The sequence below is a fragment of the Medicago truncatula genome, chromosome 1, assembly GCF_003473485.1.
Source record: "Medicago truncatula cultivar Jemalong A17 chromosome 1, MtrunA17r5.0-ANR, whole genome shotgun sequence".
In the NCBI taxonomy this organism is placed as follows: Eukaryota; Viridiplantae; Streptophyta; class Magnoliopsida; order Fabales; family Fabaceae; genus Medicago; species Medicago truncatula.
The window spans coordinates 31,832,458-31,904,034 of NC_053042.1; the positions used below are offsets into that span (position 1 = coordinate 31,832,458).

A 71,577-nucleotide genomic window follows, 5' to 3' on the forward strand; every position below is an offset into this window, starting at 1 on the left:
GACTCAATCCATCAAATATTCGTTCCTGAAATATAACAATATGCAATTGTAGTAAAATAGTTCAAGAAAGGAAATAATATTAATATAAAATAAACTTAAATCTAATTAAAACTAAACTAAATAACATATTAAAATAGATAATAAATGACTCATCATTTCCTTCCATATAAGATGTTTTGGGAACAAAATTCCTCTGTTTGTAATGTCTTCTGAGGCCTCTTGAATCTTCATTCATGGTCTTCCCAAGATCTTCACAAGTTTTCAAGACGTTTTGCTTTGCCGATTTGCATGATTTTTTCTTGAATTACATCAAAACACCCTAGAATTGCTATGTTTCCGAAAAAACTAGAATTATGACTCAAATAGCAAACATTACAAAATGTCCTGAAAATCATAGACAATTGTTCTAATACTCCTCTATTTTGGATTAAAACTAAATAAAAAATGACTGAAAAACATGTTAAGAATAACGTAAGATGACATGTCATCACATTCCTATCTTTTTCTGACCAACGAGCCACCCTTTTCAAATCAATAAGTGACGACATTAGATTTTTTTTTTCTTTTTGGATTAGTAGCTGGCCTTCACCTCCTGATTACAAGACTTTTTAGGTCCTTTTGAGCTAACAGAATCGTTTGATTTTTTTGACTCACCCAAACACAAAGCTGCCTCCTCGTCACCTTTACCGCCGACCACCTTATTCACGGCTGACCCATTGGACTCGGTCATAATTAACTCATTCGATAAACCATTCCCCCATCAGATCATAATTTTTCATAACAACCTCACCTTTTGAGACATTTTGCTTCTACCTAACCAAATCTAGATTTAATTGATTCACCAGAGTCTGCATAAGAGCTTCATCATCATTCACACATAACAGTTTAGAATGCATCAGTTTATAATCGTCCTCATATTCAATCATACAAGCATTCTCGGCTAGCCCAAATTCAAGGTCCTCAATAATGTGAATCGAATATTTATGTCCATAAACCAATATATCTTCTAAAACATTTAGTTATTTCAAAATTTTGGTAGTAATTAGCAACCGAGAAAAATCAAACCTTTCTTTGTGAAGAGTTTGATTGTCAATCTTTAGTAACGTGCCTAAGACTGATACTAGTTCCACAAAAAATCCATTATTCCAAGCGTGAATAGGAATACCATAACATCTCGCCCAAGCCCCTCTTTCATACTGAACAAAATTGTCCTTCGACCAAGGCCGACAATCGTACAAATAGTGATTAATAAATTCAAACGCTTCATTAAAGACTGAAATCACTTCCACATCCCCATTATGATAGAAAAAACATTATCCCCTCCCATAGCTATAACCTTAAACTCTTTAAACCCAACATCTAAACAATATTGTTGTAGCATAGGAACACATGTACCATTTCTAGCTTTAGCTGTCAAGCCTCTGCTTTCCCGTTAAATATCTTCTGTTCCAGACTGGGCTAAAGCCTAATCTGGCTCCACTCGGGTCTAACCTGAGTCCACCATAAAGGTGATACCATACTATAGACACGCCCTAAAACACACAAGATTACGCTACGGGTTGAGGGTTACACATTAGGTACTTGGGCGTCGGAGCAAGAGCAGGTACACAACCCCCTTCGTCTCATCGGGGGATGACGATCACCCATCTCACCATAATCATCACCCCACCACAGCTCAACAGAACCAGGCTCACAACAGACAAATCAGTGGCTAAACCTCTACAGGCGGTAGATCCACGCCACTCCATCATCCTCTTAGGTCCAACCTGATCATTTTCAGACAAAGACGAATAATTTCTTTTCGATACCACCTGTTCTTGACTTCTATCAGAAAGTAACGTTGCCTTCTTTTTTTTCCCCGACACACCAGAGTCCTTACCTCCCCTATCCACTCCAACCATCTCCCCAACACATTCAGCCACCCCCACCCCTTCCAATATCACCATCTTCATCTCCCTTTCCCCCTCACTCCTTACAGCTTCCTCTTTCACTCTCTCCAAAACTTTCTTCCTTCCCATACCTCCATCTCCCTTTCCAATCTCCTTCGCATTTTTTTGTGCACCAGCTCTTACATTTTTTTCTCCCTCCTCTCTAATACTTTTTTCTCCCTCACCCAAACCACCTCCACCACATACATTATTCCCAAACCTATCAAATTTGGCAAATTTTGCCAATAAACGATTATCCCGAAATAACACATTGTTAAGAGCTTTGAACTGCAATGTGCTCGGTTTGCATGATCAAGTTTACGATCAACAACAACATGCTTTTGAATTGTTGTAGAACTCACCCTAACCAGCGACCTCCTCTCTTCCCTTCCTAATTGTGATCGCAAAAAAAAATGGTCACATTCACACCAACAAACAGATGACCTTCCTCGAGCTGAAACCTTTGTAACCCTAGCCGAAGAAAAACGAGACATAACCTATCCCCCTGTTCGATAACATGACATTCCCTCCAAATCCCAAATTGGGCTGAATTTATCCTCCCTGTCTAACCCTACTTGTCTGCTGCTCTCCCGCTGTCTATACTCTTTATGAAAATTCGGTCCCATCGCTTTCCTACATCTATCACTCACCCCAATCCACTATTCAATATCCCATCCCCTGCGAAAAAAGGGTGCCAACGCGGTGATCGTAGGTTAACTTCATATTCGTCGCCTCTGTCTCTCTAACTCTCTCTCATAACTTTTAATTTCTTACCTTGAAACAAACACACCCAAAAATATGTAATTATCATTCTATCACACATGACATCCTTTAAATCATGTAAAGATCCAAATATATGTTAGAATCTTCTTTTTTAAGAGATGTCACAAATTTATATGAACCACCAATATAAGTGACTTAATATTTATCACAATATCTATGAATATCGCTCATTCCTTTTTTCTTTTAAAAGAAATATCGATCATTCTTGTATGTTTGAATTTAACATAATATATCCATTAAAAAAATTAAACTTAATATACTGACCAACAATATAGCTGGATCGTGCGAAGAATCTAGTATATATATCTGCAAGTAGCCAATCACGTACTCTTTCTTGCAAGTTTCCATGACCAATGTATTAATTATTTAAGTACGTAATACGTATGTTCTTGTCCTCAGACCCCTACTCTCTAAACAGACAATAAAAGTGTGTTTGTATACTAAAGGCCCCATTTTCATTGCAGATATAACTAGTAACATATATTTATTTATTTATTTGACAAAAACAAAATGATATTCATTCATTCAAATCAAGATATTACATCATTCAACACCGCTAAAAATGTAAAGGATGAATCGAACAAACTCACAGCATCCAAATTAATAGCATATAACGACAAAATACCTACAAAAATATATGATGAAATTAAAGTGACCGGAATATCTATTACCTCCGGAATATCCAAGTTAGTAACATATATTTTATAATTCAATAAAACGGTTAACTATATAGGGGCCGGAATTGACATACATTTCTATTCACTCATAATTTATCAATCATTATTTTCCTTCTGGTTGCCATTTTCCTCGATCTTACAATATTGTGGGAACACTGACAAAGTGCACCATGAACCACAACCATTTACCGACATATGTTAGTACTCAGATTTTTCTTAATAATTTTAGGATCTTAAATTGAATACAGAATATAGTTAACTTGCTTGTAAATAAGTTAATATAAATTATAACTCTTGAGAAAATCAATGAATTCTTGGTTTTATAGGTGTAATGAGCTTGTTGATTCAGAAATAATTTTGACATCAAGATAATCCGTATGTGGATAGTTCGATTCATTTTGTTTGATACCTTAGTGAAAAAGTCCCTGCTTTTGTAATAATTTTTTATTTTCCAACTTTTATTTATTTATTTTGGTATGTTGAATATTATATTATTAACAAGAGGCTCGGTTATGTTTGGTTATGAAGAGACACACATAGAGACACAGACATAAAATCTAAGTTATACAAGCAATTTCAAGTGAACCTCTTCCCTTTATAAAGGGTAAGTTTGAAGTATATATGCATGTATGAAATTTTTAGAAATTATAATTAAGTTCAGTTTAGGTCCAAGTGGTTTGTCAGGTTTGAACCATCTCATATCATTGTTTTGTTTGGTGTTATCTTGTGACGTAGTAAAGTGGTAAAAAAAAAAAAAAAAAAAAAAAACTAATCTGATTAATCGAGGGTTTTGCAGGGAAACTTTTTAACAATGGAGATCCAACACATTGATCACAAAGATATTAGAAGAAATAAAAAAAAATATCAAATTGATTACAAGATTGAAAAAATGAAGAGTATCAAATCTTAGGAAATTGAAATGCATCGGTGTTTTTGTTTTTCATATGTTTCCTCCATTTGAGCTTATCATATTCGAGAAATTCTCGGAAATTAAATTTGGCATCTGTTCTTCTTTTCAAGTTTTGAACTTTGGTTCATCACATTCTGAATGTCGTCTAACTCCTTGTGTTAGATCAATCCTTTATTGGTTAATTAATAGACATGTAACTTATTAGTTGAAACAATTTATTTAATTACATGTGTTTATTTAATTTTATTAATATAATATTTATCGATTCGGTGCCATACATGTTGTAGAAGTGACTCAAAATAGGAGTATTTGAAACTATCAAAATAAACGGCCGATTTGGAGAAATCGGGGCCCGATTTTGGCTGTTGTTTCAGCCCTTCAATTCGTGAATTTTCGACGCCCGATTTCTCAAAACAGCATAAAACATAAACGTCTTTTCTGGACCTAGATTTGTTCCAATTTTGGAGGGATACTTTTACTATAAATATAGACATTGTATCAAATGTAAACTGTGAGAAACAGAGAGCCAGAAAACAAGGGTTTAGAAGCCAGCAAGAAAACTAGGGTTTGTAGAGTTTGCTCTTGGCAACAAACACTAGGGTTGGAATTGATTCACCTTGGAAAACACTATTAGAATTGAGTCTCTTGGTCACATGAAGAGATTGTGACTTTGGGTGGAATTAGGTTTGAAGACTAATTCTTTTAACCTTCTTTGATATCTCTTTGTAAAGTTACTCATCGTTATAGTGGAACGGAGGGCTGCTCTCTCCCCCAGACTAGGTCAGTATTGGACCGAATTGGGTAAACAAATTTCACATGTTCTCTTTTTTTCTCTCTCGTTGTTTTCTACTTTTACTTGTGTTTATAACTGTCACCCACTTATTTTGGTTGCTTGATTGATTTTCTCAATACATCAAATATTTTATTTATGTGATTTTTCAACGAATTCACAACAATACATAGTATTAGAAAATAACATGCCCATAAGTATGAGGCTTTAGGCAGTCACCCCGTCTTCTCCGTGTCTAGGGTCATCACTAGATGCCATAAACTATGCATTCTATTTTTCAAGATATGCTCCTCTCTCGTGAGAACAAATTTTGTACAAAGTCATTAATACATGCTGCCTAGCTATAGTTTGGTTCATTCAACTGAACTTTCAACCTAGTGGTTTATTTCAGGAACATGATTCGATATATATAAATATGGTTGTTAAAATTGGAATTTTGCTTCAGATCAAAAGGAAAGAGCAAAATCAAAATTTTTTACTCAACTACTTTTGTATAATTGATATAAGAAATTGTATTATCGCAATCAAAATCGATGAATTTTACAAACATAAATAATGCAAAATATATATTATAAATCGTATATAGTCATAAATAACTCAGTTTAAAGTCACAAAATACTTATACATAAATGACTAAACAAAATGTAAAACATCCTCCAAAACCCTTTAAAATCCTCCAATTTTGTATGAATTTCACAATTTTGACGCGATTTTACTAGGATTTTGCTTATCTTGTGATTCTGCTATGAATTTGGGTTGTTGAAGGTAAATAAAATCGCAAAATCCTAGATTTCAGAATTTAAGTCGGGATTTTGACAACCATGCATATAAGTGTTTTAAATCACAAACTACTTGCTAATCAATATTCGATCGCAGATTGCTTCATCCAATGTAAAGTCTTCGCTTAGTCCAAACATACATTCCCTTTAACATAATATCTTTGTTGGTTTGTATTAATTGGTTAGCCAAGCATATCAATAAGTGTGACATATGTGATAGATATTTGAGTTTTTTAAACATGCATGTAGTTAGAGATTTGATTCGTGATCAATATACAAAAAACATACTTCAGTGGTATACAAGTATACTTACTTCAGTTTACCAAACAAGAAAAACATATCACGATGCAGTAAGTGGGCATTGGATATAGCTATGGACAACAAATTCAAGGCCCTGCCTCTAAAGTATACGAAATTTTTGGCTAATGAGAGGGAAGTAATTGACCTATCGAATAATGGCAATGAATGCTGTATACAGAGGTAGACCCACCTGTACCGTATATTAACTGGCTATGTGTAACCTAGAGTTAAGAAATATCGTGTTCTTGTTAATAAAACATAAAGAAAAATTTCTTTCAAAAAAATAAAAATAAATATCGTGTTCTCGCTCAGCATAAATAGCCAAACTCTGCTAATAAAATCATATTCCAATCTTGATTAATAATTCAAATACTACATTGTTCCCCAATATTCAAGATGCTTAGTTCATTTGTTGAGAAGGTACAAAAGAGTTTATCAGTCTTTGTACCAAGAAAGCATGCATTGAGCTACTGGAGTGAAGATCATGCCACAACCACAGGTCACGAGCTTGCTGATGATGTTATGAAAGGTTACTTTGCTGTTCTTGCAAAGAAGGGTTTAGAAACTAGAAGATTTATTGTTGGGTTAGATTACCTAACTGATCCTGCTTTTTTGGGATTGCTTGATGATGCTTGGGAGGAGTATGGCTTCAGACAGAAGGGGACTCTTGTTGTTCCGTGTCGACCAATCGATTTACAGATCATTCTGGAGAAGAAGGCAGCACCAGCATCAAGATGAAAGAAATAATGATATTCGAAGTTAAGATTCTCTCTATTTCTCAAAATATCATGAGGGCTCCGTTCACGAGAGATAAGCACAAATATGAGATTGGTAGAGCTTATTTTTAAAATTATTTTTAAACTTGGGTCCTATTAAATTCTAATGTGCTTTTCTCTTATCGAATGGAGTTTCTATTTCTTTTGAGAAATGCAGATGATTCAAATAGTCATCTTCCTATGGAAGAAGAACAACGTATCTTCTTCTATACCAGGGTCTAGGAATATAAAAAAAAAAAAGGAATATCAAAGATATTGCTTGGCGAATATTTCATCAATTAGGTTAATATATTTATTTTAACAGCTATAGTTCAATTTTAATGGGATGGTTTGGCTTTTTTTTTTTTGTTCAGGTACAATATCTTGTGGCACCCTTGAATGATTTGTAGTTGCTAAATTATATGAAGCCATTGTGTTTGGATGTTTTCTATTAATTCTTTTACCATTTTAATTCTATTTACAGTTTTGGGTCTTGTTAACCAATGTCCTGGAGCACTAGTTAACAAATAAAAAGTAGAAAGAAATTTCAAATTTTACATTAAAAATAACACTTACATAATTTTCAAGAAAATATTTCCTTTTATAATTCTTTAACAAGTGCCCATTGTTAACATTTTCCTACAGATTTACACCTTTCTTGTGTTGTGCATGGAAGTTTTAGTGATAGAATATTGGATGGCAATTAATTAATTCATGTGATAAAATGCTCTTTGATTGGGATTGATGTACAAGGACTCATTTTGAGTTTATGAAATTTGGGAATGACAGTATTGAGAAACTGAAAAGCAATGTGTTGGCGATATGGATGAGGTAAGACTTGTGAAAAGTTATAGAGGTTCAGTTCAGTTATGTTCTTGTGTAAAAAGCAATTAAAACCTTTTTTTTTATAAGGAATCTCTTTTTTCTGGTTACATTTTTATAAGGAATCTCTAAGAATAAAATAGAATAAAACTGCCTTTTTGTTGAAATCATGTTTAAATATCAGCTTTGTATTTTCTGAAAATAAAAATTTAAACCTAATTTTGAAAGGCCTTAACATCCAAAAGAAATATTAAAACACAATTTCAAAAGTAACAAAAAGACAGTAAGATGCATTTTAGTTTATTTTGTTTGGGTTGTCCATTATCTATCCAAATATCGTACATGACTAAAAGTTGTATAATACTTGTCCTATTTCATCAAGTACTTTATTTCTTCCCTTTTCTTAATCAAATGGACCCATAAACAAAGAAAAGAGAAGAGGAACACATTGAAGGCTAAAGACAAACAACTAAAAACAAGTGGCGAGAAAAACAAATTAAACAAGAAAAAGTCAAACTCAAAGAGTCTCACAAAGGTAGGGGACAGTTAAAAAGAACAAGGTGAAATGAAAAATATTTATCTCAAAAGAAGAGGGATGGGTTCAACGATAAGCTCAAAAAAGTACAAGGAGATCTCGAGAACAAATGACTTAAATAGTTCTTTAAAACATATTATTTAATATAGAAAGGATATACCTATGGAAATATCAATATTGTAGCTGTAGACATAAAAAAAATTAAAAAAATATAATATATATCAAAATTTAAGAGAGAAAAAGTCGTGAGTGTATTTCGTGAAATTAAAAACTTGAGAAATTTTCCGTCTGATTCCCAAATACGTCTCTCCCCCAAACACTAAAATTTACCCAAAATCGGTTCTCTCCCCAAAACGCCTCACCCTTTGACATGTTTAACCTTTAATTCTCTCAATCTTTGATGGGTTAAACCTTCAATTGTCTTAGTCGTATTCTTCACCTTAAACACTCACTGTTAAAAACTCTAGATTTTTCTGCAGAATTACCTGCGGAATTTGGGAGAAATCCCGCAGGATTTGGGTTTCCTGCGGATTTTTCCTAGGATTGAGGTTCACAGGTAATGCATTTGTGGGTAATTGTTTCTTTAGGATTTTTGTGCTTGTGTTTGTTTTTAAAAAGCTTTATTTTCTGTTCGATCAAAACATGTTTGATAATTTAAAAGCTTTCTGATGTGGTGAAATAAAGCTACAAATAAACCAAGAGGTAGTCTCACATATTTAGTTGACAAATCTATGAAAAACCAAAAACTTGTCATAATATTGTAAAAAATTTATCCTAGAATTGGTGGGTCTGTAGATTTAACGGTAGTGCTTAACATACTTGTTATTGAATATTATTATTGTTGTATTCTGGGTGTTTTTCATCTATTTGTAAAATAAAATTTTAATTAGTTATTCACCATGGCGTGATGTGACTATATTGGTTGTCACTAAAGTGTGTAGTGATAGAAAAGAGCCGTAGGCAAAACATATGCATGGTTTGATTAAACTCTATACCTATGTTCAAAATCTGTAGGTAAAACCATAATGTTTTGTCTGATGGGAGAAATCTCAGCACCATAGGATATATTGATGGAAACAATCCGTAGGCATAGAAAACTATTGACTATAGAAAAAAAAACTGCCGTCGGTATAGGTATTTGATACTATACCTACGGTAGAATGACTTTTATTACATGCGGTTGCTTGTTATGGTTATATTTAAATTTCTTGTTGTGGTTATGTCAATTTTTGTACAAAACTTTTCTCTAACTTTAAATGACCCCACAAAAGGATGGTGCAATTATTCCTCCCAATTAGATGTTCTTAGCTCAGATAACAAGTTTAAAAAAAAAAAAAAATTACAATAATTTTTTATAGGGGAAAGCACTATCATTTTTATATGTTTAAATTTAGCATAATATTTATATGTTTAAATTTAGCATAATATATATGAATCAGTATGTATAACTGACCTTAGCGAGGGATCTAGTTTATCCGTTTTTTTAATGGCAAAACTTTATAAATAATGATTATGAAAAAGACTACAAGTAGTACTACACCCACATGTTAGGGTTTAGTACAAATATATATACTTTTCTTTATATAAATATACAATTCAGTGTGTCAAAAAATCACATAAAAAAGACATAAATCTTCTGAATGCTTACCAAGAACCAGTCAAGACTCAAGAGATGTTTTTTACGGTGTCAACAACCTCTAATACACGCAAAGATCTAGTATACTATGCATGTTCTTGTCTTCAGGCCCCTGCTCCCTAAACGTACAATAAATTAAAACAGTACAAGCTATATAGGGGCCGGAATGGACAGACATTTATCATTCACTCATAATTTATTGATCATTAGCTCCCTACCCATTTCCATTTTCCATATAGTGGCAACACTCACAGATATGACAGTAACTACATAACCACCGACGTTAATTTGTTAAATTTTGTATCTTGTGGGTTGATGCTCGTTTTGTGCAGAAATTTAGTTATTAATAAATCTTATCATTTAAAAATAATAATTAATTAGTTGCATTTTTTTCAACAATTTTACGAACTTTAATTAAAGACAAAATAACAAATTAAACTTTTTTCGTCAATAAGTAAATAAATACAAAACAGCGTTAACTAAGTTATAATTCTTAAAAAAAAAATAAAAAAATTGTCCTCTTGATAATCCATATGAGCATATATTGTTCATTTCATTTTGTTTGATACCTTAATGAAATAGTCCCTGCTTTTTGGAAAAAACAAAGAAGGAAATAGTCTGTGCTTTCGTAATATAGTTTTTATTCCACAACTTGTTTATTTATTTTGGTATGTTGAGTATTATTAACAATAGGATTCGGTTGTGTTTGGTTATGAAGAGACACACATATAGACAGCGATAAAATTTAAGGTATAATTAGAATTTACTAGCAAGCTAGAGCTTGGTGCATTCACCCGAACTTTCAACATTGTGATTCATTTTCTCGAACATGATTCAAATCATCATTCAAAAAAAAGTTTTCAATTACAAATATCTTTGCTTAGTCCAAAATATCTTTGCTTCATTCAATCTATCAGAAGAAAGTCTTTGGTTAGTTCAAAATATCTGTGCCATGAAAGAGTTTTCAATCATACTATTTGGTAATCACTTTGTCCAAAATATCTTTGCCCTAGTTTGAAACATTCACATCAGCAAAATATCTTTATAGGTTTATATTAAATTGGTCAAACAAATATATCGATAAAGCCATGTACAAGTAATAGATACTTGAATTCCTTAAGTATGTGGTTAGAGATTCAATTTCTGATCAATATTAAAAATAAAAAATAAAAAACATATACATTGAGGGATGTCGATTTAAAAATATCTCATTTATCCGCTGAAATTAGTCTCTGCAATTATATACATGTATACTTTTTTGAATGGTTAACCTTTGATTGCAATTAGAGATTTCCTTTATTGTTCATAAATTATACATAAATAGAAGCAAGCATGCAACAAACTGCACCGCTAACCAAACAAAATAAGAGCTTTATGCCTAATGAGATGGATATATACGGGGACAACAAAATGTTGGCCCTCCATGCCCTCCCTTCTAATAAGAGCTTTATGCCTAATGAGATGGATATATACGGGGACAACAAATTGTTGGCCCTCCATGCCCTCCCTTCTAATAAGAGCTTTATGCCTAATGAGATGGATATATACGGGGACAACAAAATGTTGGCCCTCCATGCCCTCCCTTCTAATAAGAGCTTTATGCCTAATGAGATGGATATATACGGGGACAACAAATTGTTGGCCCTCCATGCCCTCCCTTCTAATAAGAGCTTTATGCCTAATGAGATGGATATATACGGGGACAACAAATTCTTGGCCCTCCATGCCCTCCCTTCTAATAAGAGCTTTTTGCCTAATGAGATGGAAGTAATTGACATATCATATAATGACATTAATGAATGCAGTGTATAGGGCTAGACACACCAATACAATACCGGATATTATGTAGCCATGTACTTGTTCTCAGTTAGCATATAAATAGCCACACTCTATACATGATATTATATTCCTATCTCCTATTAATTCAGATACTACATTGTTAATAGTTCTCTAAGTATTCTCGATTAACTCTTTCAGTATTCAAGATGCTTAGTTCTTTTGTTGGTAAAGTACAAAAGAGTTTATCACTCTTTGTACCGAGAAAGCATGCATTGAGCTACTGGAGTGAAGATCATGCCACAGCTGGGGTTGCCGATGATGTCATGAAAGGTTACTTTGCTGTTCTTGCAAGGAAGGGTGAGGAAACTAGAAGGTTTATTGTTGGATTAGATTACTTAACTGATCCTGCTTTTTTGGGATTGCTTGATGATGCTTCGGAGGAATATGGTTTCAGGCAGAAGGGAACTCTTGTTGTTCCATGTAGGCCGATAGAATTACAGAACATTTTAGATGGTCGGAAAACATAGGGAAGACACAACATCAAAATTAAGATGAAGAAAATGATCATATTCTGGAGTCAAGATCCTCTTTATTTCTGTAAAGAAATGAATGATTCCATTTATGAGAGAGATAGACGTAAAAATGAATTTGTTGGGCTACATTTTAAAAATTATTTTTAAACACGAGTACTATCAAATCCTCATTTATGTCTTTCTTTCTTCGGATAAAATCCCAACGCCATCCATATGCTGCATCGTGGTCTAGGAATATCAAAGATATTGCTTGGCGAATTTATTTTTAAGTTTCATCTATAGTTTATAAATTGTTGCACCAATAAGATGTGGGTGCATCTACGTGCTTGCGATGATAAATTAATTGGATAGTAAACTTGCCTGAAAAAAAAAATTAAGGCTTTGCTTAGATTGAGTATTTAATTTTGAAAATTTTTTAGTGTTAAGTCTATATTTTCATTTCTGTAAAGAAATAAATGATTCCATCTAGGAGAGATAAATATAAATATGAAATTGGCAGGACAATTTTAAAAAAAAAAAAATTATACACGAGTCTTGTCAAATCCTTTTGTGTCTTTCGCTACTAGAAACTCCTATATTTCCTGCGGAATTACCTGCGGAGTTTGTTTAAAATTCCGCAAGAAATTGTTTCTTACGGATTTTGTCAAGGATTTAGGTTTTCCTGGTAATACACTCGTAGGTAATTGTTTTCTTAGAATTTTAGGATCCGGAGGAAAAGCGAAAAAATCCACAGGAATTATTGGGTCAGTGCTTGAGGAGTTTTCCTGCCGCAAAAAATCGGCAGATACTTCTGCAGCAAAAGATGCAGGAAAATCTGGAAGAGACCCTCTCCCATAGGAAATTTATTTAATTATTAAAAAAAATGTATTTCAATGCATACTTGGACGATAAGAATTATAACAATAAAAGATACAAGGTGACAACTCCCATGAAAAAATGGTGGGTAATTTACCCCAACCAATAACCATTCACCTTTTTAGGTGGTATCCATAAACTATCTTGATCCCACCAATAAATTGCTCATTATGATTGGTTGGTGGGTAAATTACCCACCATTTTTCAAAAGTAATCTAGAAAAAACCAAGATACAATTGCACTAATCCTACAACAAAATAAAATCAACACATGTCTCTACATAGTTGAACCTCCAATACCTGATTGCTAATGTCTCATACCTTCTTCAAATATAAAGATGTGTCGGAAGAGGAACATGAACCTCCTACCAGCATCTTCATTAAGAAAAAAAATTATTTATGAATTTGACAGTTTAGGATTCTTACAGCATGTGGAGCCTTGAAAACACACAGATAAATGGTGCAGAAAGGTTCATCATGAAGACCTTCACAAGGGAGTAAAATACTTGAGTTTCAAATACTTCTAGTAGAAAGGGAAGGCAAAATTTTAGTCATACCTACAAACTAAGTCCTCCATTACAAAAAGAATGAAAATCCCAACCTCGGTCATATCTTGTGTCTTGATTGTCTTTTACAGTAGTTGTTGTGTTTTCTCTTAAAAAAGAACAACAACTACCGTAAAAGTTATGTTTTATCCAACAAGCACGTAAAATAGTTTTGCATTATGCATACATATCTTTTTTATCATTAGATCAATAAATCACATCATATCTCATTTTATTTAATCATGAAATTTATTGATCCAATGGTGGAAACTAACTTATGCAAGATATAAAATTTGTCTCGCTTGTGAACCATAAAATTGACCTAAAATTAATAAACTTTGTCCTCTTTGTGCACCATAGATATGTTTCTTAGCCAATCTTCTTTTCTTTTTTTTTTGGTACAAGAGAGGGCAAAGCCCATTCTTAACCAATCTATTTTATGCAAATAAAGATGTGCGTGTTTGTCATGATAAATTCATTTGAATTAAACATGCTTAAAAAAACTAAGGTTATGGTTGAATTGTGTATTTAATTTGAAGTTCTAAGTTCATATTTTGATTGTCAGCTAGTTGTGAATTCAGTCCTTAATAATAGCTCCTATGTGAATGAACTAGGAAGTTTACCCTCTAATTGTAGGACGTTACTTTTATCTAATCTTAGTTATGCTCTAGCTTATATTAGGAGACAAGCTAATAGAGTCGCTCATAACATTGCTCGAGCGTCTATATTACATTGTAGTCCCAGTCTTTTCTTTCATCCTCCCTATTGTATTGACTCTATTATTTTTGATGAAATGAAATGAGTTATCTTTCCCTCGAAAAAAAAAAGTTCATATTTTGACATATATCTATATTTATATTATATATAAATAAAATAACCCCGTTCATCTTTTTTGGGTTATTTTCGATACCAGAAGTAACAAGTAGATATGAATAAATGTCATCAATTTTTGATACCACATGTAACAAATAGATAGGAATAAATTTAAATATTAAAAAAAATGTAACAAACACGATATGAGTATGTATATGTCTGGTTGTTTTTTCTTTATCATTTAAAATGTGTAACAAACTAGATAAATATATTCATACTTAATTTTTTATGGAGAAAACTTAGGTATAATTCCTTATGTGCTTTTCGTATGGTTCTTAACTAAATTCACTGTGATTTCCTCAATCCATAATTTTCTCAAAGTTTGTTATATCCAAAAAAAATATGTATTTTTAGTTAAGAACCATACGAAAAGCACCTAAGGAATTGTACATAAGTTTTCTCCATTTTTTATTATCCCAATTATACTCCTAAACAACTTTTCCTATAAAGATAGTTGTTGGTGTCATTAAAAAAAGAACTTAGATTATATTTCTTTGTTATATTGTTGGTGTCATTGAAATATATAATCATGGTTAGTTTGATTTGTTATAAAATGAAAGCAACAAACATTGATATTTTTAGTTTTAATCAAAATTTCATAAAAAAAAAACACCGTTCATAATCTTCAAACATTAGCAAAATAAAAAGAGCAAAAAGACGGGCACGTCGCTAGTTTAAAATATATAAAAAAATAACAAAATAGATGATCATGTATAACATTTCAATCAAAATGAACTTATTTTTACAAACATTTTATAACTTTTTTAATTTAGAAATAAAAATTAATTTTATCTAATTGTTTGTTTTACGAGTTTTTTATATATATATATTAGTGAAAACGTGCCCGTCTTTCCATTTTTTTACTGCGTTAAAGTTTGAAAATTATGAACGGTGTCTTTCTATGAAATTTTGATTTTGATTAAAAATATAAATATAAACGATTGTTGCTTTCAAGTTATAACAAACCAAATTAACTTTTGTTTATCTATTTCAATGACACAACAATATAACAAAAAAAAATATATATAATCTAAATTCTTGTCTTTTTAATGACATCAACAACAATCGTTGTTATAGAAAAATTGTTTTAGACTATATTTGGGATAATAAAAATGTCAGCCCAAAATCAGGGGAGAATTCGGTACTCACCGAGGGTGTGCATCTGACCCTGAACTTTTAAAATTTTCACCAGTATCCCTGTTTTTTTGTTGCACTTTGCACACCCTAAAAAAAATTATTTGCACCTTAGACCCATTAGAGCCCAAGTCTCAAAACTACTCTGATAATCCACTTTCACACTTCTCTCTAACTTCTTGCTCTATATTAATTTCTCTCCTCTCCACTTTAACAAATACAAGCAGAATATCCACCATAACACCACCACCACAGCTCCGCCGGTGGCTGAGATGCGCCACCACCACACATACTCCGACAGTCTCTCTCTCTCTCTTTCTCACACTCGCTACAACTCGTGAACTCTTCTCTCACTCAATCTTCTTTGCAACTCGCGACCTATCTCTCTTCTCTGCAACTGTTTTACGGAGACGAATACTCAGTTGCTCATTTGTATGGCTTGTTTGAGTCTAAGAAACTTGTTTTCTTCTTTTGACAAGGAAAAATTGATTGAATTTGCAAAGTTTTATCCGCAAGAATTTCTCACACTAGTTTGTCGTGGCTTGATAATCAACTTGAGACTTATATCATTGATATGCACAACAATATTAAATTTGCATCTTTGAAAGGAATTAGTGATCTTTCAAAAAAGTTGGTTGAAACTGGAAAGCATGTTGTTTTTCCACTAGTATACCGGCTTTTGAAGTTAGCGATGATTTTGCATGTTGCTACCGCAACCGTCTAGCGATCCTTTTCGGCTATGAAGATTGTGACAAGTAGATTACGTAATCGAATGGGGGAATGACTAGATGAATGATTGTCTGGTGACTTATATTGAAAGGGATATCATGAAGGACATTGATGATGAGTTGATTATTTAGCAAGGCGTAAAGGACACTTATAGAGCCTATATGTATTTTTTTTTTTTTAAGGTTACATGTAAATCTTTTAATTTTGATATATTGTACATTGAGTACAATGTTGCATTTTGAGTATGTTACTTTTATATGCATGATTACAATTATTATTATTAAAGTTTTATATTTTGCATCCCCTGACCTAGGGTCCTGGTTACATCATTGCCCAATATATATATATATATATATATACACACACACGTGGTCTAGTTTGTTGCACTTTTTAAAGCATGAAAGAAAGAAAAAATGAAAAAACTTAGATACAATTCCTTATGTGCTTTTTGTATGGTTCTTAACTAAATTCACTGTGATTTCCTCAATCCATAATTTTCTCAAAGTTTGTTATATCCAAAAAAATATGTATTTTTAGTTAAGAACCATACGAAAAACACCTAAGGAATTGTACATAAGTTTTCTCCAAGAAAAAATTGGACATATATTCATATTCTGTTTGTTACATTTTTTTTAATTTTGAATTCACTTCCATAAATTATCTTTTTTATAGAAAAAAAAATTGATATATCCTGGACAATAAAGATTGAATTTGTTACATTTTTTTTTAATATTTTAATTTACTCTTATTTATTTGTTATGTGTTATTTGCATTTAAAGTTGAGGGTAATTTAGAAAATAGAAAAGTCAATAAAAAAATCGAAATGAAATATTTTCTTTATATATAGTATATAATAGTCTTGATGAGGATCACATGAAAGAATAGAACATTTATGAAATTCAGCAGTAAAACGGATAATAGTGTGATTTGTTTACATCAAGATTAATAATTATGAGAAACATACACAAGCATCAGATTGATGGTTTGGTTTTTGTGACGGTGTGTATATGAGAAAGATAAATTTAACTTTTTTTATAGACAAATAAATAGACACGTACCGGTGACTTAGCCCGTTTGTTTGACTCTTTGTTTTTCTTAACAAGGATATTTGTGTGTATAAGAAATAACCATTTTCATAAGTTTTAGAAGTTTTACAATTACTTAGAATTTGGTGGACGTCCCTAGAAGCTCACATGTGAAGGGAAACTCAAGATATCGAATCAAGAAGAAGATGTCGATCAAGGTGTGACAATAGTTGGTTGTCTAGTACTCGTGATGTGGATATATCATAGTGAAGCTTATCCATTGGCAAATCAACTAGTTCTTTGTGTTGAGATTATGAGAGGAAGTCCTCAAATACAAATATCAATTGAACATGGTTCTCTTCGCAAACATTGTGAAAATACTTGGAATCACCTTGACAAAACGAAATATCTTATAGAAGTGATAGATACTTAAATTATTTAGGTATGTGGTTAGAGATTTGATTTATGATCAATATATGAAGAAAGAAAAATAAAACATATATATATATCGAAGGATGTCAATTTAAAAATATCTCATTTTTCTCGTTAAATTAGTCTCTACAGTTATGCAAATGTATACTTTAGTTTACCAAAAATAAAAACATATAATCATAAAGTAAGAGAATTCGATATATCTATGGACAACAAATCCTTGGCCCTCCTTTCAAATAAGAGCTTTTAGGTTAAAGAGATGGAAGTAATAGACCTATCATATAGTGGCATAAATGAGTGCAGTGTACAGGGCTAGACCCACACGTATGTGTTCTCAATTAGTATATAAAAAGCCACACTCTAAACATAATATTATATTGCAATCCCTTAACAATTCAGATTCTACCTTGTCAATAGTTCTCTAATTAATCACTATTAACTCTTTCAATATTCAAGATGCTTAGTTCTTTTGTTGGTAAAGCACAAAAGAGTTTATCAGTCTTTGTACCCAGAAAGCATGCATTGAGCTACTGGAATGAAGATCATGCCACAACTGGGGTTGCCGATGATGTCATGAAAGGTTACTTTGCTGTTCTTGCAAAGAAGGGTGTAGAAACTAGAAGGTTTATTGTTGGGTTAGATTACTTAACTGATCCTGCTTTTTTGGGATTGCTTGATGATGCTTGGGAGGAGTATGGTTTTAGACAGAAGGGAACTCTTGTTGTTCCGTGTCGGCCGATAGAATTACAGAATATTTTAGATGGTCGGAAAATATAGAGAAGCTACCCAACACGAAAATTAAGATGAATGAAAGGATCATATTCCGGAGTCAAGATCCTCTTCATTTTTGTAAGGAAATGAATGATTCCATTTATGAGAAGAAGAAGAACAACTACTATAGGGTCTAGGAATATCAAAGATATTGTTTGTCTAATTTATTTTCAAGTTTCATATATAATTTAAAAATTGTTGCACCAATAAGATATGAGTGCATCTACGCGTTTGTGATATAAATTAATTGGAATCAAACTTGCTTAAGAAATTAAGGTTATGCTTTGATTGAGTATTTAATTTGAAGTTCTAAGTCCATATTGATATAAAAATATATTTAAAATTAAAAGAATAACAAAATAGATGACCATGTATAACATTTCAATCAAAATTAATCTATTTTTTTACAAACATTTTATAACTTTTTTTTAATTAGAAAAGATATTTTGATTTTTTTTAATTGTTTGTTTTATGTCTTTATTTATATTTCACATATACAACGTTTTTTTTTTTTTTTTTGACAAATTTCACATATACAAAGTTGATCATAGAAATATAAAAAATGTTATGATTCAAATTATAGCATTTGAGGAAATAAACTCCAATAACCGAATTGATTGAGGTAAATGGATATGTATAAAATCAAGAGTAAATTATACTCCCCTCCTCTCAAAGATGCTTGAATTACACTCCCCTCCCCTCTTATGTTAAAATATATATACACTCCCCTCCCTTGTAAAGTAAAATTTATACTCCTCTCCCTTATAAGATGCTTGAATTACAACCCCCTCCCTTAATAATTAAATATGATACACACTTTAATATATTTAACATAAATAAATATTTTTATGATATATTTTAATTTTGATCCACCATTTAAGAAAAAATAATTCATTTATTTATAATTTAAATGTCCATAATAATTAAATTTAAATATTTTGCTGTTGATTTTATAATTTAGAGTATAAAATTAACTTTTAAATAACCCTATTATATTAAAATAGACATGTAATACAATTTTTTTTCGAAGTGTGTTAGATTATTATTATTTTTGCTAGATTATTAGAAATAAAAAATAATTATTGAGGGAGTAAAGTGTAGATTTTAACCATAAGAGGGGAGAGAAATGTAATTCAAGCTTCTCTTAGGGGAGGGGGGTGAAAAGTTTTCAAATTTGTTTTGAATAAGAGGGGAGGGAATTGTATATTTTAACATAAGAGGGGAGGGGAGTGTAATTCAAGCATCTAAGAGAGGAGGGAAGTGTAATTTACTCTAAAATCAATGAAGCTTGAATATGCATTTTGCTTAAGTTCTTCTTCCCTTTCTATTGCTATTTCATCTTAGGTATTCTCCAATAGAGTAATGATCTTAAGCACTTGTGCTTAAGTTCTTCTTCTTCTTTCCTTTAATTTCATCTTTTCCATGAACTGATTATGTACTAGGATATCAATTGTACTCTTATTCCTAATCAATACAACTTCCAAATTTCCTTGATCTATTTCAAATGATTATGATTTTATTGATAGTGCTACCCTTATACAAAACATTATCACATGAATGAACTCGAACATTTATGAAATTCAGAGGTGAAAATGAAAAATAGTAGTGGTAATTTTTTATCAAAATTAATAACTATGTAAAACATACATCAAGCTTCAAATGTGTAGTCGTTTGGTTTTGTGGCGACGTATATTTGAGAAAGATAAATTTAACCGTGTAAATCTTATTATGTTAATTGTTATGTTAATCAAATTAAATTGATAAACAAATTAGATACTGAGCTTATAGAGAAAATTAGATATTGAGCTTATGATGACCTAGCTGGTTGTTTTTTTTTAAACAAAATATTTGTGCCTAAAAATAAAAACCACTTTCATAATTTATGGAAGTTTTAGTAATTAGAAGTTGGTGGACATCCCTATAAGGCTCACATGTGAAGGGAAACTCAAGATATCGAATCAAGACGAAGATGTCGATCAAGGAGTGACAATAGTACTCGTGATGTTGATATATCATAGCTAAACTCATCCATTTGCAAATCAACTAGTTCTTTGTGTTAAGATTATGAGAGGAAGTTCTCAAATACAAATATGAATTGAACATGGTTTGTCACTCACAGATCATACTGCAACATTCATCTCACATAAATTCTCTTCGCAAACATTGTGAAAATACTTGTAATCACGTTGACAAAACGAAATAATAAAAGGGTTAAATTATTTTTTGTCTTTATAAATATATAAACTTTTTATTTTAGTCTCTTTAAAAACTTGTTTGACTTTTAATCACAAAAGTTTTTCATCCCCATTTTTTGTCCTACATTTTTAGTACATGTCTAACTTTCATATCTTTTAATGAAAATTTTTAGAAATGGGTAGAATATCATGACAATAGTTTCCAAAATAAATTAGAATTTTTTAATAAAATACGAATATTTTTGTTTTTTGTGTCTAAAAATTTATATTTAATTCATATTTTGATAAAAATTTCAAAAAAAAATTGGAAGAGATTGTCATAATATTCTACGCATTTCAAAAAAAAATCATTAAAAAATATAAATGATAGACATGAGTTGACTAAAAAGTAGTGATGAAAACTTTTCAGGAGTTTGTTGCAAGATTGAAGTAAAATGATACTCCCTCCGTCCCATTTTAACTAAGTCATTGGCTCATTTCACATTTATATATTAAGTAAAAGTATATAAGTGAAAGAGAGAGAAAAATGCGTTTGAGTGTCCTTGTCAACTATTGGTGCATTCTTCTTTATCATAAATGCAAAGTAGAATATATTGAATTGAGAGTGGTGAAGGTTGTATTAATTAGTATTATAATTGGAAGAAAAAAATAATAATTAATATTGTATTGAAAAGTGAAATGGATCAATTTATTTGGACAATATTTTTTTTGTAAATTACTCGGTTACTATGGGAGGGAGTATGTATTAATAATTTTGAGGAGTTGACTAAAAAGTAGACATAATTTAACAATATTATTAAATTATTTAAGATTATTATGATAAATGTTGTTGACTGTGTTCCTAAAAAAAAAAGTGTAGTTGACTTTTACCATAGATAAATTAATAATTAATATATTATTTTATTTAAGCTATTATTTAAAGGGTGCTCTGAATAAACGTTTAGAAATAATACCCTTAGTATAAACAAAAGTTGATGTGATAAGAGTTGTGATCCAAGTCTAATGAGTGATGATCCAATGAGTGACGCCATTTTGACTCAATTGGTGGTTGAAACCACCGCCAATAGCATGTCACCCGTTTTGCCAGATGAATTGATCGAAGAGATACTCATGAAGGTTCCTATGAGACCTCTCATACGAATGAAGTGTGTGTGCAAATCGTGGCAAGCCCTAATCTCCAATCCACGATTTGCAATCTACCATCTTCTACTTACTGGTCTCTACCATGAGGACTAATAAATAAGCATCAAAATCACATCTTACCCGTTGAACTATTTTTGAAAAATCAATCAATCCTTGTTATATTTGTTAGCTAGCCTCAGCATGAGACACTATTATTGTATTCTTGATTCCTGTAATGGGTTGTTGTTTCTTTATGATACTAATAATCAATATAATTTCAAGTTGGTCTTTTAATGTTAAATTGAAGTATGCTATATTTTAATAATTTTATAAAATATTAGAATACTTGAACATAATTAAGTTGATATCAAGTAAAGTGACAAAAATTCAAATTTAATCCTACAAAAGTTTATAGCTTTTCGTGCGGCAGATTTTGCATCGAATTATAATTTTGAAGAGTGAAAAACTCATTTTAAGAGGGAGAAAAGTTAAATTATAATTTAACTTTAATACAATACTTTTTTTTGGTAAGGAGCAACTTATTTACATATTTTGAGAAAAAAGGGTGTTATTTTTACATAAAAAATTTGAAATTATATTTGATACCGTATAAAAATACATCATGTATGACAATTGATTTGACTTACGGTGAGATAAAAAAAACCTACACAAATATATGTACTACTTCTAAAGATATTTGACTTTTATATGTACTACTTCTAACATTCAATAAATGAATTATAGAATTTCAAAAAAAATTATCTGAATTTTTTTCGATTTTTTTAATTTTTGAAAATTAATTTTTAGAATTTTTAAATTGTTGGAAGATAGTGCGAAGAAAAATCTAGTGTTGAGAGAGCATGTTAAGAATATGTTCTTCTCTTAATCTAATCATTGATCCAACTTTCCCATGTTGGAAAAGAATTAACATTTTTCATGTGATGGAATTTTCACTTCATCTTCTTTTATATTGTCGTTTTTCATAAGATGCTTGGTAAAAGGTGCTTGGATGGTTGATATAAGGTATACCAATTTTATTGATTATTTTTTATCTCTTATGCAGCCCTTATTGAGCCAAGAAGCGGTAAGAATATCAAAATTAGGTTGATGCTAATTTGGCACTTTTCTTTGGGTGGTGTAGAAAGCTATGAATGAGAGATTGGACAACAAGGGAATCGAGTCACTTAAATATGTGGTGAATAAAATCAAGGAGATGGGATAGTTTTGGTCCATGGGTAGACTAGTCAGGAGTCCCTATATTTTTATAGAGAAATGTTAACTAGTGTTCCCGTGGCACACTAATTAAGAACTTTTAATTTTTTATAAAAGTTTGTGTAATAAATTGTATTGAAAATTGAAACTTTTGATATTTTTAAATAATAATTATTTAATTTAGAATGCTTAAAGAGTTTCTCGGAAGCTCTCGTTAACATGACCCATTTTTTTAATAGTGTTAGGACTTCATGGGAAGACTAGCGACAATGTAACTTGTTTTTGTGAAGACAAAATTTAGGAAGTCATTTCTGTCTTGGTCGTCGTTAATCTAGATACTGGTTATATTTGATTGGGAAATGCTAAAGAGTGCCCTCGGGGCATTGGTTAAAAAGACAAACTTAAAAATTTTGTATTGGAAAATGGTGAAAAATAATGGATTTGATTTTTTAAAAGTTCAAAAATTGTTGAATTCAATACAAACTTACTATTTTTTGTTTCCTTAACGAGTGTCCTTGGTACAGGTTAACAAGACCCTATTTGATTATGGGTTCTCTTTGTAATCTTTTTTGGTATGCATGCCTTAAAATCATGTTTTTCAGGTGATGAGATTTTGCCAACTACTCAAACCAGTCAACACAAGGCTTTTTTTTTTTTTTTGGACAAAACCTACACAAGGAATATGAACTTTGTTTTTTGAGTAGTCGTCGTTGTGCCTTGTGCAATGCGGATATACACATTTTTTAGTTTTTTTCCTCGCCAAGTTTAAAGGGTTGGGCAAATCCTATAAATAGGGAGATTGAATTTAAGGTTTGACATAGTGAAAAAGGCAACCTTAGAGATACCAAAAGAGAAAACCTTTAGAGTGTGTTTGGATGGGAAATGTTTTGAGAAAATTCAACTACTTTCAGGTGAATTCTATTGTTTGAATTCAACTCAAAGTAGTTGAATTTCCTCAAAACATTACATTCCCTCAAAATATTTCTCCATCCAAACACACTCTTAGGGAGTGTAAATATAGTGAATTTTGGGGGAAGTTTCTAAGGTTGGGAAACACTTCAAAACACTTTGGGAATAAATCATTGAGTATTTTGTCCACGAGAAGAGATTGGGGAAAAATGTAGAAATTATGGTTTATTGTTCAACCCTAATTTTTGGTCTTTTATATCTCTGTGTATGAAACACTTTGATAGTGAAATAGAGATCTTTCCCCGCAAATGCAAATCAATTTGGGTTGAAAAGGTAAATAAATATTGACTTCTTCTTCTTGTATTACAACAACATGGTTTTATGCATAATGGAGTTTATACAAATTAATATAGTTGATCACAAGTAGACTTGTAATCTAGTTAAGGTTTGAATGGACATTACATTAGTTCCATTTTCTGCATAATTAATGTTTCAAAATATGGGAACAAGTTTGTTTATTCATAACTAAGCATTAACTTTGGCAATCGAAGAGAGGGTGTAGGAGAAATTTACTAGTCGAATATAGTTATGGATACGGTAAATATTGGCCTAGTCATAAATGTAACTTAGTTGTGTTTCTACTAAATATGTGTGCTAGATCATATTATTTCAGTATACATATATGGTCATATAATGTTAAGATCTTTTCTACTATTTTCAAAATAACAACAACATTTAATCAGTGTTGGCATGCTTGCTTGTAGTAACTTTTGTTATAACATTTTTCTCAAATTCAAGCATGCCTTGCATTGAGCTTGAGGCTTCTCAATATATTTTTCTGTTAAAATAAATAGCAACCATTTATCAATCGGGTCTTGTTAACGAGGTGCATAGAAGCTTGAATCATTAATATTTCATCCAATTTCATCTCATTCTCGTCTCTTTGCATTTTTGTTACAATGAGTGTGTGTACCAAATGTCTTTTTCTGTTTGGAGTTATGTGTGGTTAGCCATGAGTTCGATGTAAGCCTTTGATTCTATTGGTTACATATAATTATTGTTTCATGAAATCAATGAAGTTATTTTCGTTCTTAGTGCCTTTCTTAATGTTTGATTTAGAAAGTGCTCGAAATAGACTTTCTTACTTAAGGGAATCGGAACAATTTCATCACTAGATGGAAAAAACTTTATTATAGACTACATACGTCATTTAATAAATGAATCTAAAAATCAATTTTTTGCTTATATTAGTGACTGGAGGGTGTAGTTTCTAAACATAGGGCTCATTGACAATCGCAAACCAGTGTTAAAACATAATGTTATTGTATCGATTAACTTAAAGAGATATTAGATGTTTATAGGAACAATAAATATCTTGTCATCTGTTGGACACAAAAACATATGATGAATAATGTATGAAATGATGAATGTATAATTTAAACATTTAAAGTATATAATTAATAGAGATGATACATTAGAGGAGTGGCTAATGAAATATAATCCCAACATAACTTCTTAATTTGTTGAGTTTCATCACATTTACCGTATTTGTTTATGTTACAAACAACTTTCAACACCCTACATAGAATAGTAAAATATAGATGAACGGATTAAATATTTGCAAGTCATTGTGGATAGGATGAATGGAAATACCATGATACCGTTGTATACTATCAGTTCCCTCGCCTAAATCAATAATGATATGTTTAAAATTAAAGTTTTTATATAAAAATATCTTTCAGTAGAAATAAAAAATAATTATTTGTTTGACCAAAATAAATAAATAAATAATTATTTGATTTATTTTCTAACATTGTAGATCATAAATGAGATATTTACAATTTCAATTCAAAAAATGTTTCTCAGCAGAGTGAGGAAAATGAGTGAAAACATTTAATCGATAGATCGAAGCTTTAACGATAAGACTTTTTTGCATTTGTTGTCCAACATGATTAGAAGATATTAGATAGAGTACAAGATTAAAAAATAAAAAAACACTAATTTTTTTAGGGATTTTTCTTATAAATGAAATAGAAATGTAACAATTTTTTTAGGGTTTCACATAGGTTACTACCACTATTGATAATTTTATTCAAGATATTGTCAGACACTAAATATTGGTTGATTATAAATGTAACGTATTAGCTAAAGCAATTTATTTTATTATATTTGTTTATTTGATTTCCTCCATATAATATTTAATATATATTATATTAGAAAAATTGCGTGCCCCTCTATATATATTATATGCATGGTATTAGAAAATAATTGGTATGCTATTTGATTGCCCCTCCCAATCGTGCTTTGAGCCACTGCTAGTTGGCTTAAATCATGTATAGTTGCAAATGGATATACCCAATTGATCCTTCTAGCATAGTCCTATTATTTTATACTTTAGTAAAGTTTATAATTAGAAATCTACTGGCTAGAGCTTGGTATTCTATTGAACTTTCAACCTTGTGATTTATTTCTCGAGGATGATTCAAATCAATCAAAAAAAGAGTTTTCAATCACAATTATTTGGCAATCAATATTTGATCGCTTCATCCAATGCATCAAAAGTAGGCATGATGACAACACACGTATCCGCCCAGATCCACACTGATTTGACGGATTTTCTCCGTGATGATTAGGTTTTGAGTTTTCTCGATATTAAAATACGGATACGGGACGGATAAGGGTGATATAGGTATCCATCCCGGATGTACAAAAATAATTTATTATCCATTTTATATAAATAGGTAGAAACCTAAACATCTCAAATAAAATCCTTAATTATAAACCCTCATTTTCTCCATCACCATACCCAGAGCCTTCATCTTCTCCATCGTCGTCATCTTCTCCATCCATCTCATTCTCACTTTTGGCTATATGTTTATATGCAACATGCAAGCCTCTAAATGTCATCCATACTTTTAAGATTTTTTGAACTTTTAATCAATGCGAACATTCAATAATTAAAAATCAACAAATACAAGCGGTATTGGTTGTTTTCCTAGCCCAAATGGATTTAATTAATAGATAAATTGTGGAAATTAAATTTTTGTTGTAGGTTCAAGTATTAGTTATGGGTTTCGGGAAAATTCTGGCATAGGAGCAGGTTTGGGGCTGGAAAAAACTTATTTTTTATTTTTAAAAAAAATAGATTTCATTGCAGGGAGTCAGGGACGGGTGGGGATACCCGAACTGATCGGGGACAGAGATGATATTCAATTTTTCATTCTCATCGGGGATCGGGCACAATAACAGGTAAGTATATGAGATTCGGGGGACATGGAAGATAAAACTTGTCTCTGCACCATTATCATGCCTAATCAAAAGAACATATCTGCTTAGTTCAAAGTATCTCTGCTCTTGTTTGACACATTCACTTTAACACATATCTTTGTTGGTTTGTATTAATTGATCAAACAAACGTATCGACAGAGTCTTATACACGAGATAGATACTTGAGTCCTTTAAGTATGTGGTTAGAGATTAATTTCTAATCAATATATTAAAAAACATATATGAGATGTCAACTTAAACACATCTCCTTCGTATCGTTAAATTAGTCTCTGCAGTTTTAACATGTATACATTAGTTTATCGAAGAAATAAAGGAAATCATCACTAAGTACAAGAATCAGATATACATCATTCGGTCACTATTATAAGCAAAAATTCATTTTTTAGATTTATATAATAAATGATCATCACAAAGTACAAGAATCGGTTAAAGGACAACAAATTAGTGGCCCTTCCTTCAAATAACAACTTTTTTGTTAAAGGGATGGAATTAATTGACCTATCATATAATGGCATAAATGAATGCAATGAATAGGGCTAGATCCACCAATACCATACGACTAAAAATTTGTACCCAAAAACATCTCATTTTTAGGCCTTTTAAAAATGATCAAGTGGTGGACTCTTACTATTTCTAATAAAAAATTAATAAATTTTATATTAAGAAAATGGAAAACATGTATAACAGTTTATTAAAAATTACTAAAAATAATAAGATCAACCTTTAAACCAAATCCATATTAGATGTATTTTTCTTGTCATGCTAATTATTATCTTATTTCATATATTTCTCTTTTCACAGTCAATAACACTGATAATTTTGACAAAAAGAAATAATAATTAATACTACTTTAAGAGATTATGGCAATACTTGGCCAGAATTAATAATTTAATTAAGGATTATGATCATGGAGCATTACACGGAAATCTTCCTTCCTATGTGATTAATTTTGATCTTATCACCATGGTCTAACATATGATTGAAAAGTTTGGCAATACCTAATCGCAAGTGGCAAGAAAATTTCCCGTGTTTGATTATTTTCCTTCGCATACATGCATGATATCTTTGTATAAATAAATATATTGAACTCTACATTAACATGCCCCATCCTCAAAATAAACTATTTACACAAATAAAATTAAGCTTTCAAGTTCACTAAAAATTTCACTACTTAAAGATGCTTAGATCCTTCGTTAGAAAAATACAAAAGGGACTCACACAAACTGTTCAAAAAAGCCACTTGAATGAAGATGTTAGAGAAGGATATTTTGCAGTGGTTGCAATCAAAGATGGAGAAATGAAAAGGTTTATGATTGGGTTAGAGTATTTGAGTGATCCTGCATTTTTGGGATTACTTGATCAAGCTAGGGAAGAGTATGGTTTTAGACAGCAAGGAATTCTTGCAGTCCCTTGTGGGCCTCAAGAATTACAAAACATTCTAGATAGCTTAAACCAGAAGAGCATCAAATGGTGCAGGAGTAATTAGTAGATGTTTATTTATTTATTTATTTGATAATTACTTAGTTTAAACTTCCTACTAGATAGATGAACAACTAGAACGTTTTAGTTTATTTATTTAGTTTATTGTTTTCATATATGTTCCTTCCAAGTAGTTTTTGTCTATTGTGAATTTTGGTCAATACATAAATCTTTCAAATTCAACCAGAAACAAATGTTTAATCAGTGTGGTTGTGCAATCTAAACAAACTAAGTAGTAATCTTATGTGTGCGGAGTGGAGTATAGGGAAATGGGTTTAGACTCTAAAAACGAGTGAACCATCAATTTAGTCCCTGAATTTTCACAGGTTGGTCAAATTCGTCCCTCAATTATGCGAAATATCAATTTAATCCTTGAATTTATCAGACGTCCATCAAAAAGGTCCCTCCGTTAACGGGCTCCGTTAGCCATGCTGACATGTCGCCTTGCATGTTGTGCTGTCTTGTACGCGTGGCAAGAAGGAAGCCACGTGTTCAGGGACGAATTTGATTGATTTGGAAAAAGTTCACTTTTCATTTTTCAATTTAATTTTTTCATGCTTTTCCCATTTTACCCCTACATTACATATTCCTCCTTCTTCACATTTTACTCAGAAACATTAAAAACATCCTTGACTCTTCTCCTTCCCGCTAAAACGTTCTCCATTGTCACCCCTCCAAAATCATCATAATCTCCATTGATTGGGTTAGATGGATGCTTTCTTAAGGGGTATTATGGAGGGCAACTTTTGTCTGCTGTGGGACAAGATGGAAATAACCAGATTTATGTCATTGCTTATGCCATTGTGGATGTGGAGAATAAAGATAACTGGTGTGCTCGTGATTTTCGGATATCAAACCATTAATTGATTTGAATCGTCAATCTTTGAACTCTCGATTTTTATTCGTGGGAAGGGGAAAAAATGAGTAAAAACCCTTATCGAGACTTTGGATTCGGGGGTTGGTTACGCGAAGGGAAGGTGCTAGCACCCTAAGCGTCTACGGTATTCCGTAGGAACCTCTTACCTAAATTATCTTGTGCTAAATTCATTGCTTATTTGAAAATTATTACCTAAAAGTCTAAGTGAAAGAATGGAGGGAGAAGAAGTATGTTTTTTGTTATTTTTATTTGATTTGGAAGGATAAAAATCCCATGCCTACATACCCTTAAAGAAAAGGAATCAAAACCAATGTAGTTCACCTAAAAAGTTTCTTTTTGGTGGGTTAGGTTGATTTTAAGATTTTTTGAAAATGGGTTTTTAGAAGAGAAAGAGGCCTCAAGGCATGAGATAAAATAAGGTGAGGTTGGTCGAATTTTAATTACAAAGAAATCAAGTCTATTATGAATATTAATTCAATTAAGCATTTGATTAAGAAAAATAAAAGAAAAAGCAACTTGGGTTACAAGTCAAGGTTTATTAAGAAAATATTTTTGGAGTTTTGCATGTTTTTGTTGTTTTTGAATAATAAATGAAAATTAAACTAACAGAGCAATAAAAATAAAAGCGCGTGGATTTTTGTAGTGACGTTGGATCACCACAAAATCCCTAATCTAATTTTTTTGCATTTTTTGGATATATCTAAGGCGGTAAGGAAATAAAAGGACACACACACCCACACACTTTTCTCATTTATATTTACATTGGACCTAAATACATTCTAATTGCTGGAAAATAAATAACAATAATTAAAATGCTAAATAGAAATAAAATAAAATGTAAAAATGCTAAAAAGAAATAAAAATGCAAGAAAATAAAAGAAATGGACTACCGAAGGGACAAAATTCCGAAGGGACTTATTCCGAAGGGACTAATTCTGAAGGGACAGAAAAAAAAAAAAAAAAAAAAAAAAAAACGGGAGAAGAAAAGAATAGCTCGTTAACACAAGCTAAATAGGGAGAAGAGAGAAAAGTTCTTTGACAACTCAAGAGAACTTTTTGGTGTGTGAAATTGTGTGGAATGAGGGCTCTATTTATAGGTGAGGAGGTTGATGAAAAAAGGAAAAATGGTTTAATAGAAATGATGGACAATTATGGTGAATTTTGAAAAAGGAATGTTAAAGTTGACACTTGACTTGAAATTTTTTTTAGACCTTGTACATTTTATTTTGGACCTATTGACACTTTGTTTTTTTTTTTTGACACTAATTAATTAAAAAGAAATAAAATAAATCTAATACGAAATAAAATAAAACAAATTAAACTAAATCATGTAAAGAAAAATAAAATTAAAAGATGGAAAATAAAAATTATTAAATATAAAAAAAGTAACTAATCTTAAAATTAAAATTAATAAAAGAAAATAAAAAGAGAAAAGAGGGTCCGACTCGGAATAAAAAATGAGGTACTTCAAAGTAACCTCTTTGCCAAAATTTCGTCTGAAACGACGAAAATTCCCGACTTTAAAAATACGAATAAAATGGGTAAGAATAGAGGAAAGTGGTCAAAATTTGGGGTATGACAGATGCCCCTATTTTAAGTTTCTCCGTCACGGAGATTTAAAAAAATGAAAATTTTAAATCAACGGGTCGAAGAGACTTAAATACTAAGTACACCAATTTTTGACCAGTTGAAATGTTGAGAATGCAATGCTTATGAATATACTGGTATGAATGTCTGCGATGCAAGTATGAATGCAAGGACGACAAAAATACACTGACTGGGGAAAAAACTTATAGATATCACTGGGGAGGAAATATTATTTTATTACCGTTACTGTGGTAAAGACGAACATACGACACATGAGTATCGTCACTTACCTTTACTGAGGTAAAGACCGACATACGGAAGGAAATACTGTCAATTACCTCAACTCGGATAACGACCAACATACGAAAAGGAAATACCGTCAGTTACCTCAACTCGGATAACGACCAACATTCAAAAAGGAAATACCGTCAGTTACCTCGACTCGGATAACGACCAACATTCAAAAAGGAAATACCGTCAGTTACCTCGACTCGGATAACGACCAACATACGGAAAGGAAATACCGTCAGTTACCTCAACTCGGATAACGACCAACATTCAAAAAGGAAATACCGTCTGTTACCTCGACTCGGATAACGACCAATATACGGAAAGGAAATACCGTCAGTTACCTCGACTCGGATAACGACCAATATACGGAAAGGAAATACCGTCAGTTACCTCAACACGGGTAACGACCGATATACAAAAAGGAGATACCGTCAGTTATCTCAACACCGATAACGACCAACTTACGAAAAGGAAATACCGTCAGTTACCTCAACACGGATAACGACCAACATAGATAAAAGGCAACATGCTTTCGGTATAAGGATAGCTCACATAATGTACTAGGGAACTGAAATATATTGGTACGAAGACTATTGGATGGGACCTGCCCCTTGAAATAAACTTAATTGGTAACATTTCTGAATCAGACACATTGGGGATGACACTTTTACGAGATACACTAGAATAAGACACTAGGTAATAATGCAACCATGCATGAATGATATTTGTATGCATGCTATCTATGCATGAATGAATGGACATGTACGAGACACATATGACAGTACAACGGAAGACTGTTGAGACAAGATTTGGACAGGTCCTAAAAGGAAATAGCTCGGCATTGCAGCACAAACACTCGAGAATCTTCCACGGGGATACCAATACAGGAGGTGAGTCAAACACTGACGGGGTAAAGCCCTCCAAACAAAACATTAGTGGGGTAAAGCTCAAAAACAAACCCCTGATAGGAGAACAAACCAATAATCAAACTAATGATGGAGGCACAACCCAATAATCAAACCAATGATATGGATACAACCCAATAATCAAACTGCTGATGGGGATACGACCCAAATCCAAACCAACTTACGGGGTAAAAACCCATATTCAAACCAACCGGTGGGGTAAGGCCCTAAGAAACAAACACTGGAGGGGTAACAACTCCACAATCAAAAACAACGGCAGGGTCACGCCTTATAACCATACCACTGAAGAGGTAACAAAACGTTAATCCAACCACTGAACGGGTAACTGCCCACTAATCATACCGCTAAAGGGGTAACGGCCCATCAATCATATCGTCGAAGAGGTAACAAAGGTAACAAACCATTTACTCAACCACTGAAGGGGTAACTGCCCACTAATCAAAACCAACGGCGGGGTCACGCCTTATAACCATACCATTGAAGAGGTAACAAAATTTGATTCAACCACTGAAGGGGTAACTTCCCACTAATCATACCGCTAAAGGGGTAACGGCCCATCAATCATATCGTCGAAGAGGTAACAAAGGTAACAACCATTTACTCAACCATTGAAGGGGTAACTGCCCACTAATCAAAACCAACGGTGGGGTCTCGCCTTATAACCATACCATTGAAGAGGTAACAAAATTCGACTCAACCACTGAAGGGGTAACTGCCCACTAATCGTACCGCTAAAGGGGTAACGGCCCATCAATCATATCGTCGAAGAGGTAACAAAGGTAACAAACCATTTACTCAACCACTGAAGGGGTAACTGCCCACTAATCAAAACCAACGGCGGGGTCACGCCTTATAACCATACCATTGAAGAGGTAAAAAAATTTGACTCAACCACTGAAGGGGTAACTGCCCACTAATCATACCGCTAAAGGGGTAACGGCCCATCAATCATATCGTCGAAGAGGTAACAAAGGTAACAACCATTTACTCAACCATTGAAGGGGTAACTACCCACTAATCAAAACCAACGGTGGGGTCACGCCTTATAACCATACCATTGAAGAGGTAACAAAATTTGATTCAACCACTGAAGGGGTAACTGCCCACTAATCATACCGCTAAAGGGGTAACGGCCCCTCAATCATACCGCTGAAGAGGTAACAAAACTTGATTCAACCACTGAAGAGGTAACAAATCATTAATCATACCACAAAGGGGTAATCGCCCACTAGTCAAACCACTAAAGGGGTAATAAACCATTAATCCAACCACTGAAGAGATAACAAACCATTAATCAAACCACAGAAGGGGTAACTGCCCACTAATCAAACCACTAATGGGGATACGACCCATATCCAAACCACTGATGGGGATACGACCCAATAAACAAAGCACTGATGGGATACGACCCGATATAATGTCTCAATTGATGGTTAAGTAACCATTTCTTGGGGATAAAGTCCACCGATAAGAAACCTGGCAGAAGTTGCCATCTCTTAGGATAAAACCCATCAATCAACCATTCTGGCAGAAGTCGCCATTTAAACAAAGCACAAGCAAAAATCGCCATTTAAACAAACCATTGGCAGGTGTTGCCCTTGATCAAAGCATAGGCAGAAGTCGCCATTTCTCGAGATGAAACCCATCAATCAATCATTATGGCAGAAGTCGTCATTTATTCAAACCACCGGCAGAAATCGCCATCAATCAAAGCACAGACAGAAGTTGCCAACAATTAAACCATAGGCAGAAGACACCATTTCATCTAACCACTTGACAGAAGTTGTCATTTGTAAATCAGTACAAAATGATTCTTCCAATCGACCCACTTGAGCTGTGATGCCTCTGTCTTTTTTCATTTTTTTCATTTCAATTTTTTTTTTTTTTTTTTAATCCCTAACTTTTGCCTGGACCGCCCTTTCGGGTTTTCAATCCACCGGGAATATATTCTTTATTTTTGTATGCCCCTAATTTTTGCCTGGACCGCCCTTTCAGGTTTTCAGTCCACCAGGACGCTCATTTTTGGCTTAAGCCGCCCTTTCAGGTTTTCGACTTAGCGAGCTTTTTTTTTTTTTTTTTTTTTTTGTATATATTTGTTTTTTGACAGAGGTCATCTCACAACTTTTGGTCATGCTTACCTTGCAGAGTTTAATTGTACTTGAGACGGATGTTGATGTATGTTTCACCTACTCATAAATTCAAAGAATATATACCTATTGTCTATGTTATTCAAAAGACATGAAAAGGTTTTAAAAGAAATTTTTTTGCTTTACATATTAACATCAAACATAGAAGAAAATTTGCAAAATAGAATAAATGAGAATTTCAAATAAATGGCCATAGACTCAAATTAATGTAAATGGAGTGGTGGCCTGCCAAAGGCGTGGCTCCACGGATTTTAAAAAGAGTTTGGAAAATGGTAATTATATGGAAAAGGTACATTGAACACAATAACTATTGTTTCCTCTACCAACTCTGAATTCCACCGTTCTGAGTCTTTGATTTGCAAGCGCTTCAGATCGGAAGTCCTTTAACAACTAAGATACCCCAGATGAATCATATCTGATTTAGTGCAATTACCTTGCAATGAGCCAGAGGTCTTTTGACAGCTGAAATACCCCAAGTGAGTCATGTCCGACCAGATGCAGTTACTTTGTCATGATTCTTAACTTTTGCATAGATCGCCCTTGCGGGTTTCAACCTATCAGGATAATTTTTTTATAAATGTCTCTAACTTTTGCATGGACCGCCCTTTCGGGTTTTCAGTCCATCGAGACGCTCTTTTTTTCCTAAGCCGCCTTTTCAGGTTTGCGACTTATCGAGCTTTTTTCATTTTAACAAAGTATTTCTTGACTGCATCGGTATTTACAGGACATACAAGTTTACCACCATTCTTTGTAATTTGGCATCCATTTGCCCCTAGAATTGGGTAACATATTTTTAAGCACAAAGCCACTTTCTTGACATTCACGGGGACGAGCTTTCTTTGCTGAATACTTGCTTTATCCTCTTGGTATAACTATCCAGGGCACGCGGCAATAACATTTTTAAGTTCAATCAAGCTTAGCTTTCATTGGAACTTCCGTTGATAGGACTCTTACCTCCATGTGGGGCACTGCCTTTATATCGAATACTGAGGGATGGTGGGGGGGCTGCCTCTGCTGAAGTGTGCATGAAGTACAATATCCCTGCAAGGCAGATGGTAGCATCTCGTGCCAATCTTTGTACATGAAAGTACTCTTCTGGACAATCTTTCTTGATATTTGCAACTTCGACGACCAAGATGCCCCAGTAGGCGAGAAATCTCATTGGAAACTTCTTCATCATCCTCTTCTTCAGCCTCAGATACAAGGAACTCAAAGTCGAGAGAGAGTACAAGGTTTAAGTGTTCAACGGGTTTATTAATGCATGATTTGATTATTGATATAAACATTATGATTATGCAGATATGTGAAAATGATTAAAGGGAAAGATTTTTTTGGTTTTTGTATTACCATTTTTCCAGAAAAAGCACAAAATAAAAACAAGGTCGGGATCAAGACGACCTTTCATTAATGATGAAAATACATAAAGCAAAAAGCCCTAAACAAATTCACTCTCGCCTCGGCTGGGACGGAAGGATTTTTTTTATTTTTTTTGAAAAACATAAAGCAACAAACAAACATATTAATTGAACAAATGAGTAGTAGAAATAAACATCAGCAAAGACCCAATTGTAGCTAAACATTCCATGTATCAACATTAGGCTTCAAGATCCGATAGCGGATTAACTTGCATGTCTTCGTTCAATCTTAGAAGCGTAAGACCTTATCTTGGATTAACTTCTGAACTTCATTCCTAAAAACAAAACAACGCTCAATATCATGACCAGGTGCCCCTTGATGGAAGACACAAGAGAGGTCGGGCCTATACCCAGCTGGAAATTTCTTAGGCATACAAGGAGGTGGTCTGGTCTGGACAAGCTTCCTCCTAAGCAAATCGGGAAACAACACTGCATATTTCAAGGGGATCGGATCAAATTGTGGTTGTCTCGAAGCTTGTTGTCGAGGCTGTTGTTGATATTTCTGAAATTGGGATTGATAACCTGGATCTTGAACAACATTGGTGATGGGCCTAAGGGTGGCAACAGAGTGAGAAGACATATGTTGTTGTTGAAGTAGCACTTTTATATCAGGGTCATCGAAGGACCAGACATTATTTTCAATCAACTTCTGAACTTCTTCCTTCAAAGGATAGCACTGCTCAGTGTCATGACCTGGCGCCCCTTGATGGAATACACAGTTGAGGTCAGGGCGATACCAAGGTGGCAGCGGATTCTGCACCCGAGGAGGTGGCAGGGTTTGAACAAGGTTCGTCTTAAGCAAAATGGGAAGCAAATCCGCATATTTCACAGGAATTGGGTCACACTGAGATGCTTTTCGGACCTGATTTTGAGGAATAAGCGGCTGAGAACCCTGTTGTCGAGGCCGTTTCATGCATGTTGGCTGACATAGTAGCTGAGGCCTTTGCTGAACAAGCGGTGGATCCTTTGCAGCCATCAATGAAGATACTAGGCTAGTTAACTTCTCTACCTCAGCCCGAAGTGTTGTTACCTCTCCACGAAGCTCGTGGACCTCTTGCTCAAGTCGATCCATTTTTCCTGTTTGCACGAGTGTCTGCATATGCGAGCCGAACTTAGATGAAGACATTGAACGACTTTACTGATGGATTGACCTTTTGCTGGTAGAAACAAAATATGAGACACGTACTAGAAACTATGAATGCAAAATGATGCATGATATGCTTATGCAAAAATAGTTTTTTTTTTTTTTTTTGAAGGACTTATCAAAGTGAATTGTAAACATGACTTCATTTGAGTAAAGATATTGCAATAGGTTCTTTTTCAAAAGTTAAGAACGGAACCAAGGAAAAAGTTCTTAACAAAAGCTAAAGCTTAGTTAAGATTTTTTGAATTTGTATCTCTTGGTGAGCATTCTTAAAAGGTTCATATCCATAATGTTTGCAAAAAACTTATCTAAGTCCTTCATTTTTTGATGGAAAAATATATTTATGAATGAATGCATGTATGCATGGTTATACTAAAGTACATTGAATACATGAGGAGGTTAAGTTCCACAATGTTGGAGCCAAGGGTAACAACGCCATTTGGTAAGGACTATGGTTTCAAATGTACCTGTATCACGGGTTCTACCAAGTTCCCAAATTACAACTTCCCTTATGAACATATCGGTGTATAGGACCGCTCCTAGTCCAATAACATCCATAAGTAAGTCTAGTTCGAGTGTAGTATCGCGTGTCGACCAAAGTCAAGACTGCTCTTGGTTTAGCCACCGCACTACGTCCTAAAAAAGGCCAAGATGGGTTAAGGGTGATCTAAAGGTCCTCAACGTTTAGCGGACTTCAAAAATAATAACGCCAATCACGACTGCTCATGACGACATATTATTACTTTTGAAAGACCTACGTTGAGTGGAGTTACATTACGTGTACACATATCGCAGGACCGCTCCTGGTATGGCACTATGATCGTACTCCGTCCTATCTTATGTTTCACTCAAATCCGGGTGTAGGACTTATCTCACCACTCACGTAACACAGTGTGTAAGCAAATATTTACAAAGCATAAGCAAATAGTATAGCACAAAATAAACAAAGTAAGATGGGTTTAACCCGCGTGGAATTTAAGTCCCCAGTGAAGTCGTCATTTCTGTGCTCGTGATTTTCGGATATCAAACCATTAATTGATTTGAATCGTCAATCTTTGAGCTCTCGATTTTTATTCGTGGGAAGGGGAAAAAATGAGTAAAAACCCTTATCGAGACTTTGGATTCGGGGGTTGGTTACGCGAAGGGAAGGTGCTAGCACCCTAAGCGTCTACGGTATTCCGTAGGAACCTCTTACCTAAATTATCTTGTGCTAAATTCATTGCTTATTTGAAAATTATTACCTAAAAGTCTAAGTGAAAGAATGGAGGGAGAAGAAGTATGTTTTTTGTTATTTTTATTTGATTTGGAAGGATAAAAATTCCATGCCTACATACCCTTAAAGAAAAGGAATCAAAACCAATGTAGTTCACCTAAAAAGTTTCTTTTTGGTGGGTTAGGTTGATTTTAAGATTTTTTGAAAATGGGTTTTTAGAAGAGAAAGAGGCCTCAAGGCATGAGATAAAATAAGGTGAGGTTGGTCGAATTTTAATTACAAAGAAATCAAGTCTATTATGAATATTAATTCAATTAAGCATTTGATTAAGAAAAATAAAAGAAAAAGCAACTTGGGTTACAAGTCAAGGTTTATTAAGAAAATATTTTTGGAGTTTTGCATGTTTTTGTTGTTTTTGAATAATAAATGAAAATTAAACTAACAGAGCAATAAAAATAAAAGCGCGTGGATTTTTGTAGTGACGTTGGATCACCACAAAATCCCTAATCTAATTTTTTTGCATTTTTTGGATATATCTAAGGCGGTAAGGAAATAAAAGGACACACACACCCACACACTTTTCTCATTTATATTTACATTGGACCTAAATACATTCTAATTGCTGGAAAATAAATAACAATAATTAAAATGCTAAATAGAAATAAAATAAAATGTAAAAATGCTAAAAAGAAATAAAAATGCAAGAAAATAAAAGAAATTGACTACCGAAGGGACAAAATTCCGAAGGGACTAATTCCGAAGGGACAGAAAAAAAAAAAAAAAAAAAAAAAAAAAAAAAAAAAGGGAGAAGAAAAGAATAGCTCGTTAACACAAGCTAAATAGGGAGAAGAGAGAAAGTTCTTTGACAACTCAAGAGAACTTTTTGGTGTGTGAAATTGTGTGGAATGAGGGCTCTATTTATAGGTGAGGAGGTTGATGAAAAAAGGAAAAATGGTTTAATGGAAATGATGGATAATTATGGTGAATTTTGAAAAAGGAATGTTAAAGTTGACACTTGACTTGAAATTTTTTTTAGACCTTGTACATTTTATTTTGGACCTATTGACACTTTGTTTTTTTTTTTTTGACACTAATTAATTAAAAAGAAATAAAATAAATCTAATACGAAATAAAATAAAACAAATTAAACTAAATCATGTAAAGAAAAATAAAATTAAAAGATGGAAAATAAAAATTATTAAATATAAAAAAGTAACTAATCTTAAAATTAAAATTAATAAAAGAAAATAAAAAGAGAAAAGAGGGTCCGACTCGGAATAAAAAATGAGGTACTTCAAAGTAACCTCTTTGCCAAAATTTCGTCTGAAACGACGAAAATTCCCGACTTTAAAAATACGAATAAAATGGGTAAGAATAGAGGAAAGTGGTCAAAATTTGGGGTATGACAACTGGAAATGGTTTTTGGAATTACTACATAAAGATCTTGGAAATTATGAGCATAATGGATGGAACTTCATCTCAGACATGCAAAAGGTATGAATAACCATCTTAGTCTTTTTCTCATTCATGTTATGTCCCTTTTTTGCATGCATACTGATGTATAGTAATAGCTGAAAATGTTATAGTTTTAGAACTGATGTTATAGTAAGTAAAATAATGCAGGGACTATTTTGATATTTATTAATATAATTCAGGGACTATGTTGGTAGTTAGAAATATAATTCAGGGACTGTTTTGATAGTAAGTAGTATAATGCAGGGACTACTTTGATGGATAGTGATATAATTCAGGGAATATTGATTCTGTAATTGTTAAAATTGGCAGGGTTTGATTCCAGCCATGCAAGAAGTGATGCCAGGGGTACCACATAGATATTGTGCAATGCATCTATGGAGGAACTTCACAAAACAATGGAAGGATAAGGAATTGAGAGGGGTGGTATGGGAGTGTGCAAGGGCAACAATTAGTATATTAATTGAAGGACTGATAAGATTGATTGTGTTATGGTTTTATGCACTAATTTGATTGAATTTGAAATTTCAGAGTGTTGCACCAAGGAGATATGGCCTTAAGAATACACCAATGAGGGGTCCTGCACCAGCTCATCCAACTCCTGCTTATGTAATTTCTCAGACTTATGACTTATTACCTATGACTTTTGCCTATGTAATATTTCAGTTTCAATTTGTGTGTTCTGTAATTTCAAGGATCAATTTGATATATGATTAAAATATTCAGGGACTTATTTGATGGTTTTTATTATGATGTGGGGATGTATTTGAAGGTTACATTTATGAATCATCTTCAACCTCTTTTCATAACCATTAAACTTGCAGCTAGAAGATGAAGCTCGACTTTCTCATATTCCCACCCCCCATCATTTCAGATTCAATTTCAAGCGTTTTGCTTCAAGAAATTTTGGCTTCAATACAAAAAAAATTAGGGTTTTAAGTTTTTTGAATTGGGGAAGAACTGGACCACTTATTATTGGAGGAAATTTAGGTGATATTAGAATGTAGATTATAGATTGTGTAATTAGGGTTCCAATTTTATACAATTGGGGAAGACAAAGTCGTTGGGGAAGAAAAGAGTTGTTTGGGAAGAAATCAAAAAAATTTCTGCATATCAATCAATTTAGTCCTTCAAAATGTTTGGAATTATCGGCCAAATTAGTCCCTGCCTACGTGGCGTAAGACATGTAAGAGGTTAACGGCCACGTCAGCCCCGTTAACGGCCCGTTTGACCAGAAGGACTAAATTGATTGACAATTAACAAATTCAGGGATTAAATTGATATTTCGCATAATTGAGGGACGAATTTGGCCGACCCGTGATAATTCAGGGACTAAGTTGATGATTAACTCCTCTAAAAACTATGATGGCAATTCAAATGAACTACTCCCGTCGTTTTGAAAAAAAAATTGTCCCAAATTATATGTCGCTTTACAATACCAATGAAACATTAATGTTACTTTTCCTATTATATCATTAACTATTTATTACTCTCTCTTCTTTCAATTCTTTAATTTATCTTTCTCATACCATTTATTAAGGACAATTTTGTAAAACAACTCATAATATCTCTTTCCCACACTAAATTAATAATATTTCTTAATAAGTGTGAAATGCCCAAAACATCGTACAATTTGGGACGGAGGGAGTAAAATGAAAACAAGTAAATTTGACAATTTAAATATGAAAACAACTCTTTTCACTTTCATTTTTCCTTTTCACACACCACAAAAATACTCTTAGCGGCAATTAACTGCCGCTCACTCCACAACGGCATTTGTCGAGCGACAATTAACTGACATGAGAGTATTTTTGGTATTTTCGCAGCATGTGAGAGAAAAAATGAAAGTGAAAAAAGCAATTTTCATTCAATATAGGCAAAAAGCCCATAAAGGACTCGAAGAAGTAAGCCACGTTCGAAGTTTTTTTTTTTTAGAATGACAAAAAGAAAAGAGCACTAAGAACAGAGTTCAGTCTCGGGCATCAAGTATCAACACAGTTTCAACTCCGATGGAGGAGTCTGTCAAAAAATGTCAAACCTAACCTTGAAGAGCACCCGAACTTGACCAAGAAATATGAAACAATTGTCATTTTTAAGCACATGTTAATAATATGCTTTTTTAAAACAAAAACCTTCACCAACAAAGAAGCACATATGCATATGCGAGTGATCGGGATGTTGAAGAAGATAAAGAAACTCTAAAGAATTTGTCTAACAAATAACCTGATGAATAGAGTTGTTGATAACCAACATCAAACAATGATAAACACCAAATATTTCAGCAAAAAGTGCATCCTCTTACCCCCTCATTAGAAGAGAAGTCAACTATCCAAGGTGGTGATTAATGTGGAGCTATCCAAGGTGGTGATTAATGTCCAATGAGTGAATATCAACATAAGTTAGGTCGATATGTATGATGTCTATTAAAATAAAGGACATTTCAGATTTTTCATTACTTATCTCCAAGAGTATGGTTATTTTTAAAGCATCAAATTCACTAAATAGTTATTGCAAACATGTTACCTAAAGGTTCTTTAGACATAGTTTAGACCATATTTTTAAAAATGTGAAGCTAAAGAAATACGAATGATAATTAACACTTACTATTTGCCACCAAAACTTCCTTTGATTTGCTTGGAAATTAGAAATAACATTGAAGGGAAAGGATATTAAGGATTAATTTGACTGATAAGAAATTAAATAAAGGTAAGTTAAACAGGATGAAAGGAAATATTTGAATTAGAAAAGATTTGAAACTAAATTACTGGAAACGTAGAAGTACAAGAAGTAAAGGTTTGAACTTTAAATGTAATTGCTGAAATTTAAATGAAATAAGACATTGGCTGAAACCTTCGGAATACAAGCAAGTAACCTTTTAGTTCGTAACTCTTATTTACACATAAGGTGAGAAGAGTAAATGGTCATTTGTGACGGGTCTTGAGAGGGGCGGAGCGAGCTTGTATCCCAGGGATGCAGCTTAACCCCCTACCCCTTTAATTTATGAGAAATGATATTTATACAATCATTTTTGTACAACTTTTTCGTATTCACATTATCTTCATATTCACTCTCTTCCTTTTTCTCTTTATATTGTTTTTGACCAATGAGAAGAGAGAACAACAAAGTTGTTCCAAAAATTGTGCTAAAAGAATTGTTCAAATATCACTACTCTTAATTTATTACCAATTATAAGTGTTTTTTCTATCATGAACCTCCTAAAAAATAAGGTTTGCACCAACTGTCTCCTCTGTGACGGTAAAAGTTGCACATACTGCAGCATGTTGTCCAATAATATTGGGTATACCTATTGACTCTTTCAATTCAAGGTTAACATTGACCTTTTAACACTATCTTTAGAGGTCAGCTTTATAGACTCAAGTTAGATATCTTAAAATTTAAGTTTGGACTAACACGACCTTACAAAACTAGTTTATAGGTAACAATAGCACCCACTTATAAACATATGTTCATACCATCTCGTCCAAAGACTAGAATGTTGAAATATTTTATTATTTAATTATATTCTGATATCATTACGTGGGCAAAAATCGTAATACTAATTATATTAGTTATTTATCAATTGTGAGGCTTAATTGATTAGTGATCAAATTAAGTAATAAGGCTATTAGATTTCTAATTTGATAATTAATTAAATATTTAATTAGTTGATATGGACTCAATATGAGTGGATGTATGGATGGCTCATTAGTGGAATAATGGGAAATCATAATGGTCATCCAATATAAAAGATGTTATGATCCCCAATACACACACGACAATACATTCTCTTCTCCCCATCTGAGAGAACTTAAGACATAAAGGTACCGGTTGAGGAATAACTAAATCAGTCGTCGTTAACATTTTGTTGTGTGTTTCAGATCATCACATCCTCTCTTTCTTTATCGTTGTTGTTGAGAGAGAGCTATCATGAAAGCTTTATCCAGGTCTTCCTAATACCTTATTATTTATATCCTTATCAAACATGTTGTAGATCCGATCATAATCATGTTCAATGTTTTGTTTGCTTCCGCTATTGATTATGATTATTAAACATGTTTTATGAAATCTGTTTTTATTAAGACCTAAATTTCTAACATAGAAATCTGAAGCGTGACCTTCGCTGTCCAATAACAGAAAACTGATAATAGATGGTCCAACATATGTTTGATAGACTTAGATACCATCTTAAAATTTAAGTTTGATCTAACTCAACTTTATAAAACTGATTTGTAAGTTGACGATTGTCCTCATTTATAACCATATATTCATACCATCTTTCCTCCAAGGTGGAACTCTTAACAAAATTCAACTCAAATATATTGTCAAAGATTTTGCCTTGGGTTTGGTATTTATGTACATATCGCAACACATCTTGAATTCAAAGACACAAATACACGAGATCCATATTCACAAAGAATGATCTTCAAAATTAATGATACTGGTGGCTGTTAAGACACCTTCCATTCAACACAAGCACAATGTACCACACTCTTGGTATAATTATTAATCTATATAATATGACTATACACTAACAGTAAGGACAGCAAATTAAATATTGCCACCCCTCTAAAGATAGATACATGTAAGTTTCTCACCGCGTTTTGAAAAAATAGAAATTGACCTATCAATAATAATCAATAAATAATATAAATAACAATGAATGCCATTGCCATGTGTAGGACCAAACTGTGACTACGCGTTAATCAACATTTTTCGTGTATTTTTCAGCATGTTGACAATATAAATACTCATACTCAGTGTGTGATTCTCCAACCTCAAAAACTTAGAAACTTTCAAGTTCAAGTAAAACAACTAATTAATATACTATCAACTATAATTATTAAAGATGGTTCTTTCTTTTGTTGGGAAGATACAAAAGGGTATTTCACACTTTGTACACAAAAGGCATGATTTCAGTGAAGAGTTAATGGCAGAAGATGTTAGGGAAGGATACTTTGCTGTTGTTGCAATGAAGGATGGAGAAACTAAAAGGTTTATCATTGGTTTAGAATACTTGAGTGATCCTGAATTCTTGGGACTACTAGATCAAGCTCAGGAAGAGTATGGTTTTATACAGAAAGGAGCTATTGCTGTCCCTTGTCTGCCTCAACAATTACAGAACATTCTAGATGGTCATAGATGACCATATAGAAGATAGCACTAAAGCTGAAGATACATGTTCATAACTTACGGCTGATTCATAGTTATAAACTTGAAATTGTATATGATACGATATAAATATGATGCTTCAATACATTGTTTGTCATTATTTTCTTATAACAATTCTTATGTCAATAATACTATTAAGTGTGAAAGATTTCTTCAAATTCATGAAAAGTGTTTTAGAGTAGTCACGACATTTTGTTTTGGCAACGTAAAACAAATTTATGTTACAGCTTAGAACTTGATCGCAAACATTTATTTGAAGATACAATACTCATAGCATTAGTTTAAAGCAGTCTTCATGATTTTATGTATTTTGAGAGACGCTCCTTTGTGTACCATATGTCTTGTACTTATTTTCGAACTTAAGTATATCTAAGCACTTTTTTTGTTACCAAGTTAGAAGTACGATGTTTCTACCACCGCTTAACAATGACTTTTCTAATCTTCCAACTTCACGCCACCAAATCTGAAACCGCATCCACCACCCTTAACCACTACCTTGGTTTCACCATATTTGTATTTTAAAACACTATACCACAAACTATTTTTCTTCTCAATCTCTACATCCATTTTACTGGTAAAGCAATGTTAAATGCCCTCCCCTTTATGTCAATGTTAAATGACACGATTATGATGGGTTCTCGCTTCTCTTAAGTGGGAGAACTTGCAAGCAATAAATGTCTGTTTGAGGGGTATCAGGTTTAAAAGTAAATTTTCATAAAAGTAGGTTGGTGGAAATAATCGTTCCCCAACCATGATTAGAAAGAAAATAAGAAGAAAAAAGCAATCATGTTGTTGAATTGTAAAATCAGTGAGATTTTGTTTATGTATCTGGATCTCCCCATTAGAGGTAATCCCAAAAGTAAAAAAACTTGAGAACGAATGGTGAATAATGTAAGGAGTGGATTATCATATAGAAATAGTAGAGATCTTTCAATGTGGTGTTATGTTCAACCATGTGATTGCTTCTTCTAACCATGATTGGAAAATGTTTATTCCCACCAACTAGTTTTGTTAAAATTTACTTTTAAACCCGTTACCAACTCAAACAATGTAATGTGGTCTTTATTCCATGCACATTCTCTTGCTTTTGAGAACCCATGTGTCATCAATGAATTGTATGAGACAATTGTTTGTGAACACCAACTTATACCCTTCAAAACTTCCTCCTAAATTTACTGTTTTAGTCATCATGACCTCGAACATTAAGCTACAATAAAAAAAGATAACGTGGTTGTGGATCACCTTGCCTCAATCTCCTCCCCGTTTCAAAATCTTTTGTTGGACTTTTGTTAACGAGAACTTATATTGTTAATGTGTACCAGCATTCATGAACCCATTTTTCACGAAAACACATTTTTTTTTGCATTATAAATTGTAAGTAGTTCCTGTCATGAAATTTGGGGTCTAACTCATCCTTACAAAACCGGCTTGTACGGTGAGGAGCGTCTCCTCTTTATAAACTTTTCTCAAGAATCCCATCTATCAGATGCGGGACTAAATCCCTCCAAGTGTTGGCCACTAAACACCCCCTCACGCTTCAGGCCACGCTTCAGCCCGGCCCAATGGGCCTGAAGCGTGGACGACACTGGAAGCCCAACGACAGACCCGATAGGCTCTGATACCATGACACGAATATTGAGGCATAGCTCATCCTTACAAAACCGGCTTGTACGGTGAGGAGTGCCTCCTCTTTATAAACTCTTCTCAAGAATCCTATCTATCTAATGCGGGACTAAATCCCTCCGAGTGTTGGCTGCTAACGCAACTGTTCGCACGATACTCTAATATCTCTTCCTCACTTCAGTACTCAATTGCAAGTTGCAGATATTCTTACTAAGGCTGTTCCGCGACCACGTCATCAGTTTCTTGCTAGCAAATTGATGCTCATTTACCGACCACATCAATTTGAGGGGGGTGTGAATAAGTAGTTGATTTGCTATCTTCATTATATTTATTAGTTTCTTCCTTGATATAATTATTTACTGTAATTACTTTGTATAGCCTTGTAACTCTATATATACACAAGGAATAACAATGAGAAAGGCATCAAAGCCAATATTTCTGACAGTTCCAATTTATTGAATCATAAGCCTTTCCAAAGTTAACTTTAACAAGGATGGTCGGTCTTATTCCAGGTTATGGTCTTCAAATCTTTGAATGCAATAAGAACTAAAAATCCCACCTATAAATATAAGTCAAAGATTTTACATTGGGTTTGGAATTTATAGTCCAAATCACATCTTGAATTCAAATACAACTAGGAGACTCCTTATTAACAAACAATAATTATCTTAAAATAAAATAAAAAACAAACTAGCAAAAGACATATTGGAGGACCGGCCAAACTCATTAAAAGACACATTCGAGGTCTAAACTCATTAAAGAAAGTTGCATTTAGAATGTTACTGTAATTTTGATAAATTTAATTACTATAGTAACAGTGTTAGATACATTCAAAGATCAAAATGACTCTAAAAATATATACTCGTGGCTGCTAAGGCACCTTCCATTCAACACAAGCACAATGTACCACACTCTTGAATATTATTTGTATGACTATACAGTAACAGTAGGGAGTAGGGACAACAAAATCTTGCCATGCCTCTAAAGATACAAGCAGCTTAGCGCGTATGGAAGGAAAAAATTGACTTATCAATCAATAATTTAGATAACAATGTCAATGAATTCCATATTGCCATGTCTATGGCTTCTACAACCACACGGTAACTACACATTCATAATTAATCAACAGATTTTTCTCATTATAAATACACATACTCAGTGTGTAGATTTTCCAAGCTCAAAAATTTAAAATTTTCAATTTCACAAAGACACCTAATTTTATCAACAGTAATCACAAAGATGGTTCTTTCTTTTGTTGGGAAGATACAAAAGGGTATTTCACACTTTGTACACAAAAGACATGATTTCAGTGAAGAGTTGGTACCAGAAGATGTTAGGGAAGGATACTTTGCTGTCGTTGCAATGAAAGATGGAGAAACCAAAAAGTTTATTATTGGGTTGGAGTACTTAAGTGATCCTGAGTTTTTGGGATTACTAGGTCAAGCACAGGAAGAGTATGGTTTCATACAGGAAGGAGCTATTGCTGTCCCTTGTAGGCCTCAAGAATTGCAGAACATTTTAGATGGTCAGAGATTACTATGAGCAGCGTAGAGCCAAGAGCACTAAACAAAGATGCAACAAAGATACAAGTACATTATAGATAGATAGATGTTCCTGATTTCCTATGATAGACGTATAATTATAGTATTTTATAATTGATTAAGCCTTTTGCTGCCACTTGAAATTGTATATATACATGATGATTCGTTATACTCTCTTTACATCAATAATACTAAGAAATAGTTGTTATTTCGTGAGTGTAGAGAACTTCAAAGTCCAGTTGAATCGATCTGCATTATAGAGCTATTCGGTAAGTACAAAACTCGACACTTTTGATTATTTGATTCCTCACATACCCCTTAAACATCTTCATGAAACACTAAACCAGACCCATATGATATATGCATGCCTGCATAATTGTGTCTATTTAATCACATTTGGAATGATGACTCGGTTTTCAAATTAATTTTTAACATGGATTATATCTAACTCTCATTTGCGTCTCTATCTCTTCAAAAGTATTTCTTCGTATGAAGATGATCTCAACAAGAACAGTTAGATGAATCATTATACTGAAGAATGTACGTGGAAAATACATCTCAAGCTCACACTAAGTAACACTTCTCTTTGCAAACCTAGAAATTTCTCAAGGTCAATCACCTTACTATAAATCACTTTGAACAAGTAGCATAGTTTGATTATAGTCCACCACATGTTTTCTGTTAAAATGGAATGCAGACCTATTGGAAGCAAGGAAGTTTCAAAAAATGACTTTTCCTTTCCAGCAAGAGTATGAGTTCTTCTGGGAGAGTTTGACTTTAATTAGACTTCTGATAACTCCACTACTTCCACCTATCTCTCTCTAAGTTTTCTACTCTCTGTTCATCTTTTCATCATTTTCTTAATTCCCATACACTCGCTTTTATTGTTGCATGGAGTTGCATTATGGGAGAGGATCTTTTTTCCTTCTAATGGATCTGAATCTTCTCTCATAGTTCACTCTCCATCAATTTATCTCTATCTATAACAAAAATGTCATTTCATCTTTTTCTCTTATTTTCTCTCTCCAGATTCATTTTATTGTTGCATGTGGGCTGCACAGTGGGAGAGAATGAACTGTGTGATAGGATTTGGAGCCTCTATAGTCGCTGCACGATGCAGCGGGCTGTAGAACCGTTATATTTGAATCCAAAATCAACTTGTATTCCGATCTAATGGCTCTGCTGTCTATGCAACGATCAAAAGTACCACCACTTATAATTTAATGTGTGTACATCAACTAATCATTTGTTCATGTATTCACTTTTTTTTGTGAACAAAAAGCACTAATACTACCCACTTTACTAAACTACAAATAATCGCATGGACTCGACACTAGGACACCTAACTAAGAGCGAAATGCCAATCAACAACTTTTTACAAAGGATAAGGCATCAAAAAACAGTGATATATATACACACACACACACACACACACACACACACACACACACACGCACGCACACTTTCATCAGGATATAGACAAAAAAAACCAGTAGGACAAGTCGCCTCATTGTGTTTTACTTAACACATCCAATGACTAAGGAAACACTGAGGAGGACTTTCAAGTGCTCCCCTCGCTTAAGATGAATACTCTGCCAGTTTAAACAGCAGATTTCATAAGTATTTACACCATCTAAAGTAAGAAGCGATAGTTTGTTTATTAACAAATTATATTGATGTACAGTTTCTTACATCTCCTATTTGTACAATGAATTTAAAATACATTGCATCATGGCCCTATAATAGGTATTACTAACATAGAAGTACACAAGATCCTTAAATTCTGCATGATTTAATTAAAAATATGAAATTAATGTACCGTCCTTCATGCGTTATGTTCAGTTCTATTTCACCTCAGAACAATTATTAGCCCCAACTGGTTCTCTCAAGCAACTAGAAATTGCCATAACTGCTGATTCAATAGATGCATCTTCACCCTGTTTCGTTTGGTATTAAAACATTACCAGATCATTATGATTAACATATCAAACCAATAAAAGAATAGCTACATTAAAATGCAGGATTTGACTCCTCCATCTGAAGTGAAAAGAGTGTAAAGTGAGAGAACTAAATATTGATATTTCAATCATCCATGATTTGATATGTATGAGCATATAAAATCAACTGTCAATTTGTTTATCAACCATTGATATTGTTTTTTGTATGCTCTAAAATAAGTTGCTAACCTTAGAGGAACGAGAGACCAAAAAAAATAGAGCTTACCTTCTCCCGCCAATAGAAAATGTTCCCGTACTTGCCTGCCAAGCGACTCCAGAAACTACGTGGGATGTCCAAATCAACAGTAGCACCAACATTGAAATTCAATATATTGCCTGGTCAACAAAAAAACTCCTTAATGTTACATATATTGGTAGGTCCATCAAGAAGAAAGAAAAGAAGCCAAAATAACAAAGAGGAAGAACAACAGGAACAGAAAGGTGTGGTAGTTTGTGGGTACTTCTAAGTGAAAATTGATTACGACTAAATTGATTTCAACCAAAAGTGAGTTAAATGTTAGATGATTTATGTTTGGATACATTCGTATAAAAATTAGTTGAACTATAAATTTAAGGCTAAGAACCACATTTGGAGGTAAAAACAATAAATTTCAACTTCAAGTTAAACTTCATTCTAGAGACAAAACCAACTTTACAATTTACTCATAAACACAAAAACAACCCAAAAGTGTAATCGAACATGAACGTAGTCTCGTAGATTCTTTACCAAACGTGGGATCAGCAACAAAGACAACTGTACTGTCATCTACTTGCCAGAAATCTTTGACAGCCAAACCTGCATAATAATAGGACATTTAATTTCAAGTTTCATTTCATTAATTAATAACCTAAACTCAACCCTTAAACTGTGCAAAGACCGTGATCATAAACCTGGAGTATCGGGATAGTTCTGGGCCAAAACTCTCAACTTAAATCCCGTATCCTTTTCAAGATCAGCAATCTCTTGCACTAGTCTTTTCTCCTGAACATGAATGATCAATTAAACATCATTAACATTCTCTCAAGAGCATCAATCATGAGTAAGGTGATAGAAACCAACTGATATAGAAGAATAAAATAGGGAAAATCCCTTTGATTACAGAATAATATTGCAGAACTTCAAGGGTCTGCACCTCCCTAATGCCAAAATGGCCCCTTCCCAGTCAAATCCTCAGATGCCCCTCAATCTTCCCATCCCTCCCCTATTTATTCTTAAAACTTAACCTCCCACTACTGACTTAATTAATTATTAATCATAATATAATAATAAATCATAACGGCATAATTAACTACTATAATTATAATAAAACTGACACAATTCTAATAAGATATCTAACACAAGGTTTTAAACAACAGTCATAATAATGATTGTGGTCGTGTCGAGATCCTTGATATTGTAAAGAATCGCGGTAAAATACAGCTACAATCGCAGTCACATTGCAGTTTTGAGTTTTGACAACATAAAAAACTACCATGTCACGGCTCAGATTGCTGCCGTCGCAGAGCTTTATGAAAACAATGATCACTAGCATTGACTCCATACAATGATATGGAAGCATTACATAGTTTTAAATTGCAATTCCCAAATTTGATAGAAATATAAAGATTTGATTTTGGATGTCTTTGTCTTACGCAATATCAAGGATCACCGTGTAATTTAAAATCAGTGCTATCATTAAGTGTTTGAACATCAAAAGACATTTACACAGCATAAGGTCTATTTGGATTGGCTTATTTGAGATTAATTACCGGCATAGACACTAGTGAAATTGTTTGAGAAAGCTTATATTAACAGCTTATGACATGTCCATAAGTTGTTTTTAGCTTATTTATATAAGCTCTCCATAATAGCTTATGAAAACAACTTAGAACTTTTATGAAAGTTATAGCTTACAATAATCACTAGTGTTATAAGTTATAATAGTAATAAGCATTAAGCCCTTATATACTACAAATGCTTGTTTAAGTTATTTATCCAAACAGGATTCTAATACCTGTCCATCGGAGAGGAACCCAGCAACATCAATGACTGTACTAAATTCTTTAGGAAGCAATTCTGGCTTGTTAACACCAGCTTTAGTAGCAGCCTCAGCAATTTGAGCTCCTACAAAATTCAAGAATTTTCAATATTTTGCAGCATAGAAAGTAAATAAATAAATAAAAAGAGTTGAGTTTGAATAATGAGTAATACCTCCGAATAATAAGCATAGTGAGAGGGCACCAGATAGAGCAAAATGTAAAGGTTTGGAGTGAATTTTGGTGAGTGAAGAAATGATGGAATTGGAACTGCATTTGTTGTTGTGTGATGAAGAGAGGTGACACGACAGCGTTTTTGGCAGTGATAATGTTTGAAGACGAGGTGAGTGTTGTGGCAATGTTAGAGATATGAATGATGATGGATTGTGAAGAAGATGATGAAGAGGATAATGTGCCATCATTGTCCTTCCCTTTTTGGAAACTTGTTTGTTTGGTTCGTTTTATTAGTTTCTTTTTGGGTTTTGAAACGGGTTCATGGGCTGGCTCATCTTAAGTTCTTCTGCTATTTTTAACTTGACTGCCCACATTTGCTTAAAAATCGATGCTGTCAGGAAATAATGTTACGAACGAGGCAAAAAACTCATCAGGAAGTGGAAAAAAAATGTGTTTTTCCACTATAAACATCTACATCTTCATTTGCCCCAAAAACAAAACCTATTATCCGATTGAGATTAGGGGTGTTCAAAATTGGATACGATTAATTTTGAGTAATTAATTTTATTTGGATTGAATCAATTTTCACTATGGGATCGAAAATACGTCCAATGTGTTTTTTGAAGAAATAAATTTGGTTTCTTTTCAATTTTTTTGGATTAGTTGTTGTAGTTTGCATTGTGGATTTAACTGGATATAAACGCCCGTATCTGCCTCCGAAGAGACTTCAGCAAACTAAAACACATGCATATAAAGTATAAACACTTTGAAATTTGTGTGTTTTACTTTCATTTTTCTCATACTCACTTCCACATTCTGGACTTGGGTGTTCGATTGCGCGTGGTACACGGTTATTCCTCCACTATGAAGTGATTTGAAGACCATTGTTCTTATCTAATCATCAGTGAAATCATCAGCATTCTTGGGGTAAATATTAGCACCATAGGCAATAAAAAACAACTAATCCCGGTCCAAGTAGAACATACTCAAATTCGTCTAGAAGATGGAAGAATGTTGCAGGTTTGAATTATATTCTCTCTATTTCAACTATTGTTATCACTTTTATTTACAAAATTATCACTAGGTAGCTATTGTAAAAAATGTGTGCAAAAAATACGGTGGAAGTTTTGAAAAGGTATAGAAAATAGCAAACCTAATGAAGTTGTTTTTCCCAATTTTTCTACAAAACTTGAAAGTATACTATGAAGAAAATATAATATATGATATTTTTATAATTAGAAAGCAGAACAAAAACAATGTTAAAATACACATGTAAAAAGTTTAAAACAATCTAGCATATAATTCCCCCTAAACCAGATTCAGCCGTTATACAGATAGCATATATGGTTATGATTATGTTGTGAGGTAATGACAAAAACTAGCTCCTAGGTAGTAACAGCATCTCAACCTTCCACTCCTTAAGAGGTAACATACAAGTCAAAGCATACCCTGCTGTTTTAGTCATTACTTCATCTAAAAGCTTTGTACTTCTTACACACAACATATCAGTAATCCAATAGCATCATGAGGACACTGGATAGAGAACAAGAAAAACATTGTAATTGTCTAAACTCGCGTTCAACATGATATATCCGAGAGTAAAACGAAGAAAGGGCTGGGGGGACATCAATTTTCTCCAAGTTTGCAACCAAAGTAACAATAATACAATGACAGCAGGGGGCGAAAATAAATAATAAAAAAAAGACCTAAGTGAAGTAAATAGGCCAGTTGAAGTAGTATGAATCTCGGTGGGCTCTGTCCCAAGTCTTGTTCCACTGTAAAAACATAAAATTTTATAATTAAGCAAAGCACAGAGATAAAAATAGTTTTAGCTATGTTCCACTAAACTCTGAAGAGAAATGAGGTAATAGAGGGACGTAAAATACAATACATTGAACTCATATCGCTGATTCTTCCTCATTGCCTTTTTCCAGTGATATTGCTCAAAAAGCATTACCCTGTCATGCCAGCTGCGCATTGAAGAATGTTACGTTATGAGATGTAGATGATTTGGTGCAGAAGAACGCATCACCGAGAAAAATCACAATTAGGGAGAAATGGTGTCAAGTTACCGAAACTCACAAGCACACTACAGGAAAACAAACCAGGAAGAAAGACAAAACACCAAGTACATGATTGAACAAGCTACATTTTGTGCACTATAAATGAACCTCCATAGCTATGAAGCATGGACACTCCTCGGATTAGGCGTGTCCCGGTGTCAGGCACGAGGCGTGTCTGACACGGACATATAATTACACTGAATTTAATGATTTTCTCAAATTGTTAGCAATGTCAGTGTGTCCGTGTCCATATCATAGCTCCATAGCAAGTCATTGATTTAGATCAGTGATATAGATAAGCTTGAACTTTAACATCAAACTTTTGGACTAAACAAACAACAATAAAGTGATTGTGTAGTATGCACTCTGAAATCTTATAGCCCGAAAATAGCTTCATTTTATTTACAAATATGTCATACTGAGCTAACAAAGCAATAGATAAATTTCGATTTTGCAATAGTAGATAATACAACTATGCATATGATAAGATTGATTGAATTGAATAACTGTTGAAACAAACATGAACAATTAACTGTTGCAATAATATGGGTTTAATAAATAGAATGAATGGGATTGAGAGATACTTGAAGGAGGAGGAACCGATGTGCCAGTAGTAGGGATTGATACAGTTGGAAGCAGTGAAGGCAAGGCAACCGAACCATATGTTGACGAAACGGTGTGGATCAGCATGGGGTACGCCTGGGTCACCACGGTATGCTGAACTGAAATACTTGTCCATTCTTTCTCTTCTCTTCTCACACAACTTAGATAGAACTAACTTCTCTTATCCACTCCTCCTATGTAAACCACGCCTCCTCTACTCAGATTAAATTAAATCCGCTTACGACGTCGTTTTTGTTTTTTTTTCTTTCTTTTTTTTTTTTTTTTGTTTTTGCTTTTTAGCCAATTTTTACTCTAGTCATATATATGCTTCCCATCTTTTACTCTAGTCAACCATCTACGAAGATTAAAGAGGTAAACGGAGGTTAAAACTTACCTTTCATATGATAATAGAATAAATGATGTAAGTGGATTTTTTTTTTCAATTAAAAATATAAAATATCGATTATTTTTAATAATATCACATTCAAATAAATAATAAAGATACGATTTTAGCATTAAAAAATGGAATTTAACTTACATATTTTAACCGACTCAAATGATATTTTCGATATGTAACTTTTTTACTCTTTAGGTCTGTTGACATAAAAGAAATTGTGAAAACTTATTTTTTTTAACCGACTCAAATGATCAACACCGACCTAACTAAATTATTTATACCCCTTGCAAAAAATACCATGACAGCATCTATGACTCCTATTGTGCATTTCAAGTTCAGAATTGGGAAGAAGCTCAATGGAGAGTCTTTGGGTTGCAAGACATGATAAGAAATATTCTTTGAGAATGGCATATTTGCCTAACAAAGAATATTATAAGAGCAGTGTCGAGTTTACTCTGAGACAGTCTTCGGAAAACCGACAAGAAGCATCACTATGAAAGGATAATATTGTCTGCCACATGCATATTTACCAGTATCGAACACATTACCTAACCAAGCTCCGGGAACTTTGTTCACGTAGATAATGCTTTTATTTTGGACATTACCATTTCATGGATTGGCCCCCAGAGTTAATTCAAGTTGTAAGCAAATCATTCACATAAGTATGGTCAGCTTGTGGCTACCTCATCATAAATAAATGGCTCTAGTAGTAACATCCTGTTGAAATTACAGACAGGTGCCCAATACAAAAATGTAAAGTATGAAGCTACAAAAGAGAAATCAAATGCTAAAAAAAACTTATCCAATGTTACACAAAATAACTTTCTCCCTCATATAAAGAAGGTGCTTAATTCAACTATAGAAAAGTCCTCAATGTCTCAGCCTCTCATTCATTTCAACCGGAAAGATTTTGCCTCGATGGTTGAAGATCATGAAGTCCAAGTTGCCAGGTAAAGAAACAATCCTGCATCCAAGGTAACAGAGTGTGATGATTAGGATTTGGGGTCCAATTAATGCCATAAAAAGTCACAAAGATAGCGAAGTCAGACGAAGTACTACTACATCATGAGGTTCTATATCATTAGGGGAGAACAATTGAAAAGTTTTGAACTTGGACCCTGCTCTTAACTTTTTCTCGAGTGCGATGTTTTATCATAAACACCACTTGCATGGTGGCTCAACTTTGTTATCTCAATCTCATAAAAATGTAAAAACAAACGACTCCATAATAATAAAATAGGCATAAAAGGGTGTCCAGAAAATGGTGTCTGAATATTCAGGAGTATGCTTTTGTACAAACAGTATTCATATTTCCATATACTAAACATCATGCCATATATTAATGGAGAGTGCAACTAACAAAAATCTTGTTCCTGTTTAGTAAATTGTTATCTCGCTTTAGTGAAATAAACAAGTATGTGGTGGGGGTCATCCATGATTGAAATCATTGAAGCTTAGGTCTTCTGAACTCTAGTAATAGAATACATCTCTTATGAGCACAATGCTCATCGAACATAACTAATTAAAAGTGCAAAATAAAAAAAAATAAAAAAAAAATCAGCATGATTTTTTATGCCTCGTGTACTAGAATTATTTTAATGCATCTCGAGTTTTCAATTGATTGTGTCTAACAACCACATGCTCATGCAAAAATTACTCTTGTAATATTCATGTCCTGCTCAAGAACAGTCAAAATTTCCTGTCTCTTATTATTGAGAAATAATGCCAAATTGAGTGTAGTTATCAAATCCAGTTGACTAGTATGGCTTAATGTCCCTAAAGATAATTATTGGATGCATTTGAACTACAAGCTACTGTACCATTGGTAGTTTGTTTACCAGCGGGGAAAGGAAAGGAATGAGAGTGGATGGGGAGTTACTCTCTCGTTAGAGTCTTGAATATAGTTAAGGGAGGAAAAACTGACACAACCGAAAAAGTGAGTTTATCATATTATTGAAGAAAAATAGCTACAATCCCTTCTCCATTGCTTGCTTAGATGGAGAAGATGTCAGTCTCGGGAAGGGGTTTGTACTTTGTACAAGAACAGGTAGCACTTGGAGGGGAAATCTACATACATGACTAGCACTTTGAGGGGTTTGCTTTCTCCACTCCCAAACCTTACTCACAATTTGGTCACCTTTTTCCTCTCCTCTCTTTGTCTACTATCCCAAATCTACCCAAATCTATTCCTGTCACATGGGTAGGTTGTTGTTAGTTGTTACACTCGATGTTGTCAAAATCTCACCACGAATTTTGCACTCTGAACTCGCTTGTTTCACAGCTAATCCAAACAATAAATCTAACACCTAAAATGTGGTGGGTGGCGTTTAAGGTGCACAAGTATTAAATTTGATTTGTGCACCATGCACAAGTTTTTCTTGGCCATTAGATTAAATGTGAAACACATTTTTATTATGGTCTGTCAGTATCATATCTTTCTCCCTTTCTCTCCTCCAACAGCAAACTTCCCTCAACACCATCGGCTTCACTTACTCCTCCATCACCACCACTCAACCCGCCCATCCACCACCATCACCGCCGCCGCAAAAACTCGATCCCACCACCCACCGCTCAAAAAACCTGATGGAACAATCATTCGCTCCCTTTACTCTCTCCTCCAACGGTTATCTAATTATTTTCTAAATTGAAAGCTTCTTAGATCCTTATGTTTAGCTTCCTCGTCCTTCTTCCGACCATTGTTTTTCAACAAGCAAGATCTCCGGCGCCAGTGTTGGTGGTGATTTGGGATTGAAGTTGTTAATTTTTGATTCGGTCATAAAGTTGTTAATTCTTCTAGATTACTAAAATTCCACTGTTTTTGTTTCTTGAATAAAAGCTGCTATAACTCAATTTAGAACTCCAATTCATACAAGGTTTCATGCTGTTAAGCATATAATGATGGTGGTGCAGGGGTAGATTGACTGGTGGTGGTGGAGGAGTAGGTGAAACCGATGATGTTGAGGGAAGTTTGCTGTTGGAGGAGAGAGGAGAAGGTAGAGAGAGAAAGTGAGGGAGTTATGATACTGACAGACCATGATGAATATGTGTTCTTCATCTAATCTAATGGTTAAAAAAAAACTTGTGTATGGTGCACAAATTTAGTATTTGTGCATCCTAAATGCCACCCCTAAAATGTAAACCTATTTGCGACTTATGTCAATTTTAAGTATATAGGAAAAAGAGCAACTCAGAATAGAAGTAATTCACTTCATATCGACCTCCTTTTCCAACCATCTTAACTTCCAAATCTGCTATGTTATAATTCCTCAACAATTTCAGCCCTCTCTGCCAATAAAATCTTAAGACAGATTCAATAACCAACAGAACTTGACCACGATATACCATTACCAAGCATTAAATGGCAAGAGCAACTTATATCAAGTATAGAGTAAGGGCCTGCTCGGATTGGCTAATTTGAGCTGGCATAAGTTTTGTGATACTCTTTGGGAGAACTTATAAAAACGGTTTATGACATTTTTCATAAGCTTTTTTCAGTTTATTTTCATAAGTTCCCCAAAAATAGTTTATGGAAACAACTTATAGCATATACAAAAACAATTTAATTTTATGCTTGTGTAAGCTTATACACAAGCATAAGTGCTTCTGCTATAAGCTGCAAATAAGTTGTTTATCCAAATAATCTCTTGCTAATGATAAATCAATGACACGACAAAATCAACTCAACCACTAGCTTAAATTCACAATCACAATCACCAAGATCCAATTTTCAAAAAAATAAAAGAGAAAAAAGGAAATGTTTACCTGTTCTCATCAGAATCTGGGAGGATACACAAAAACTTCCCAGGCACATTCAAAGCAGCCCAAGTACAAAGCAATAAACCTAAAGTAAGTTCAATCACAACCTACATATTCAAAATCCAACACTCAGAAAATTCCAATAAACACCAAACACAAATAAAAAAAAATTAAAAAAAAAAAAAAAAAACTCACAATCAAAGGAGACCCAGAAAACTCTTCTTCTGTAATCTTCAACAAAGTCCTATCTGCAACCAATATCAAACCCAATTTTCATATAATCAAGCAACAAATCCATAAACTTTATGCTGTAAAATAAATTCAAAATTCAAATACATAAAATAGAAGAATTATTATTACATTGGATGGTTGAATAAGCAGCGTGAAATAGAATAAGAACACCGATGAATCCAATAGTGAAACCTAAACCCATTGTTTTCGGTGCGATCTTGTTTGGTTTCAGAAAGACAAAGGTCGGAGATTTCGATGAGGAACGATGAAGACACGGTTGGAGAAGTAATTAGCTCCAAGGGTACACTAAAACATGCTAATTGCAATTTATTTTCTTAATCAATTGAGTAAATGTTTGGTTAAACCCAAAGGAGCACGTTAATAAAGGCATAAGTAAATTTTGTTTTTTTTTTGGAGAAACCCTTGTTATATACTTGAGTTTTGTTTTTCTTCGAAAAATAATTTTGACGAGCGGACTTTTTTTTTTTTTAAGGAATTTTATGTTATTTATATTGTGTTAACGTTTTAAATTAGATTTTTTTTTGCTCTTAAATTCATTTTTTTTTTAATAAAATCTTTGATTTTGATTAAAAGTATAAGCATAGATGTTTCTTTTTAACTTACCAAAATAAAAAAAAGATGTTTCTTTTTAATAAATATAAGTATAGATGTTTCAAATTATAATAAATCAACAAACCAATCCTCAAAAAAATATATATAATAAACCATATTTATATATTTCAATGACAACAATAATATAATAACATATGTAATATAAATTTTTATTCTTTTTAAAAAAATGTCAACAATAAATATTATTATTGAAAATTTTGCTTAAGAATATAATTGGGATAATGATAAAACCAATCTTAAATTAATTATTCCCTTTATATCTAGTTATATACTATTCCGTCAAAAAAAAAAAAATCTAGTTATATACTAGGAGAAAGACAAACACTCGTGTGTGTCCGTTTTTCGCTCATAGTATTGCGCTAAAGCGTGTATATAATGAATTGTTAAATATATTTCCTTCTGGTTTAATGAAAAATGAATTTATATTATATTTTTTAAATTATTGTTGTTATCAAAAAAAAAATAAACATGATTTTTTGGCTTTGTTATTGTTGTTATCAAATAAATCCATTTTTCAATAAACAACAAGGAAGTAAATCCATTTTTCAATAAATCTATTTCAAAAACCAAGTTTATCTTTTTCAATCAATTATGTTTTTATTGCGACTCTCAAGATATAATAAACCCAAAAAATCATGTTTATCTTTTTCAATAACAACAATAATTTAACAAATTTAATATAAATCCTTATTTTATTTTTTTTTGTCTAGCAGCCTAGTGGCTGAAGCTCACACAATTAAATGTAGATAAGTGGGGTTTCCGGAGTTCGAAGCCCGGCCGCTACATAAATATGCAATGTCCCTACCAATTGAGTTAAGTTCACGGTAACAAATCCTTGTCTTTTTTAATACCACCAGCAACATAACATTAATATAGAAAAATTTGTTTGAGTGTATAGTTGAAAATATAAAAATTCAATCAAAAATCCATCACATTCATATATAATATTGATAATATTGTTCTTATTGTAGTTGGATATTGTTCTTATTGTTCTTTTTGAGCACATTAAATTAGCTTGTCGAAATTACAAGCTAACACTTACCAAGGGTTTAAGAGAATGGTTCTATTAGGTTAGAGTTTATTTCCTTTAAGAAGACACTTGTTTCCTTAACTACTAACTAGTTACCTTATATGTTCACCAGATTTTACTCAATATTAGTAATGTCACCTTGTGCTCAAAATTTAGGGTATGACACACCTCTTAAGTATTTACTACTAGGGTCAACTCGCTTTCAATATCTTTCGCTAGTTATAACTAATTACTTACTAGGCAGATAGATATTAATATACAAAATATAGATATCAAGATATAAACATCAAAGTATCTAATCTAGGGTTCGTTACTACAAAAATAAACTAATCCTAATAAAACTCAATAGCAAACAGAAAATACATAAAATACAAACAACATTAAATTAAATAAATATCCAACAAAATAAACACAGGTTCATCTTAGAACTCGAACCTAAAAAGATTCAGTTACATATGGTAACTAAAAACAAATTACTAAAGATAAAAACATACCCTATAAAAACAAGGCGAAGATAGAAACTCCTCCGAAAGCTCTAGAATTGCCTTCTTTTTGAACTGCTACAGTTTTGAACGAGAAATTCTGAACGAGGAAGGTTGGTATTTAAAGTGAGAGTTTCTACCTGGGTTTGGGCTAATAAATGCGGGCTATACCCACAAAAAAGCAGGAAAAAGCGCTTTCTCCCCGCATATTTTGGATGCACATAACATGCCCTAGGCGCATGGTTGTGTTCCATGCCCAAATTCTTTGTTTTTCTGTCGTTTTAGATGTTTTCCTCCAAATAACTTCCCTCGGGACCTGTGAATAGAATTCCTTCCACTATTAAGTCTCTTGAGACATTTTGAATACTCCTCCTTTTTGCTGTTAAAACCTACTGAAAATGACTGAAAAACATGCTAAGAATAACGTAAGATAACTGGTCATCAACCACTAAAGCATCAAGTGTACTTGGCTAGATCTCTGATGTCAACATCCTTTGCGATGAGGGAGTTTTCTCAAGAAAACTTTAAATGTATGATGGCGAGAATCCTCTTCTAGAAGAAGGATATAAATGAACATGTCTGGACGGTTAAGTCGTAGTAAAGTATGGTATATAATGTCTACTTGGTGAGTGGCTCCAACGATAAACACAATTTTCTTTGTCGACGTTTCATCTATTTCTATAAGCAGTTAATTCAAAATCCTGTTAGTAGCAGCACAACATCTCCTAAACTACTTCCTCCCTTTGCTCTGACACATTGGCATGCCACAAGTTCCGCCTAAAGTTGTAATTTCTGGGTGGTTTTTTTCTGAATTTGTTTGGTCCTCTAAGTATCAAGTCCACATTGATTCAATAGAAGAAATAATTTTAGGGAATGCAAATAGCAATGGTTTGAAGCAAGTTGAAGTTTGTGGCTTTTAAGGATAATTGTATCAAAATCAAAATATCATTCAATAAGCAAATATATATATATATATATATATATATATATATATATATATATATATATATTAATAATTCACAAGAAAAATCCATATAAAGAGGAGAGAGAGAGAGAGAGAGAGAGAGAGAGACATGGCAAGTGGCGGGAATGATCAAGCGAGAAACTCACGGAGCCAAATAATGTGGCCTACAATGCTTAATCCTCTGTTTGCTTAGTTTAACGGGTTGTGTGTGATAACTCCCATCATAGTGGAATCATGACGCCTCAAATTCGACTTAAGTCTCCTTTCCTTAACATGATTTGTGATAAGGTCCTCATATACAACTCCACTAGATACCATTTCTTCCATCCCACTCCTCAAAGTGGTTGGTGTTGCTGAGAATAGAGAACATGGATTTGTCGCCACAATATACAGTTCCACTACATTTTGACCCACTTTTGAGCTTATGAAGACCCACATTGTGAGGTTGTGGTCTTTAGAAATATTCAACTTCCTCTTCAGCTGCTCTAGCATCGCCTAACCTTATATCAATTAGAGAGTTTCATCGCCTAATTGTCTAATCACACCTTTGATCAGCTAGGGAATTTCATGGCCTAATTGTCTAATCGTCTATTTGTCGTGTTTGACTAACATGATAATTATTTTTAGGTGTAAACAAAATCAACGAAAGGAAAATCTTTTTTATATAAAAATCTATATAATTTTGGTCAAAATATCAAATCTTTTAACTCTAAAGACTTTATTTAATAGTAAAACGACAAATCTTAAATCTAAAAGTTACATGTTCCAGCCTTTTTTTTTTTTTTTACAAGATTTTCGAACCTCTTTCGTGTCTTTGAAGAAAAATATTTGTAAACACTTTTATACATTCTTTAAAATGAATGTCTTTTCTATTTTGAATCAAAGGCTCGAGAGTCGAGACACTATCATCTCATCTTAAGTTTTTTTTTTAAGATCTCAAAAGTTGTTATTATTATCTAAAAAAACATCAAATACTACCTCCGTCCCTATATATAAGACCCTTTTGTCAAAATTGCAGGAATTAAGATAGTGAATATTTGTATTAAAGTTGTTTGTAATTACTATTGTTTTTACAATTTTATTTTTTAAGAGAGAGAGTATATTTATGTTTTCAACATGTTATTTATTGCTGATTGAAGAAAAAGATGTATAACAAATATGTGCATGTATGTAAATAAATAATTAATGCAGTTGAAAATAACAAAAGAGTTTTATAAAAAGGAAAAAAAAAAAATTCTCAAAGGCTCCTGTAATTAGGAACGAATACTTTTTTAGGTTCACACGGTGGGTTTTTTCTTTCTTTTTTCGTTTTGTTTTTTTAGGTTATTTTTTGTAGGGTTATACGGTCGGTTGTTTTTTTAGCTTGTTGTGAAAATATCAAATATATACAGTATTTAAAAAAACAAAAATAAATTAAATCTTTTTAGATTATCTTTGGTAACAAGAAACCGAGCTTACCCAACTTCTCACTTCATCAAAAATCAGAATATCCCACCACACTATAAAACCTAACCAAACCCTCTCACATTCTTTATTCACTTTTTTCACATCTCAAATCCCAATTCCCAATTCTCTTCATCGTCTTCCTCCATGGCTAACCAACCTGAATCATCCGATTCGTAATCCTCTTCCACCTTCTCAGATCTCAATCCCTTCAATTTCTCAATTCAATTTTCGATTTCGATTCATTGAATCTGATTCAATTTTTCAATTTTTTCAGGAAAGGAACCAAAAGAGACTTCAGCACCGCGATTCTGGAACGCAAAAAGTCACCGAACCGTCTTGTCGTTGATGAAGCTGTCAACGATGACAACTCAGTGGTCGCACTCCATCCTGATACCATGGAGAAACTTCAACTCTTTCGCGGTGATACAATTCTGATCAAGGTAATAAATATTTCACTTTTCCCAAACTAACCCTAATTCAAAACCCTAAAATTCTTTTGTAAAAAGATCTGATTTTTATGTGATTAGTATGTGTTTAGGTGTTTGATTTGATTCATTGTTGATTTTTTAGGGTAAGAAAAGAAAGGATACGATTTGTATTGCACTTGCTGATGAAACATGTGAAGAGCCAAAGATAAGAATGAATAAGGTTGTGAGAAACAATCTTAGGGTTAGGCTTGGTGATGTTGTTTCTGTTCATCAATGTCCTGATGTCAAATATGGAAAGCGAGTTCATATTCTTCCTGTTGATGATACTATTGAAGGGGTTACTGGGAATCTATTTGATGCTTACTTAAAGCGTGAGTTGCTTTTTACCTAGTATTGATTTTGAATTTTGTTTACAATATGCTTTTGTGTTTCATTAGTGATATTTGTAGCTGACCCGTTTTGATTATTGTTTGGATAAACAACTTATTTACAGCTTATAGTACTTATCATGATAAACTTGCCTGTGTTTCATGAGTGACATCTGTAGTTGGCCCCTTTTTATTGAACAGTTTTTCTGCAGCTTATAGCACAAGTGCTTATCATGATAAGCTTGCTTGTGTTTCATTAGCACAAGTGCTTAAATAAGCTATTTTTATTTGGATAACTTATAGCCCAAGCGCTTGTCTTTAATCTTTTTTTGAAGTAATGCAATTGTCATGATAAGTCCTTATGTATAAGCTTACATAAGCTATTTTTATAGCAAATGATTGAACAAAGTTAAATTGTTTTTGTATATGCTATAAGTTGTTTTCATAAGCTATCTTCGAGAACTTAATGAAATAATGAAAATAAGCTGAAAAAAGCTTATGAAAAATGTCATAAGCTATTTTCAAAAGTTTTCCAAACAGTCTAACAAAACTTATGTCAGTTATAGCTCAAATAAGCCAATCCAAACAAGCCCTAGACGAGGCTTGAAAAAAGAACTACTAGTTCATTGTATCATAGATGTATTTTTAACACATGTTTTTTGCATTCTATTTGCATTTTTTTTTTGCATACTTAATCCTGTTTTTCTTTTGCAGCTTATTTCCTGGAGGCATATCGTCCAGTTAGGAAGGGAGATATGTTCCTTGTGAGAGGGGGGATGAGAAGTGTGGAATTCAAGGTTATCGAGTGTGACCCTGCTGAGTATTGTGTTGTTGCACCTGACACTGAGATTTTCTGTGAAGGAGAGCCTGTTAAAAGGGAAGATGAGGATCGTTTAGATGAGGTTGGTTATGATGATGTTGGTGGTGTTAGAAAGCAGATGGCTCAGATTCGGGAACTGGTGGAACTGCCATTGAGGCATCCACAATTATTCAAGTCTATTGGTGTGAAGCCACCAAAAGGGATTTTGTTGTATGGACCCCCTGGATCTGGTAAGACTTTAATTGCACGAGCTGTTGCAAATGAAACTGGTGCTTTCTTTTTCTGTATCAATGGTCCTGAGATCATGTCAAAGCTGGCTGGTGAGAGTGAAAGTAATCTGAGGAAGGCATTCGAAGAAGCTGAGAAGAATGCACCCTCAATCATCTTCATTGATGAGATAGACTCCATTGCTCCAAAGAGGGAGAAGACTAATGGTGAAGTTGAGCGAAGAATTGTTTCCCAGCTCTTGACCCTCATGGATGGGCTTAAATCCCGTGCACATGTAATTGTTATGGGAGCAACAAATCGTCCCAATAGCATCGACCCTGCTCTTCGGAGGTTTGGAAGGTTTGATCGGGAGATTGATATTGGTGTACCAGATGAAGTTGGACGTCTTGAGGTTCTCCGCATCCATACAAAAAATATGAAGCTTGCAGAAGATGTGAGTTTGAATTCTTCCCCCCAAGTTGTGTTATTTATCTAGACATTCTGTAATCTGAAAAGTTTTTCTATTATTTAATTTGCAGGTTGATTTAGAAAAGATTGCTAAGGAAACCCATGGTTATGTTGGTGCTGATTTAGCTGCTTTGTGTACTGAGGCTGCACTTCAGTGCATCAGAGAGAAAATGGATGTGATTGACCTAGAAGATGAAACCATTGATGCTGAGATACTTAACTCAATGGCGGTCACAAATGAACATTTCAGTACCGCACTTGGATCAAGCAATCCTTCTGCTCTCCGTGAAACAGTAAGTATTGTAGCATCTTCGTTTTGTATGCCAATACTAAACTTGCCGTCTTCTTGGTTTCCCTCCATTGCTAATTAATCGTTATGATTACATTTTCCAAACTTTGTAACTCCATCTTTGCTAATGAACCAGGTTGTTGAAGTGCCCAATGTCAGCTGGGAAGATATTGGTGGTCTTGAAAATGTTAAGCGAGAACTCCAGGAGGTAACTCAAGCTCTTGCATTGAATTGTATTGCTTGTTTCTTCTCATCAGCTTCTGGGTTTTAATACTGTTTCTCTCTTTTGCAGACTGTTCAATATCCAGTGGAACACCCTGAGAAATTTGAGAAGTTTGGGATGTCACCTTCAAAGGGAGTTCTGTTCTATGGTCCTCCTGGTTGTGGTAAAACCCTTTTGGCCAAAGCTATTGCCAATGAATGTCAAGCAAACTTCATTAGTATCAAAGGTCCCGAGCTGCTCACAATGTGGTTTGGAGAAAGTGAGGCTAATGTGAGGGAAATTTTTGACAAAGCTCGTGGTTCTGCTCCATGTGTCCTTTTCTTTGATGAACTTGATTCTATTGCAACTCAGGTTTGTACCATATCGAGCCATGATTAGATTATCAAATAAAGTTTATGGAGCTCTAAAACATTATGTGCTCATGACGAGAAAATTTATCAGAAAAAATATACCATAGCGTGCTAATTAGTGTGCCTTTAAGCTCTTGTAATTTTTTCCTCAGTAACTGTGTTTAATTTAAATATGTTGTGTGCCTTATCTTGCAGAGAGGTAGTAGTTCAGGAGATGCTGGTGGTGCTGCTGACAGGGTTTTGAATCAACTGCTTACAGAAATGGACGGAATGTCGGCAAAGAAAACTGTGTTTATCATTGGGGCCACTAATCGTCCTGACATTATAGACCCTGCTCTACTACGACCTGGACGGCTGGATCAGTTGATTTATATCCCCCTTCCAGACGAGGATTCCCGACATCAGATATTCAAAGCTGCCTTGAGAAAATCCCCCATTGCAAAGGATGTTGACATTAGAGCTCTTGCCAAGTACACTCAAGGCTTCAGTGGTGCTGATATTACTGAGATTTGCCAGCGTGCTTGCAAGTATGCTATAAGAGAAAACATCGAGAAGGTACATTTTAGGCCACCTTTTTTTTCATTCCCTATTGATTTATGTGCACTATTGACTTCTGTAGTACTTTTCTAATTGGATTCAGTGTGAACTTAATTTTTTTCTCCCTAACTTCTCAGGACATTGAGAGAGAAAGGAGGAGAAGCGATAATCCTGAAGCTATGGAAGAGGATAATGAAGATGATGAGGTAGCTGAAATCAAAGCAGCACATTTTGAAGAATCGATGAAGTATGCACGAAGAAGTGTTAGTGATGCTGACATTCGCAAGTACCAAGCCTTTGCCCAAACTTTGCAGCAGTCAAGAGGGTTTGGATCTGAATTCAGATTTGCCGACACCAGTGCTGGTGGCACTACTGCTGCTGCAGCTGACCCTTTTGCAACTGCAAGTGCTGGCGGAGCTGATGAAGATGACCTCTACAGTTAGGTCTACAGTTTGCTATCTTTTATTTTGGAACTACAATGCTGCCTAATTTATGTACCTTTTGATTTGTTTTTATGGAATCTGGCTTCTGTTAGATTACTTCTATTTCATTGCTCCGTAAAAGATATTGGTACATCATTAGGTGCAATCCTTTCTAAACATTTGAAACAATTATTTGGTCAGCATATGGTCACGGGTTCTCAACTCTTTTGGGGTCGCTACAATTGTATTTCTGAGCGTACACATATTTAACAGCAATGATTCTAAATACCTTTAAGAATAAATTCAACCATTTGCATTTCTCATATTGCCTATTTCTTTATGCTCACATACGCCCGTGTACTTCCAATCACATTGGATCATTGGGGGTGAGAATTGAGAATGATTATGTAATGGAATGGAGTACTAATTATAAAAGGTTGTCCACGTTGTATTCATATCATTACCCTTTGTTTAATAACAGCTTTTTAATTTTCCCAACAATTATTTGATCCAAACAATTTTTCATAAGATCAGAATGTCAGCAAATTGCAGATCGTTATAATTTTGTAAATCTTTTTTTTAATTTTGGTTACTATGGTTGTAAATCATTTTTGTTTGATTGTTAAGTCTTAATGGCTAGAGTGGCTAGAGAAATTTACCTTAAAGGTGAATAAGTGGGGTGTTAGGGGTTCAAACTCCGGTTCATGCATATATATATGTATTATCCCTTATCAAATGAGCTAAGTTCACTGGACACTATGGTTGAAAAACATCTCACTGTCCATATTTATATTCGATGTAAATTATCGGCTTACATTGTTTTGTGTGTGGATTATATTTTTTATTTTTATTGAAGCACTCAATATTTTATATTAGATCGTAGACTTAATGTTTTATTGAAGCACTCAATAATACTTCTATATATGTGAGGACGATAATATCTGTGCAATTTGAGACATTGTTCATGGTATGATATAAACATAAAATATCTAATACTTGAGGGTTGTTCATATAAATGGTCATATTTAAACATCAACATTCAACTAGCAACCCTCTTCAAAAAACCATTCAACTAGTAACAATGTGTATAAATTCTAGATGTCTTCTCTCCTCTTCCAAAATTAAGGACAACATGTTATCATTCATTATGTCAACAATGTCATTCTTTGAGGCCAATAAAGCCCTATCAAATAAACAATGCCATTCTTTGAGGCCAATAAACCCCATCTCAAGAAATGGATTGCCATTCTCAGGTGTAAAAGTACAGTTAATCTATTTTCTTTTAGGAGAGAGCAGAGGCAAAAAAAACATTTTAGATGAACAGGACTACATAAACCATTGTAAAAATCAAATTTGAATTTATCGAACAAAATCATTTATAGAAAATTTGAAGTTGAATAATTTACAGGGAGGGAATTCATTTTTTTTTTTGAGGGAAGGGAGGGAATTCATGAATAGTTCAAACGACACAATTTTTTTCAATATATAAGTTAGTTCGAATACCGAATTGAAAGATTACAGTTACTAAAAAACCTATATGTACATAAACGTATGAAAAAGCTTCAACAAAGCACCAGTGGTCTAGTGGTAGAATAGTACCCTGCCACGGTACAGACCCGGGTTCGATTCCCGGCTGGTGCATTATTTTTGAGCTTTGAAGTAAAATGTGGTGACGGGTTTTCAATATCGTTTTTTCTTTGTTATATTTTTCTTTTTCTATCATCAAATTTTCTTAATTTTTTTTTTTGACCAAATCAATTTTTTCTTATATTATAAGAAGTGTGATTAATTGAAAACACATTCATCATCATCACTTTTTTTTGGACTAAATTCATCATCATTGTTTGATTAAAATAACCCTCAATAATTAAAGAGAGTTATTTTGATATTTTTCTTTGTCGGGATCGGGCTTTTTTAGAAAACTTTTGTCAAATATTTTGTTCATTGTCAATAGTAAAATAATCCTTTTGAAACCTACCAAAAAAAAAAAAAATCCTTTTGAAATAAAATATAAGAAAAATGATAGTTGAAATACAAGATCTTGTCAATTTGTTTTCTCTACCAACATTTTTAAAATAAAAACCTGATATATGACAAAATATTATGGCGTCAAACGTCAAGGACGTTGCTTTGACATACAAGAGTATGTTTTATAGGCTTGTGCTACCACATCCTTGAATTTTAAGGAGGCAAAAGCAAAAATTTGGTTCCTTCAAAGACATCCGATAAAATTGAAACAATATAGAGAAGATCAGCATGAGCCCTATGCAAGGATGACATGCACAAATCGAAAAAAGAATTTTTTTGGTGGATGAGTTGTTAATCATGTGATTAAAGCGTGATTAACAATTATGTGATGACTCGAGACTATTCTAAGATGATCATAAAATATTTGTTGAAAGTAATTAGATTTTGGTGTAAATCATCAATTTATCATTGAAAACTTGAATTGATCCAAACTGGACATTTTTGATAGGAAGGCAAAGTCACATTGTTAAGCACCCACACGTGCGTCTGCACGAGGAAACTGGACAGAATTTAGAAAGGAACAGATCCAAACTCATGATATATTGACGTAACAACACGAGTAAGACCCATTTAATGATGGGACCCAACATATATTTTTTATGTCTATATCTCTCCAAATTGCATCTTCCATTTATTTTTATAAATGGAGAGGATCTTAACCCCACGAGTAGAGTACAATTACCTTTTCCTTTTGAGGGACAACGACACTAGCGCAGTAACATCTTCCTATAATTTCCCAACTGGTAGTGTAGTTTGTGTTTTATTTGTCCTTTGTTCAAGTTTCACTCACTAGTTCTCAAACCACTAATCCAAACAGAGCCTAAAGAATAAATTGAACCATTTGCATTTCTTATGGTTAATACTGTTGAATCAATTGTTTTTTTTTTTTTTAAGGAGTTGAATCAATTGACATTCAAAATTATGGTAAATTCAACTATACGAATTAACTACAATTTTTTAACGCAAATTGAATTTACAATCTATTCAAATTAATTATTCATATTTTTGCACATGAGTAAACATGTGTTTTGGATGTATAAAAAAATGGATGGCCACAAAATGCTTGCATTCATGAATTTGTGGAACATATTAAATTTGGATAAACAAAAAGACAGCCAAAATTTTATGCATATATATAGTGTATACACCATATTATTTAGAATCTATTTAAAAGGGAAATTGCGATGGAGGTTAGTAGTAGTCCGCGACGAAGCTAGCAATAAATTCATAGGGGGATAAATATATTGGGGAAAAAATTACTACTTTTTAAAAATTAATATATTAAATTAACTTTAAAGAAAAAATAATATACTACATAATTTGCTTATACAAATGTAAATTAAAACAACATTAAAAAAACCAAAAATTACAATAACTATTTAAAAATGTTAGAGTTCAACGATGTTTCAAAGAGTCAAATTTATCTAGGAGCATCATTATAAGA

General features: G+C 33.2%; 10 protein-coding genes and 2 non-coding genes across 12 annotated transcripts; 9 read left to right on the forward strand and 3 right to left on the reverse strand.

The window, feature by feature from the left end:
- The first annotated feature begins 6,393 nt into the window (after positions 1-6,393).
- LOC25483974 (auxin-responsive protein SAUR40) lies at positions 6,394-7,183 on the forward strand. The gene has a single exon (XM_013612705.3). The coding sequence runs from the start codon at positions 6,564-6,566 to the stop codon at positions 6,903-6,905; it is 342 nt and encodes a 113-aa protein (XP_013468159.1). The 5' UTR covers positions 6,394-6,563; the 3' UTR covers positions 6,906-7,183.
- Positions 7,184-11,846: 4,663 nt separating this feature from the next.
- On the forward strand, positions 11,847-12,321 carry LOC25483975 (auxin-responsive protein SAUR32). The gene has a single exon (XM_013612706.3). It carries the CDS (start codon positions 11,901-11,903, stop codon positions 12,219-12,221), a length of 321 nt encoding a protein of 106 aa, XP_013468160.1. The 5' UTR covers positions 11,847-11,900; the 3' UTR covers positions 12,222-12,321.
- A 5,934-nt stretch (positions 12,322-18,255) lies between these two features.
- On the forward strand, positions 18,256-18,756 carry LOC25483976 (auxin-responsive protein SAUR32). The gene has a single exon (XM_013612707.3). The coding sequence runs from the start codon at positions 18,276-18,278 to the stop codon at positions 18,594-18,596; it is 321 nt and encodes a 106-aa protein (XP_013468161.2). The 5' UTR covers positions 18,256-18,275; the 3' UTR covers positions 18,597-18,756.
- Positions 18,757-28,493: 9,737 nt separating this feature from the next.
- On the forward strand, positions 28,494-28,802 carry LOC120578270 (auxin-induced protein 15A). The gene has a single exon (XM_039830861.1). The coding sequence runs from the start codon at positions 28,494-28,496 to the stop codon at positions 28,800-28,802; it is 309 nt and encodes a 102-aa protein (XP_039686795.1).
- Positions 28,803-44,714: 15,912 nt separating this feature from the next.
- Positions 44,715-45,011, forward strand: LOC25483978 (auxin-responsive protein SAUR32). Its single transcript, XM_013612709.2, has one exon. The coding sequence runs from the start codon at positions 44,715-44,717 to the stop codon at positions 45,009-45,011; it is 297 nt and encodes a 98-aa protein (XP_013468163.1).
- A 2,888-nt stretch (positions 45,012-47,899) lies between these two features.
- On the forward strand, positions 47,900-48,202 carry LOC25483979 (auxin-responsive protein SAUR32). The gene has a single exon (XM_013612710.2). It carries the CDS (start codon positions 47,900-47,902, stop codon positions 48,200-48,202), a length of 303 nt encoding a protein of 100 aa, XP_013468164.1.
- Positions 48,203-49,853: 1,651 nt separating this feature from the next.
- LOC25483980 (thylakoid lumenal 15.0 kDa protein 2, chloroplastic) lies at positions 49,854-52,689 on the reverse strand. The gene is made up of 6 exons (XM_013612712.3): positions 52,390-52,689; positions 52,193-52,302; positions 51,090-51,180; positions 50,926-50,994; positions 50,425-50,534; positions 49,854-50,138 (listed from the first exon to the last, which is right to left on the reverse strand). Exons 1-6 carry the CDS (start codon positions 52,634-52,636, stop codon positions 50,046-50,048), a joined length of 720 nt encoding a protein of 239 aa, XP_013468166.1. The 5' UTR covers positions 52,637-52,689; the 3' UTR covers positions 49,854-50,045.
- A 934-nt stretch (positions 52,690-53,623) lies between these two features.
- Positions 53,624-55,259, reverse strand: LOC25483981 (uncharacterized). The gene is made up of 3 exons (XM_013612713.3): positions 55,036-55,259; positions 54,280-54,358; positions 53,624-54,163 (listed from the first exon to the last, which is right to left on the reverse strand). The coding sequence occupies exons 1-3, from the start codon at positions 55,188-55,190 to the stop codon at positions 54,095-54,097; spliced, it is 303 nt and encodes a 100-aa protein (XP_013468167.1). The 5' UTR covers positions 55,191-55,259; the 3' UTR covers positions 53,624-54,094.
- An 826-nt stretch (positions 55,260-56,085) lies between these two features.
- On the reverse strand, positions 56,086-59,918 carry LOC25483982 (membrane magnesium transporter). Its single transcript, XM_013612714.3, has 4 exons — positions 59,568-59,918; positions 59,403-59,455; positions 59,214-59,314; positions 56,086-56,415 (listed from the first exon to the last, which is right to left on the reverse strand). Exons 1-4 carry the CDS (start codon positions 59,638-59,640, stop codon positions 56,322-56,324), a joined length of 321 nt encoding a protein of 106 aa, XP_013468168.1. The 5' UTR covers positions 59,641-59,918; the 3' UTR covers positions 56,086-56,321.
- A 4,086-nt stretch (positions 59,919-64,004) lies between these two features.
- On the forward strand, positions 64,005-68,428 carry LOC25483983 (cell division control protein 48 homolog E). The gene is made up of 9 exons (XM_013612715.3): positions 64,005-64,166; positions 64,268-64,433; positions 64,564-64,792; positions 65,504-66,270; positions 66,356-66,577; positions 66,710-66,781; positions 66,866-67,147; positions 67,342-67,701; positions 67,821-68,428. The coding sequence occupies exons 1-9, from the start codon at positions 64,138-64,140 to the stop codon at positions 68,124-68,126; spliced, it is 2,433 nt and encodes an 810-aa protein (XP_013468169.1). The 5' UTR covers positions 64,005-64,137; the 3' UTR covers positions 68,127-68,428.
- A 1,247-nt stretch (positions 68,429-69,675) lies between these two features.
- TRNAG-GCC (transfer RNA glycine (anticodon GCC)) lies at positions 69,676-69,746 on the forward strand. The gene has a single exon. It is a non-coding gene; the product is annotated as a tRNA-Gly (tRNA).
- A 565-nt stretch (positions 69,747-70,311) lies between these two features.
- Positions 70,312-70,411, forward strand: LOC112418856 (U6 spliceosomal RNA). Its single transcript, XR_003008929.1, has one exon. It is a non-coding gene; the product is annotated as a U6 spliceosomal RNA (small nuclear RNA).
- Positions 70,412-71,577: the final 1,166 nt, after the last annotated feature.

Coding starts and splice junctions, on each gene's coding strand:
- LOC25483974 (XM_013612705.3), top strand. CDS start 6,564: ATGCTTAGTTCATTTGTTGAGAAGGTACAAAAGAGTTTATCAGTCTTT.
- LOC25483975 (XM_013612706.3), top strand. CDS start 11,901: ATGCTTAGTTCTTTTGTTGGTAAAGTACAAAAGAGTTTATCACTCTTT.
- LOC25483976 (XM_013612707.3), top strand. CDS start 18,276: ATGCTTAGTTCTTTTGTTGGTAAAGCACAAAAGAGTTTATCAGTCTTT.
- LOC120578270 (XM_039830861.1), top strand. CDS start 28,494: ATGCTTAGATCCTTCGTTAGAAAAATACAAAAGGGACTCACACAAACT.
- LOC25483978 (XM_013612709.2), top strand. CDS start 44,715: ATGGTTCTTTCTTTTGTTGGGAAGATACAAAAGGGTATTTCACACTTT.
- LOC25483979 (XM_013612710.2), top strand. CDS start 47,900: ATGGTTCTTTCTTTTGTTGGGAAGATACAAAAGGGTATTTCACACTTT.
- LOC25483980 (XM_013612712.3), bottom strand. CDS start 52,636: ATGATGGCACATTATCCTCTTCATCATCTTCTTCACAATCCATCATCA. Junction 50,535..50,925: donor TGTTGCTGATCCCACGTTTG/GTAAAGAATCTA, acceptor TTTGTTGACCAG/GCAATATATTGAATTTCAAT. Junction 50,139..50,424: donor TTTTCTATTGGCGGGAGAAG/GTAAGCTCTATT, acceptor CAAACGAAACAG/GGTGAAGATGCATCTATTGA.
- LOC25483981 (XM_013612713.3), bottom strand. CDS start 55,190: ATGGACAAGTATTTCAGTTCAGCATACCGTGGTGACCCAGGCGTACCC. Junction 54,359..55,035: donor ATCGGTTCCTCCTCCTTCAA/GTATCTCTCAAT, acceptor TTCAATGCGCAG/CTGGCATGACAGGGTAATGC. Junction 54,164..54,279: donor ATCAGCGATATGAGTTCAAT/GTATTGTATTTT, acceptor ATGTTTTTACAG/TGGAACAAGACTTGGGACAG.
- LOC25483982 (XM_013612714.3), bottom strand. CDS start 59,640: ATGGGTTTAGGTTTCACTATTGGATTCATCGGTGTTCTTATTCTATTT. Junction 59,456..59,567: donor TGCTTATTCAACCATCCAAT/GTAATAATAATT, acceptor TATTGGTTGCAG/ATAGGACTTTGTTGAAGATT. Junction 56,416..59,213: donor CCAGATTCTGATGAGAACAG/GTAAACATTTCC, acceptor CCTTGGATGCAG/GATTGTTTCTTTACCTGGCA.
- LOC25483983 (XM_013612715.3), top strand. CDS start 64,138: ATGGCTAACCAACCTGAATCATCCGATTC. Junction 66,578..66,709: donor CTTCTGCTCTCCGTGAAACA/GTAAGTATTGTA, acceptor CTAATGAACCAG/GTTGTTGAAGTGCCCAATGT. Junction 67,702..67,820: donor TAAGAGAAAACATCGAGAAG/GTACATTTTAGG, acceptor CTAACTTCTCAG/GACATTGAGAGAGAAAGGAG.